At 34.4% G+C, this 72,089-nt stretch overlaps 3 protein-coding genes and 1 pseudogene across 3 annotated transcripts; 1 reads left to right on the top strand and 3 right to left on the bottom strand.

Annotated features, from left to right (window-relative positions):
- Positions 1 to 29,025: 29,025 nt before the first annotated feature.
- LOC131935321 (radial spoke head 1 homolog) lies at positions 29,026 to 29,409 on the bottom strand. Its single transcript, XM_059291703.1, has one exon. It carries the CDS (start codon positions 29,407 to 29,409, stop codon positions 29,026 to 29,028), a length of 384 nt encoding a protein of 127 aa, XP_059147686.1.
- Positions 29,410 to 34,906: 5,497 nt separating this feature from the next.
- Positions 34,907 to 35,502, bottom strand: LOC131935339 (DNA polymerase epsilon subunit 3-like). Its single transcript, XM_059291715.1, has one exon. The coding sequence runs from the start codon at positions 35,393 to 35,395 to the stop codon at positions 34,931 to 34,933; it is 465 nt and encodes a 154-aa protein (XP_059147698.1). The 5' UTR covers positions 35,396 to 35,502; the 3' UTR covers positions 34,907 to 34,930.
- Positions 35,503 to 51,419: 15,917 nt separating this feature from the next.
- Positions 51,420 to 51,938, top strand: LOC131935320 (histidine-rich glycoprotein-like). Its single transcript, XM_059291702.1, has one exon. It carries the CDS (start codon positions 51,420 to 51,422, stop codon positions 51,936 to 51,938), a length of 519 nt encoding a protein of 172 aa, XP_059147685.1.
- A 14,685-nt stretch (positions 51,939 to 66,623) lies between these two features.
- LOC131935347 (14-3-3 protein zeta-like) lies at positions 66,624 to 67,791 on the bottom strand (annotated as a pseudogene).
- Between the last annotated feature and the right edge of the window lie 4,298 nt (positions 67,792 to 72,089).

The raw sequence follows: 72,089 nt of genomic DNA, 5'->3' as shown, positions 1-72,089 counted from the left end.
ATATACGTGTAGCATACGCGTACTAGAAAACCAACAAGGTAATGTCCGGTTGCTCAACCTAATTACACCACCAGCTGTCGCACAACAGCTGTTGCATAATGACCTATGTACTTCGCGGAGCTAACAAAGCGATCGGTAAAATCGATTAACGTGGTAACAGATGTTCCCACACTTAACGCTGGCTTCGCGTTAATTACCATACCTCCCGGTGGGATCGGTTCGCGAACCCACATAAATCAATGACGGGTGTCAAAAAATTTAATTAGGTGGGCTATCAAGTTGATGATGGTCCAGTGGGTGTGACCAAAATTAACTCGGACAGTGTACGGTCCCTCACAAAAAGAAAAACTTTGCTGGTGAATCGATACGTGCCGGGTGCCATTAGCGAGTAACAGGTGTTGTTAATGTATGTTATTCACAAAGTACACGCTAACGCACCCCTACCCTCAAACCCCATCATTACTCCCCCTCTCATCCACCAACACCCCTATCCGTTTACTATTAAACATACATACAAGTAAATAAACAAACCAACAAATTAAACAACAAAGAAAAGAAATATATTAAATAAATAAATTAAACAAAGTAATTAAAATCAAATTAATTAAATTAATTTCAAACAAATAAGCAAATTACGTAACTCGTTAATAAAAATTACACAATATAAACAAAGTAATTAAATTAAACAACAAGTAAACAAACTAATTAAACAATCAAAGTAATTAAATTACATAACTAGTCAATAAAAATTCAAACGAATTATAAAATAAAGTTAAAATTACGTAACTAGATACAAAATAAATAAAAATCAAATTAATTAAACTTATTAAAAATAAAATTAAATTAAAAATAAACAAAATAAAAATAATTAAAAAGTAAACAAATAATCAAATTACGTAACTCGTTAATAAAAATTACACAATATAAACAAAGTAATTAAACAATTTAAATCAAACAAATTAAACAATTAAAAAAGTAAACAAATAATCAAATTACGTAACTCGTTAATAAAAAATTAATTAAAATTTTAAAAATTCATTAAAACTAATAAAAAAACACATTAAAATTACGTAACTAGGGCAAAAATTAATTAAAACTTTAAAAACTCATTAAATCTCATTAAAAAACGCATTAAAATTACGTAACTAGGTCAAAAATTAATTAAAATTTAAAAATTAAATTCAAACTCATTAAAAACTCATTAAAATTACGTAACTAGGTCAATGATTACGTCACAAGGTCACCAAAAGGTGACCTACTTCCCCACCACCTCCGCCAACCCCAGTTGGCGTAGTATTTTACTATATGTCTTTGCGCCACCCCCACATCCTGCTCACCCACCCTCCCCATCCCGATGCGCCAGGCTGGGAGTATTTTACTATATCTCTTTGCGCCACCCGCGCATCCTGCTCCCGAGTATTTTCCTATATGTCATTGTTCCTCCCCATCCCCACCTCCGCCAAAAATAATACCCAAAAGGGACCTAATATACTACTGCCGTGCTGAGGCCTGCCTGGCTATGAAAGACACCTACTGAACCAGTGGTGTCCGTAAAGAAAAAAAAGTTATTGGCTTCTAAAGTGGATTGGTATAATCCTATAAATAGTCCTATACATGTGATTACTTATTTTATCATAGCAGATCTAGTTAAACCAGTTCTTGTGAGAAACATTGGTTTGTTTTAATATGAAACAATAAGTTCATATTTAACGCTATTTATTTCATATAAAAAATAAAATGTATGTACCTAATCCTTATCAAATACCAAAATATTGGAAAAAAAATGTTAGTGGCTCTTTATAAGCTGGTAAATTTTGTAAATTGTAATTTTTGGCTCTTCCGCCTCAATAGGTTGCCGACCCCTGGGTTATGAGGAAGATTTTTTTAAATTTTGTGGGGGCTGGGGTCGGGGGTTAAAGCCGCCAGTCTGTCAATCCAAAAGTAATGTTGTAATACACTTTTTAATTTATTTTTGGTTTAAATTAAAAACCATTATTGTTTCTATATGGAAAAACAATCGGAGGTTTTTGACATCATTTTCAATTGATAAATCACTAAATATAAACCATTAAGTATTGTAATCTGACAAAAGTTTCACATTTAGAGTTAGATCCAATATTAAACGGCATGTTTATAGATAATGCTATTTTACATCATTGTTTCAAAGAATTTTTTTTTAATTTTTTTATATCTTTTGTTATTAAAAGTACTATATTTTATTTTATTTATATTCTTTACTTTTGTTGTGTTTCTTAAATTAATGTACTTATATTTGATTGTTTCCCCTGCATGAAAAACATAAGAGTTACCTTTACCTAAACAATACTTTGTCAATGCTTTTCTATTACTGCGATCTATGGCAAAGCATAATCTATATATATAATTCTCTTCTGGGAGCCGTTAGAAAACAAGCTGCAAGCGCCTCCTTGCAGTCCCCTCTTTCTCTCTATCACTATCACTATCACCCTACCCCACCCCCACATTGTCTGTTGAGCTGTAGTCAAACTAAATGTTTACAAATCGTAGAGCCGTAGAGCCGGGTTTCTATTAGGGGCGGATAATTTAGTTCGATTTTAAACTTACAGGAGGTAACTAAGAAATAACTAAGAGGAGGCTGCTTTCACGGGGTGGGGGGTGTAGGGTCGGGGTTAGGGGAAAGGGTGTGGGGTTAGTGTTTTAAAGCAAATATTTTCAGTGGCAGCATTGGTACTGTCGAATTCACAAATTATGAATTACTGAAAAGTAGAAAATAAAACAACTAAATAGCGGCGTATGATACGCCGCGGGTCGGCTCGTGTTTATAATTATATTTGCGGTTTGGGATGTGGGCCCTATATTTTTTTTGAATGGAACTCAAGAGTTTTTTTTTACTTTATAAGTAAACTATCATTCATCGGTTAATAGTGGATATATAAATAGCCGTTGCTACAAGTCTGCTTTCGTATTCTGTTGTTTGTCTATTCGTGTTAATTAAGTGTAATTGCTTTATTTGTTGTGGCTGCTTGATTGGTGGTTTTTGATATATTCGAAAGCGTTTGCTTTTCTTTCCGGACTTACGTACAATCTTAATAAACGAGAAAAATGGCCCGTTGAGGAAGGATACACCGGGCGCTAGGCTGATAGTGCTGTCTCTTTTCTCTAAACTAAAACCACCCCACCCCACCCCACACACACACCACCCCCCATCCCCACCCCCCAAAAAAACATGTCTACCGTCCCATTCAACAAAATATAATTATATACTTTTTTCCAGTGTCCGCCCCCTCCCCGAAAATTCTACCCCCGCCCCCGAAAATTTCAAGTACCCCCACCCCTCTCCGGGGAGGAAAAAGTCTGAAAGAAACACTAGTGTCGCTTAGCCACTACCCGAAGAATTGCATTAAAGAAATTGCAAGAAAACCACTTTTTAGATTAGACACATTAATTAGGCGGTAATTTTATTATAGAGTATCGATGAGGAAATTTCATTTGAGTTGGGGAGAGGGGGGGGGGTCAGACGTTCTTACGCGGGGTTGGGGCTTCGCCCCTACCCAAAGAATTGTATGAAAGAAACTCTTCACGCAAACCACTTAGATTAGACAAAATTGCCCTTTTACTCGAGAATCAATGACGTCATATTACTGTGTGCACTCTCCGGCTTGAGATTATTTTCTACTCTATGCTAAATGTGACGACGTCATACTTCGTTTTTCGAATTACTATGCTTGTTTTTAATTTGCTTGTGTTTTCACTAGAGCGTTCTTGTCAGATAGATAGATAGACAGAAAGCGAAACTATTATTATAGATGTGTTTCGTAGTTTCTGGTATATTTTATTAAGATGTTTGACATGTGGTTTTAACATTATGATTTGAGTTGTTATTTTCTAAATTTAAATTAATACGAACTACAAATAAAACCTCTCTAAACCTTGATCGAAGATCTGACAGAGAAAATATATAACTATATCGATGTTAAATGTCTCGTATTTTGTTATTTTGGTTTCTATCATCTTTTTCATGTTTTGTATGGAGGGACATTCTAAATAGATGTGTTTTTCCGTTTCTGGTGTGTTTTGTCTGCATAGTGGGCAAAAGGGTTTCTGTTGTTTTGCTAGGGGTGTTGAATTGTAGATGAGTCTGTATGTTATTTCTTTGGCTTTGGTTATGATGGTTTTGAGGTGTAGGTTCCGGAAGGTGTCTATTGTGTCTGTTAGAGCGTATTTCCTACACCATTGAATTCGGTTGTATAATGGGGTTGAGAGTTTTTACACTCACTTTTAGTAGATGTTTTGTGATTTTTCGTGAACAAGTTTTTCGTTGTTTTTCAATATTTGTAAGCAGACTGCTTACAGAACGTTTTCAAAAATTAAATAATTGACGACGAAAATGACACAACCACCGGAGACTGAACATCACGCTTAAACTATATAACAAAATATATAACATATTTATATGGTTCTTATGATTTTAAATACAAAAGCAAGTTATATACATTTATATATATATATATATATATATATATATATATATATATATATATATAAACTTTTCTATTTAAAGACATTTACGAATGCATAATTTGTTATTAGAAAAGTATTATAAACATATAATAGTTGTATATTGTTTTTGTACTTCTTAGGTAGACTTTAATCAACGAAAGCATTGGAGAGTTGTTTCCCTTATAAAATGTAAATTAAATTAAGTCCCCTTTATTTATCACATCCAAACAATACAATTCTAATAGTGTCTTTCTCTTAATCGGCCAGCTTAGCACAGGGACATTAGTCAGATCAATTTTATTTTATTTAAAAAGTGTGACAATCGCAACAGTATAATTCATGCTTATTTTGTTTTATTTTCCTATTAGTTTAATATCGAGTAGTTTAGAGGTAATGTTTATTGTTTATTTTATTGTCTGCCATTCTTCACTTATTTAGTGTTTGATTTAAAATGTTCTTGGGTGGATTTAAATTTACCCATTATGTCACATTTTTTGACACTATTATTGTTTGATACTTCTCGTTTCTTCTCTTTTTTGCTTTCGCTCTTCGTGATTTTTTTTTCGTTACAAAAACAGCTATAGTCTGGGTTAGATGTAACATTTTCTCCATCGCTTCTGATTGTTGTTGATATATTTTAATGCCAATAACACATTTTTAGTCTTATACTTCAATTGATTGATGTATAGACAGCTCTTGAAGCATAAGCAACCTATATAGTGACATCTTTTCTGACACTTGAAAGCAAAATAACAAGATCTTGTCGTTTATGTTAGACTTCCTTGATCTCATGTCTGACCTCCAGTATTAAATCAGCTATCTCTTCCTCTTCACGTGTATGACCCAACATTTTTCGACTTGAGCTCTAGAAGTACAATCAAAGCATACATCAACTCGCAGTAATCTTTCTCAATATCATTCATTTGGTAACCTTTGTGATACAACTGTGGAGGTTCCATTAACAGCCTCACCACATAACTTGATTTAAATTATCTATTTTCGACACTGGGATCTTGACGATTATAATGTTTACAATCTTTGCATTTCGTGTATAGATAAGAAGCATCAGTTATATCATATTTTTAACGTTGTTCTACAATAGCTTGGTATTATATCTCAGTTTAAAATATAATATTTTATATGGCGTTTCATTTATAGTTTGACATCAGACACAGTAATCAGAGTTTGTTTTAAATCAATTTAGGCTCAAGAAATTATTAGCTATTTCTATAGATCATGTACTATATGTTTCTTATTAATGCTCAGGTTTGGAATGCAAACATATTTTCAAAAATCTTCTTGGTGTTATGTTTTTAAATCATAACAAAACCTAATGTGTGATTAAAAACAATCTTTATGTGCAACATCCGTTGTAGAGTGAACACACTTTTACCATGTTATTTAATATATTATTACATGCATGCAACTTTTGTTTATATAACAATAAATAAAAGAGTAAGGATCTAAAAAAAATAGAAAGCGTATTCGTAAGCAAGTACGTGATAGGATCGTCCACTTTTAGCATTATTTGAGTTCATGTGTTTCGGTAGGAGCATAATTGAATAGACATGTGACTTTAACTTCCTATCCTTTCCAAAACGTAGATCTAGTAAGCTACAACTCGTTCTTGGATATTTTTTTAATAAAAAAAAGGAAACAAATATTTGCTCAACTGACATTTCTGATCAACAGGATGTAAAATATATTTTCAGTAACTAATAAGAACATTTTTTTTATATAAAGATATGGCGTTTTTATTAGGATTGTGTAACATTTAATTTACATATTACAAAAAATAAACAAAACAACATTTCAATAAAAGAAAAATAATTTTTACGTTTGAATCTCTTTCAATAAAAATGTGTTCCATCAATTGGTGTTCTTCATCTATCGATTTTAAATGTTGTAAGAGTTGTTGTTTCCCCTAACTAAAGGGAAATAACTAGATGACTTCTTTTAGCAAAGTGCTATTTATAATCTTCTATTCTATTTCATCGTGTCCGACACATTTCCATATGAATGTGGCACATACACAAATGTAATATGTTGAAGTAGTAGAATATTTATTTATACATAACCGTATTAAATAATCGCGTCTGCTCAGTTTGCTTTAATGAATTTCACAATGTGTGTCGTGTATCGATTACATCAGTATGTTTTATTTTATTTCCTTTTATAAGGTTGTCCATATACATGCATAAATCTACATAAATAAACGAAACCGTGCATGTTTATAATATATACATTAAACATATGTTTATTATGTGTCCTATTCTAAATAGGCCCTATGTCTAAAAACTAGTTAGCTTGTTTCAGTTAGCTAGATGAGCAATTGTAAAGAGCCGATGTACTTTTATTGGTTCACATTCAATTTAATATCATTCACACAGCCATGAAAATACGGTGTTTGTTTATTTTTATTTTTTTTATTTTTTATGATCAAAATCGAATAATTGGATGACTATGGTTCACATCTGGCAAGATGTATTTTAGTTTCGCTTTAGTTCTATAAAGCAATGGAAATCACTGTCACCTTGAGCAGGGCGGATTTAGCTTTTTTTTTTGAAAACATTTGTACATAATTTATATTAAAAAAAAAAGCAATTTAGAATGTAGTATACACATATTTTATTAGTGTTTGTAAAATAATTTTTAAAAGTTATTTCCCATGAGTAAAAACTAAAAGACAATATTCGAGTAGATTGTATTACAACACCAAACAACACATTTGATAATTAACATAATTAGTCTCACCACACTTTCCAAAATAAAATAGATACAATTTAGTGAAACATACACCACATAAATCAATGCAATTTGCCAAGATATTGAGTTATACCATCACTAATCCAAGGCGTGTCTTAAGTGTTATCTAGAGGCATGCAAACACAAAGGCACACATACTTCTTGGATTGTATGGGGTTATCCATAAATGACATTACACATTTTCGGACGATTTTTACCTCCTCCACCCCCTCCCCTCCGCCACACACCGTCACAAAAAGCCAGACCCTATCCCCTAAAATGACGTAACACCTCAGCCTACAACTTCCATCAAAATAAAATTGCAATAGCATTTTTTCCAAAATCCTTTTCTGAACTCTGTCAAAAATGGAGTATTTTAATCAATTCCTATTACAGTTTATTAAAACAGTTTTCTAAAACGCAAAATAACGGCTAAAACTCGTTTTATAACAAAGCTTTTTTTAGAAGTGAAAATGTGTGACGTCACACCCCTCATCACACACCGTCACAAAATTACAGACCCCTTCCCCATACGAACCTGACGTCATTTATGGACGAATCCTTTTATAAACCGTCTTCGTGACCATAGGTGGAGAGTGTCCAGGGTTGGAGTGGATATAGCTGGCTGTATTTTGATCATTGTTGCTATTGGCGTTGTTCTGTCTTCGGCTGGGTGTGGTGCTGGTGTAGGGGTTTTCTGTTGAGGTGACTTAGCTAGCAGTGGGTTGTCAAGTGGTGTAGGGGTTTTCTGTTTAGGTGACTTAGCCAGCAGTGGGTTGTCCAGTGGTGTAGGGGTTTTCTGTTGAGGTGACTTAGCTAGCAGTGGGTTGTCCAGTGGTGTAGTGGTTTTCTGTTGAGGTGACTTAGCTAGCAGTGGTGTAGGTGTTTTCTGTTGAGGTGACTTAGCTAGCTGTGGGTTGTCAAGTGGTGTAGGGGTTTTCTATTGAGGTGACTTAGCTAGCAGTGGGTTGTCCAGTGGTGTAGGGGTTTTCTGTTGAGGTGACTTAGCTAGCTGTCAGTGGTGTAAGGGTTTGCTGTTGAGGTGACTTAGCTAGCAGTGGGTTGTCCAGTGGTGTAGTGGTTTTCTGTTGAAGTGACTTAGCTAGCTGTGGGTTGTCAAGTGGTGTAGGGGTTTTCTATTGAGGTGACTTAGCTAGCAGTGGGTTGTCCAGTGGTGTAGGGGTTTTCTGTTGAGGTGACTTAGCTAGCAGTGGGTTGTCCAGTGGTGTAGGGGTTTTCTGTTGAGGTGACTTAGCTAGCAGTGGGTTGTCCAGTGGTGTAGGTGTTTTCTGTTGAGGTGACTTAGCTAGCTGTGGGTTGTCAAGTGGTGTAGGGGTTTTCTATTGAGGTGACTTAACTAGCAGTGGGTTGTCCAGTGGTGTAGGGGTTTTCTGTTGAGGTGACTTAGCTAGCTGTCAGTGGTGTAAGGGTTTGCTGTTGAGGTGACTTAGCTAGCAGTGGGTTGTCCAGTGGTGTAGTGGTTTTCTGTTGAAGTGACTTAGCTAGCTGTGGGTTGTCAAGTGGTGTAGGGGTTTTCTATTGAGGTGACTTAGCTAGCAGTGGGTTGTCCAGTGGTGTAGGGGTTTTCTGTTGAGGTGACTTAGCTAGCAGTGGGTTGTCCAGTGGTGTAGGGGTTTTCTGTTAAGGTGACTTAGCTAGCAGTGGGTTGTCCAGTGGTGTAGGGGTTTTCTGTTGAGATGACTTAGCTAGCAGTGGGTTGTCCAGTGGTGTAGGGGTTTTCTGTTGAGGTGACTTAGCTAGCAGTGGGTTGTCCAGTGGTGTAGGGGTTTTCTATTGAGGTGACTTAGCTAGCAGTGGGTTGTCCAGTGGTGTAGGGGTTTTCTGTTGAGGTGACTTAGCTAGCAGTGGGTTGTCCAGTGGTGTAGGGGTTTTCTGTTGAGGTGACTTAGCTAGCAGTGGGTTGTCCAGTGGTGTAGTGGTTTTCTGTTGAGGTGACTTAGCTAGCAGTGGGTTGTCCAGTGGTGTAGGGGTTTTCTGTTGAGATGACTTAGCTAGCAGTGGGTTGTCCAGTGGTGTAGGGGTTTTCTGTTGAGGTGACTTAGCTAGCAGTGGGTTGTCCAGTGGTGTAGGGGTTTTCTATTGAGGTGACTTAGCTAGCAGTGGGTTGTCCAGTGGTGTAGGGGTTTTCTGTTGAGGTGACTTAGCTAGCAGTGGGTTGTCCAGTGGTGTAGGGGTTTTCTGTTGAGGTGACTTAGCTAGCAGTGGGTTGTCCAGTGGTGTAGTGGTTTTCTGTTGAGGTGACTTAGCTAGCAGTGGGTTGTCCAGTGGTGTAGGGGTTTTCTGTTGAGGTGACTTAGCTAGCAGTGGGTTGTCCAGTGTTGTGGGGATGCGCAGTGTTGACATGTTTGCTCTCTGTCTGGGGCGGCTCTCAGATTTTCTATTATGTTGTCCTTGTAGTTCAATGTTATGTATTGTGCGATGATTGTTGGTTTGACTGTGTAAATGGTAATTGCTGTGGTTGTTGGTATAAAGGATGGAATTCTTTTATTCCGACTGGAATTTCTGGTTCTGGTTGCGTTGTATTTTTTTTTGTTTCGGAAAATACACCACCCCAGGGTAAAAAAAACGTCAGTTTCCGATGTAAGATAATGTTTTGATTAAATTTTAAATGTTGATATAATTTCCTTTTTCAATTCAATATCCAGTTCCAGTTAAAGGTTAAATGTCCATTATAGTTGTTTTTTTATTCCATAAAAAGTCAAAGATAAAGATCATCTTCCAGATTATCGCTTCCAGTGAGCTTTTGACTCCAATAAAATATATGTTTAATTATATAACTATACGTTTTATAAACATAAAGAATACGGTGGGTCACTATATCATCTATTAAATACCTCTGCTAAAATTAAACGATCATAGTAAAACAAGTAGTTGATTAAAGTAACCGAAAGAGCTTACCATGGCATTAACAGTGAGTATGTGAACAAATTAAAGCTACTCCGCCTTTCGCCTTCACACTACATTTGGCCGACACCACCAACAGCATTTTCCGTAGTCTAAAGTCGTCTGAACGTAAGCTTACTTTAGTGTTTTATGTTAAAGTAATACTTCTGACATTTTTTTTTGGTTCATTAATTACTTGTTTTGAAGTCATTAATTAATTAATTTATTAATTTTGAACGTAACACTTTTTTACACTAAAACCGACAGAAATACGTCAAAAAATTTCATACCTAGTATTTTCTTTAAATAATAAGAAATTGAGATAAATATTTATTTGATGATTATATTAAGATTTTTAAAAAATGCATAGTATCGCCTATATTTGCTTTGTATCTGTATAGTTTTTTTGTTATAATCCAAATTGTTAAATGAATAAAATAATCATGCTCAACTCTCTGTTAGCCATATTTAATTGATTAATATTTTATTGCAATCGAATAGTGATAATTTGAGAAAAAAAAATCAAAGAAAGCTGTATGAATAGCCTACCCATTAAGTACATGAGAATATATACCATATAAATAAGTATTATTTAAAACCTAAGATTACACGTTGTGTTTGTCAGAAGTTCATCGGATATATATAGAAGACCAGCTAGTATTTTATCGAAAAGTTAAAGGCGGAAAAAAGATAATATTTGGTGGTAAACAGTGGTTTTAGGTCAAACATTTTTTTTTTTTTTTTTTTTTTTCTTTTTTTTTTTTAACATTTGTGAAACTTGAAAAAAAAATATATTCCAATAATCATGCATCTTCTATTGTTGTCAAATGTCAGTCACAAATGATATAACAAAGTAAATAACATATTTAAAGGGTTCTGATGATTTGTAAATACAAACGCAATTTAATAAATTTTTATAATGAATGTAATTTCTTGAATATTACATAATAAATTATTTGTTACTATCAGAAAATTAATACAGTAATTTGATTTATATGCAATTGTTCTGTATTTCTTAGGTAGACTTTAATCAACAAAACATGGTGAAAGTTGTTTCCCTTGTTTAGTAATGCTACAATTTGGTTACCAAGAAATGAAATACTATAAAGTGAAGTATCGTAATATATAATTAACTTTTCTTTTTGATAACATTTTATACCATGAGATAAAAACAGAAATGTTAAAGTATGTCACTGACCTACATATTATTGTAATAAGACTAGATGCATTTCCGGGACTTCTGAATGTAATAAAAAAATATATTTTATAAAAACAATATTATGCATGACGAACTAGGAACACATTCAATCGTTACATCGTTTCTTTATGCATCAAGTCAATCAAGATTCCCATATCGAATGTCAGTGAATGCATGGTAATGTGGGTATCAGATTTACACACTATAATTAAATAATCGTTTTTTTTTTCGTGTAATTTAATGTCTCATTTCCCGAAGAAAAGTAGGTACATTTTGTTATTATTAGCCTTTATAGATGGATATTGGGAAGGTGTAATTAATCATCTACTGAATGTCTTTTTCATATCTTTCACCTATCCTTAAGGCAGTGCCGTAGCTACCGTAAAGCTAGCGTAAGCAAGGCATAGGGGCCCAAGGCAAATATGGGCCCTTTTTCGAAAGTTTGAAGGGGGTGGGTGCAAATCGAAAGTCTGAGGGGGGTGAAAATCGAAAGTCTGAGAGGGGGGGGGGGGTGCAGATCGAAAGTTTGTACCCCGGTCACCGGGAAGGGTCGCTACGCCTCTGAAGGGCCCACTAACACTTTTTGCATAGGGGCCCAAAAATCAAAATCCTAGCTACGCCACTGCCTAAAGGATTCGTATGTAACAATTGTAGGCTGGAATCTACAACATTTGTAAACTTTTATTTCTCAAAAACAAAATAAAATCGTGACATAATCACACAATATAGACATTTTACAACTAAAGACAGTCATGTTAAAATAGGTAAGTTCCGTTCTAGAACTCAGCTTGTAAGATCTGCGTAGAGCCCAACTTCACAAGAATTGTTGGGTTTTTTTCAGTGTTTGTTTCTAGTTTTTTTTTTCTCCAGGGGAGGGGGAGGGGGGAGGGGGATGCACTTGATTTATTTTTGGGCGTGGGGGATGGGGGTTGAGGGTTGTCGTAAAGTAGACTCGTGGACTTAGCAACGATTTCAAAAGAATATGATTACGCTTGCAAACTGGAATTTAAATAGCTTACACATTTGTAGCAGCTGTTATCTTAGCAGTAATATGTTTATTATTTGATACATAGTTAAAGAAAAAATATTTTTTATATATATTTCGTTATTAAGTTACATTTTAGTAGATTGTCAAAATTATAATATAAGAGATACATGCTTTTGCTTTTGGAAAAAAAAAAGTTTCATTGTTGTCAAAATCTTTGTATCAGAAATATATATATATTTTGTTTTTGTAAAACCGTTTATTTCTCCCCCCCCCCTTCTTTACTAATCCCCTAGTCTGGACGCTCGTGTTAAAATTTTAATTAATACAGTCTTGAAGCGGTTGGAGATAGAGAGGGCAGCTAGAACATTTATAAACAAAGCGTGCCAAAAGTTAGGTACGTATCTCCTTTTGTATTCAGTTATGATATTCTTTTGCACAAGATGAACGGCTGGCTTTCAAAGTTGACGGCGGACATATATATTTAGCCGTCGGTACCTCTTACACGTGAATTATAGGCCGATATATTTTAATGTTATACTTGTTTGAGAAAAATATTTTATAAAATAGTTATTGTCATAACGCTATGTGCTTTACTACACGTTGAAAGATATTAGTGGTACAAATATAACTGAATTGCTAAAGATTCGACACATTTAAAATAACGTAGGCTACCAATACCTTTGAGAAAAAACAAATTATATCTATAGGCCTGTACATTCATTATTAGGCAACACAACAGCATATCAAATGCACGCACTGATTAAGAGAAACTATGAATGATAATGAGAATATAGAGATTTTGATAATTGGAAGTAGAGAAAAAAAAGATTTTAACGTTGACATTTTGCTTTTTATCTCCCCGGATATTAAAGTTAAATATCACTGTATAAATAAATAGATTTTTTTTTTTTTTTTTTTTTTTTTTTTTTTTTTTTTTTTATAAAAAGAAAAAAAAAAGTATAAATAAATAGATATACAAAAAATTTAAACTATTTATGTGAAAATTAGGTACTAGCGATGTAATACGTTTTCTTGACTGACACCTGTTTTAAATCGATGTATAAATAAATACATATGTCATAAGTTAAAAGTCTTTGTGTTTAACTACATTATCAAGTTAAAATGCGTGCATTGACCAGCCTTTCCAAGAGCTTGCTGATGTTAGAGCAGAGGGAGAACGGTCTGTAGCTCTCAGGTGAGCCCAGATCCCTTGCTGTCTTGGACAGGGCGACCACCTCCACAATTTTACACCTGCTGGCAAGTTCGACACACGTCTATGATTGGTTCATTACAAGTATAAAACTAAGGTAACGACCAATAAGATATTAAAAAATAAAGCGAAGCTTCCATCCGACTGCAAAAATTATCGTTTAAACATGTTCTCTCCTACAACGACAAAAAATATCAATAGTCCCCACCGTTGGAGATGATAAGTTGACCGAATCAATGATACTTTTGATTATATGTTTGTATATGCAATTGAATATAGTGATCCTTAAAACCTGAATAATCTCTTGTTTGTCATGGGAAACAACTTTGAATGGAATTATTGTATCGAAAAATATTTTACAAAAACTAACAAAATGTAATTGTACTGCATATAACTTTAACAAAAAATATAACATCTACATATTTTTTCTAAAAAAAATATATTTTTTTGTTTTGTAATGAATTTCACCAGGTGTGTGATTTATCGACTGAATATCTTGTTACATATGGTCATCCATATACATCCATCAATCTGCTATAAATAAACAAAACCTATGTTTATAGAATGTGTCCTATTACATGTAAGGTCTAAAAATGTGTTTGCTTGTTTCAGCACTAATGTGTAGTCAATCACACTTCATGCTAATTGGGACATTATCTTTAAACATTGTTTTCTTCGGTTTATCTCTTTCACAGAATAATTTATTGCAACATTATTGCCTATATTTACCTTGTATCTGTATACGTTTCTATTTTATAATCTAAACTGTGCAATGAATTAAAATAATCATGTTTAACTCTGAATGCGCCTCATTTAAATGATTAATATGATACTGCATTTTAATAGTATTAATAAAAGAAAATAATGTTAACTTCAGAGAAACCATACTATTTATTATGAAACGAATGATAATATTAACTATAATATATACCATGTCAATATATATATTTTAAAACCCAACATTTAACGTAATGTAAATCAAAAGATTATCTCATGTATACACTGGAAGGGCTTATATCATATTGAAAAATTGAAGGCGAAAAAAAACATCCATTTGTTTGATGAACAATAGTTGTTAGGTCAAACCTTTGTTTCATTGGTTGAAAATATACTGATAATTGTCAAAAACTTGGCATACTTCTTCATAATATTAAATCGCAACTAACGTAGTAAAATTATGGAATACATTAATACACACACAGGTAGCTGATCAGTTTATATATGTGTGTGTGTGTGTGTGTGTGTCTGAAAACACGATAACTTGAGTAGCGTTACAGCTAAGTTGATGAAATTTTAAATATTAGTATTATATCAAATTTGTAGATCCTCTAACGAGAAAACTATTTCAGATAGATACACGAAGTATCATATATAAGTAAAATATATAATGCTCTACATTATATTAAATTTTGAATAACTTTCGTCGACCGGATGTAGTTTAGGCTATTTCCGATTTCTCAAAACGCGCATGTGAATTTATAAAGTACTAATAATATTCCGCACTATTATACACATTTTATTTGGCGTTCACTTAGTGTGCAATTCTTTTTTTTTTCTACGCGATTTTATTCTATTTTAAAAGTATAAGTAATTAAAATGGATAAAAAATATTGTCTATATCCCAAGTTGACATTCCCCGTAGTGTTATATAAGAATATTCAAGAAAGCATAGGGGAGATCACTCCCGGTTTATTTAAGCATACATCTAATATGTTGACGGGATTAGAATAAGTATTAATAGACAATCGTGTTAACTATCAGCGTATGTTCATTTTTCTATTATTGAATGTCACCAACTGTGTGGTGTTTCGATTTTTTGTTTTGTTTTATTTGGTGGTCCATATACAACCACACATCTGTTATAAATAAACTAAACAGTGCATATGAATATATGGTTTAAACACATTAAGCTATAATATATTTTAAGAAAGCAAAACAAAAGTTAAAATTGTGCAACTTACGTAACTAAAAAAAATATAATATGGAAAATGTTAAGTAACACTAATATATTTTTAGACATTTATATGTTTATTAACTACAAAGTCTTAGCTATGTCTTAGCTTCTCTTGAAATATTTATTTTAAATCGATGCCAGAGTATTTTTTTAGAATAAAATCTGATTGTATTCCTATATTTCCATATAGTGAATGTATTAATAGCCGCTGCTTCAAGTCTGCTTTCGTCTTGTTTTTGTCTAGTCATCTTAATTACGTAAAGTGTAATTACATTATTTGTGTGACTGTTTGATTGGTGGTTTTTTAATATATGCGTAAGCGTTTGCTTTTCTTTCCGTACTAACGTATAATCTTAATAAATGTTTGCTAGTTTATTGTATATTTTGTTAAGATGTTGGACATGTGGTTTTCACATTTTGATTTGAGTCGATATTTTCGACAGTTAATTTTTTAAATTTTTTTTTTAAAGTTAATTTTTTTTTTTTTTTTTTTTTTTTAAATACTTTTATTTGCAATAAAACAATAACACAATTTACAAAATCATTTAACCATCACAGGGGTTAAGTTTATTATAATAAAATACATTTTAGAGAGGTGGTTCATGTGTTAACGACAGATGAAAATAAAAAAGAGCGCGTCGTGTTTGACGGCCTCGGTAATTATACAATGATACATATATAGAACAAAAAAAGAATGCCTCATATTGATACAATACTACAATTTCAAGAGAAACTAACAATCTTGTAATGGTGTGTCTATTGACAGCTGCTGCTCACAAAATAAAGCTTGCCGTGTGTGGCAATGTGAGTAAATAGTGCAATTACAAAACTATCATATAAAAAATTCCAAATTGTCAAATGTACAGTGGTGGGGCAGGAAGGTGTAGGTGGGGGTTGTTGGGTGACCGGGGAGGTGTAGGTGGGGGGTGATGCATGCATGAACAACTGATGTATAAAACGAAAAGAGCTTGTCGTGCTTGACAGCCTTAGAGTTGGTACAATACTACAATTTCAAGGAGAAATTAACATTCTTATAATGGTATAACAGCAAAATTGAAAGAGAGAACAAAACACGTGGTGGGGCGGGGATGGGTAGGTGGGGGTTGTTGGGTGGGCGGGGTGGTGTAGGTGGGGGTTATTGGGTGGGCAGGGAGGTGTAGACGGAGGTTGTTGTGTAGGCGGGGAGGTGTAGGTGGGAGGTGTTGCGTACTTGAACACCGGATGTGTAAAACAAAGAAGGTTAACATGCTTGTCAGCCTCAGTTTTGATACAGCACTACAATTTGAAAAAGAATTTTACATTCTTATAAAGGTGTGTCTATTGACAGCTGATGCTCACATTAAATAGCTAGCTGTGTATGGCAATATAAATAAATAGTGCAATTACAAAACATTCAAAAAAAGGAAAAAAAAAAACTGCCAAACTGTGTCTAAAGGTTACATGGATAAACAAAAATTGGAAGAAAAAAAAAACGTTGAGGGGCGGGGAGGTGTATGTGGGGGTTAGTTGGGTAAGGCGGGCCAATAAAGCGTGACATGAATGCTGAGGGTAAGGGGCGGGTCGCGATGGTTGACGGGGCGCTGAGTGTGTGAGTTTAAGACGAGCCAGGCGTAAGAGACTGTGTTGTGTGTGAACTAAACTAACTACTGGGGTGTTACTATTTATAGTTTGTGTGTTGGTGTGCCATATTTGTCCAGTCGTCTGCTAAAAATTAAATCTAAAATCTGTCCCGTAAACTGTGAATTTCCGAATTTAGCTCTGTTTCTACTAGTCCAAATAGTTTGTCTATAAATGGCTACAGTCCTTGCTTTGTCTTCTAAGTCTGTCCTGTCTTTTGGCTTAGGTAGTTTGTTTAGCGTTATGGTTATATCAACATTGTATGTGTCTTTTTTACTAGTTATTTTGGCCCTAAGGCTGTTTTTCATTGTCTGTATGGTGGGGCATTCTAAAAAGATGTGTGTTTCTGTTTCTAATGTGTTTTGTCTGCATAGTGGGCAGTGGGCGGTCTGACTTTGGCCTATCGGTGTTTTATTGTAGATTAGTCTGTATGTTATTTCCCTAGCTTTAGGTGTAATGTTTTTCAGGTGTAGGTTCCGAAAAATGTCAGTTGTATCTGTTAGGGAAAATTTTGAACACCATTTAATTCGGTTAAAAAGGGGGGTTGATAGTTTTTGTACTAATTTTTTGTAGATATTTTGGGATTTGTCGTGTATGAATTTTTCGTTGTTTTTAAGTGACTGTAAGCATTCTTTGTAAAAGGCGCTGTCTTCATGACAAAAAAATGGGGGGATTTGTTGTTTAGTTTTGTGAATTTATTGAGCTGAATGCCTATGTAATAGTGTGCTAATGGGTGAAAGTGTGGTTGTGCAATTATTCTTCCGATATGTGTTATTCTAAATGTGTTAATTTGTGTTTGAATGTCGTGTAGGTTGATTCCCCCTTTGTATTTGTTTTGAACCAGCGTATTATGACTAATGTTTCTAATAGTGCCTTGGAATATGTACTCTCTAATGAGTTTGTTAATGGTTTTGATTATTTGTTTTGAGATTGTTTTGGCTGTGGCTATATAAATAATTTTGGGGATGATGTACCGATTGATAATAGCGAAAATTGTTGTTGTGCTAAATTTGTAAAGTGCCAAGGTGTTTTTGATTTTTTTTTGCCATTTCTTTCCATTCTTCTTCATTAGTGTCTTGTGGGTTATTATGGTGGGTTATTCCGTAAAGTTTCAATTTGTTAGTACCCTTCAGATTTTGTGGATAGTTTTCTTTGTTCGTCCAGCGTCCTAACCCCAAAATTTTAGTTTTCGTAAGGTTAATTTTCGTCCCACTAGCAGGTCCGAAATCGAGGAAAAGGTCGATTATTTGTGTAATGGATTTTTCCGATTGTATGGTAAAAGCTGTGTCGTCAGCATATGCTAAGATTTTTTTATTTGTCAGGTTTGGTAAGTCTATGCCTCGGATTTCTCTGGTGAGCCTGATGCATTCTAGAAGCGGTTCTAGTGTTAATATGTATAAGATAGGAGATAAAGGACACCCTTGTCTGACTGATCTATTGATAGGAAAAGGTTTGGTGATGTTGTTATTTATTAAACGTTGACTTTGAGCGTTATGATAGATTAGTTGGATCCATTTATAAAAGTATGTTCCTAAATTGTTAGCTTCTAGAATTTTGAAAAGGTATGAATGTGCTACACTGTCGAAAGCCTTTTCTGGGTCTAGGCTAAGTATGGCTGCTTGTATATTTTTATCCTGTGTATACTGAATGATATCTCTAATTAAGTGATTGTGGTTTTGAATGTTCCTACCGGCAATATTACATTGTTGATCTAGATGAATGAGCTTGTGGAGATGTGGTTCTAATTTAGATACTAAAATTTTTGTTAGGATTTTATAGTCTGTGTTTAAGGGGATATGCGCGGAAAAAAATCACAAAATTTCTTGTTTTTCGTCATGATGGGTTTCTTGCACTTTTGGATACTTTGTCCATTTTTGTATACAGAAAATAATAACTTTAAAGAGAAAAAAAATTGTATGTGTTTGAATTACGATTTTTATGACCCTATAAATTAAAAAATAATCAATTTTTCCCAATCTTACAAGTTCTCTATGAAAAGTTTTATATCCGTCATTATATTGTATTTGACATCATTGGAAAGCTGAATTTCTCATGTATCTAATAAACTTAATTTCCTACATCTCGGAAACACCCAAAGCTTACAATCGGCTTTGCAGTTTACAAAGATATGGTACTTTCCTGACCTAGTTTTCGTTGCTTTTGGCTGTTTTTCTCAGTTCGCATGTTTTTAACACAAAAAAGCCTACTACTTTTTTATTTATTAAACAATGCCAACCATATTTTCAGAAGTTGTTCTTCGTGCAAAAATACAACTTTTGTCACGAGAGAATTGTGATTGCTTTCATAGAAAAAAAGTATTTGGTAATTAATATGCAAATTTTGAAACGTTTGAATACTAAAAAGGGTATGATTTTTTAGACCTTGTAAAATTCTTACTAGTAATTATTTCAAAAAGTTGTCGTGACAAAAGTTTAAATATATACTGAAATATAAGCAGTTTAAATTTGATTGCTATAGGTGCACGAACGTTTATTTAAGATCAGGCACAACCCATATAACAAATCATATACCATATTTAAATGGTTCTTATGATTTAAAATAGAAAAGAAATTTAATTATATTTTTAAATCGAAACTTATATCGTAAATGGTATATACAAAAGTAAAAGTTTTAATTAGAAAATCAATATAATAATATAAAAGATGTATACCATATTTGTACTGTTTAGGTACACTTTAATCAACAAAAGAATTGGTAGGTTGTTTCCCTTATAAAATGTAAATTAAGTTAAGTCCCGTTCATTTATCACATTTAAAGAATATAATTCTAATATAAGTCTTTCTCTAAATTTGTGTGAGTAGCACAGAGATATGAGTCTTAACAATTTCATTTTATTTAAAAATAGTGTAGAGTGTATATGGAATAATTACGTCAAATAATGGCTACAGTATTATTCATGTTTGCTTTGTTTTATTTCCTATCTATATATATAATTCTCTTCTTCGAGCCGTTAGAAAACAAGCTGCAAACGCTCTCCCTACCTCCCCACCCCTATATGGTTTTAGTGAGCTGTGTTCACTCTAAATGTTTACAAGCAGAGCCAACGATTTTAAACGTAGGGGGGGGAGTAGGGGGGGAGGGAAGAAAGGGGGGGGGGGGGTATGGTCCTTAACGAGCTACTTATAGTGTTTTAAAGAAATATTTTCAGTGTCAGCGTTGGTACTGTCGAATTCACAAATTATGAATTATTGAAAATTAGAAACAACTAAATAGCGGCGTATGTTATGCCGCGGGCCGGTTCGTATATATATAATTCTCTTCTTGGAGACCATAGAAAACACCACGCAGCTTAGCCACCACCCTCGTCCACACCTGTCAAGTGAGCGATGGTTCACCCCGAATGTTTACAATAGTAGAGCCGGTTCGAATACGTGACGGCTATTAGGGGCAGATAATTTAGTTCTTAAACGATTAGAAACTAAAGGGAGATAATAAGTTTTGTTTGATATTTTCATTGCCGTTTCTAAACGGCTGCTTTCACTGGGCGGGGTGAGGTGGGGGTGGGGTGGGGAGGCAGGAGGTGGGATAGTGTCGAATTCACAAATTATGAATTACTGATAAGTAGAAAATAAAACAACTAGATAGCGGCGTATGCTACGTCGCGGGTCAGCTCGTTCATATAATATGGAGTAGTTTAGACGTTATGTTCAATCGTTTTTTTATTGTCCACCGTTCTTCATTTATTTAATGTTTGATTTAGAATGTTTTTGGGTCATTTGATCTTTTTTTTTTTTTTTTCATTTTTGATCACTATTATCATTTAATAATTGGTTGTTTTTTGTTTTGTTTTTTTAGTTTTTTTTTTGTTTTCCCCACATTTCATGATTTTTTTTTTCTCGTTACAAAAACAGCTATGGTGTGGGTAACATTTTCTCCACCTTTCTTTGCAGCTGATATATTTTTACAGCTAAATAAAGCAGTGGTTAGTTGTACACTTGCAAGTATTGATGTATAGAAAGGCAGCTTCTGAAGCAAAGTTTCAGTTAGCTAGATCAGCAGCTTTAAAGAGAACAGTGTTTCTTCCAGACTTTTTTCTCCGGGGGGGGGGGGGGGGGGGGCACTTGAAATCTTCGGGGTGGGCGGTAAATTTTCTTCGGGGGGGGGGGGGGCGGACACTGTTAAAAGTATATATTTTCTATATAAATTATATAAATTTCATTTCGTTGGGGGGGGGGGGGGCGGTAAAATGTTTTCGAAGAGATGCCTGGAAGAAACTCTGAAAGAGAAGATGCATTTGTGTTGGTTAACATTCAGTTTAATAACAATTACACAGCCATGTTATTTCTGTGTTTATAATATTGTTTGTATTTGTTTTACGATCAAAATCAAATAATGTGATGACTTTGGTTGACTTTTGGCAAAATGTATTTTAGTTTCCCCTCAGTTCTATATAGCGGTGGATAGCACTGTCACCTTGAGCTGCGGGTGTTGTCATTTAAATTAAAGTAAATAACATGCAATTGTTTTTACACTTATATATATATATATATATATATATATATATATATATATATATATATATATATATATATATATATATATATTTATATATATATATATATATATATATATATATATATATATATATATATATATTTATATATATCATATTAATATTAATTGGACTCTGATCGAGAACCGCAATATATAGTGCTTTTATTTTTATTAATTCGATGTCTTTAACCTATTAGGGGTGATATGTAAAATGATCTTTTTAGCATTTTATCTTTCCAAAAACAGAAACTTATTTTGCGCTAAAAATAATAATTGTAAATGTTCAACTGTACTATACAATACATTAAAATAATAATGTTTAACTTTGAATGTGCCACATTTAAATGATTACTATTTTATGGCATTCGAATAGAAAAACAAAGGAGAACATAGTGTTTTCATTAGACAAGCATGTACTATTATATGATGAAACTAATAATAACATTAACTGTTATATATACCATATGATATGTATTTTTTAAACCTAACTTTAACCTTAATGTTTATCAAAAGATCATCCAATATGTAAAGTGGGATAGCTTATATTGTATGGAAAAGTTTTTAGGCGGAAAAAGTATCATTTTTGTTGTCTGAAAGTGATTGTTAAGTCAAACATTCATTACACTGGATGAAAAACTCAGCATAATACATCATAAATATAAATTATGGAATACATTAATACACGCAACAGTTGCTGATCAATTTGTTTCTATTTAAAAATATGATATTAAATGATAACTTTAATTTTAAAATGCTCGCACTAGCGTTGCCGCTGTATCTTGTTGTAGTATGACTTGATTAGTTAAGTGACAGTGGGTAGTCTAATGTTTGTTTGACCCACAACTTCCACACATGTGTCGTCTTACAGGAATAGCAAATACAATGTTTATTGGTATTCTTTATAATTGATTTGTATGTAGTGTGTAAAGGTTGATGAATAGTCCGAAAATTGTGAAGCTGCGGTTGTAGTTTGCTAAGATTTCTCAGGGCCTTTTTGATTGTTTTTTTTCTATTATTTATTTATCTTAAATATGAATAAAAAAACCAATCCAACACTTCTTGTAAAGTGATGAACATTTATCTTGCATTTTTAGCGATCTGGTCAGGAATGTAGGTGTCAGCAACTCATAATGACATAGAGAATGTAGAATGCTTGATATTTAGGTGCAGGATTTTTTTTCAATGTTAAAAATAGTTAATTAATAGAAAATGACAGAGGCCTACATTATTACAAGACCATAAAAGTTTTGAATATAAGGGTTAGAAACAAAAATTTAATCTTAGGTTATGACACAACTGGCTATCTACTGGACTGAACTAATGAAAACTAAATCTGAGTAGATAACATGGGAAAATGACAAAGGAATTAGATGCTGGATAAGTAGTGAAAAATCAGCCATTAGTGTTGACGTTGCGATTGCAGACTACCAATGTATTAAAGTTTAAAATAAATATATTCATTAATAAAAATGAATAAGGCCTACATTAAAAGTCATTTTGGTTTATTAAATTAGAATCGTAAAATTGTAATAATCTTTAGAAAAACCAAAACATGTGTTTGCTAGAAAAACATTTTGAATAATTGATATTTTAAAATTAGAATGCAGTATAAATATATTTTATTACTTTTTATAATACGTTGTTCTACTAAAAATGTCATCAAAAGTTATTTCCCATTACAAACCAAAGTCAATTCATATTCCAAGGCACAGTGCATTGCTAATCAAAACATTCCATCACATGCCTACTTTGATTCGGTCAACTTCTCACCTCCAACGCTTGTAGCTATTTATATATTTTGTTGTAGGAGAGAACAAGTGTAAAGGAAACTTGTTGCAATCGGATGGAAGCTTCGCTTTATTTTTTAAAATATCGTATTGGTCGTTACCTTAGTTCTATACCTATAATCAACCAAATTTTTTGGTCACTATTTTCATTTGTATAGTCAGCTCCAGAAGGTAAAGCTATCTCTGCTAACTTTTCTAACACTTGAAAACAAAATAACAATATCTTGTCATTTCTTTTAGACTTTCTTGATCTCCTGACTAACCTCCAGTATTAAATCTACAATATGTTCTTCTTTAGTTGTATACCCAATACTATCGACTGGCACTCTAGAAGGACAATCAAAGCATACATCTATTTGCAGTAACTTTTACTTTTTTTTTTTTTTTTTTTTTTTCTTTTTTTTTTTTTTTTAATTTAAAGCCACAAAAGTCAAACATAACTGCATAAGCACAATGTCATTTGGAAATAATTTACACAAACAGTTTACATTAATTACAATTTAAGCATTTTTGTTTTAAGTGATGCCACATTCTTTACTATGATAATGTTTACATTATTTATACGTTTTCAAAAATGAAATAATTGGCTCGGAGAAAAAGAGCAGATTTCAACGTATATAAAAGATCAGGCTTAAACAATATAACAAAATATATAACATATTTATCTGGTTCTTAGGATTTTAAATACAAAAGCAATGTATACATATATATATATATATATAGAAACGTATCTTTTTAAAGACATTTACGAATGTTTAACTTCTTATTAGAAAATTATTATAAAAATATAATAATTCTATATTGTTTTTGTACTGCTTAGGTAGACTTTAATCAACAAAAGAGTAAGAAAGTTGTTTCCCTTCTAAAATGTAAATTAATTTAAGTCCCCTTCATTTATAATATCGAAGCAATAGAATTATAGTATAAGCCTTTCTCTTAATCGGTCAGCTTAGCACAGAGCAGAGGCGTAGCGATGGGGGGGGGGGGGGGGGGCAGGGGGTACATATGTCCCCGGGCGCCGACCTTAGGGGGCACCAAAATGAGTTGTTAAAAAAGAAAATATCATTTAGCTGCATTTTTCATTATAAATAGTTTGAGAGGGGGGGGGGTGCAAATCAAAAGTTTGAGGGGGGGTGGGAGGGGTGCAAGTCGAAAGTTTGAGGTGGGGGGGGGCGCCAAATTGAAAGTTTGTCCTCGGCCGCCGGGAGGGTCGCTACGCCTCTGGCAGAGACATGAATCTGATCCATTTTATTTTATTTAATAATTTAATAATTATTCATGCTTGTTTTGTTTTATTTTCCTATTCTTTTAATTTGAAGTATTTTAGAGGTAACCTTATATTGTTCATTTATTGTCCGTCATTCTTCTCTTATTTAATGTTTGATTTAAAATATTTTCGGATGGATTTAAATGTGCAAATTATGTCACATTTTTGGTCACTATTATCATTTGATAGTTTTTTGATTTTTTTTTCCACTTTTCATGTTTTTTTTTTTTTTTTTTTTGTCGTTACAACAAAATTTATGGTGTGGGTCAGATGTAACATTTCCTCCATCGCTTCTGAGTGAATCTGATATATTTTTACAGCCAATAACGCACTTTTTAATCTTATAATTTAATGTATTGTAGTATAAGCAGCTCTTATATAGTGACATGTGCTAACTTTTCTGACAATAGAAAACAGACTAGCAATATCTTGTCTTTTCTTTTAAATTTTCTTGGTCTCATGGCTAACCTCCAGTATTAAATATACTATCTGTTCCTCTTCACGTGTATGACCCAATACTGTCGACTGGTACTCTAGAAGTACAATCAAAAAATACATCAACTCGTAGTAATCTTTCTTAATATCATTTATTAGATAAACTATGTGATAAAACTGTGGAGGTTCCATCAACTGCCTTACCCACAACGTGATTTGAATATTCCATATATATCATATAAACACTGACTGTGATATCTCAGTTTAAAATAAAACTTTTCAATGGATTTTTATATAGTTTAACATGTAATTAGAATTTGTTTTAAGTTGATTTAGGCCCAGACAATTATTTACTATGCCTATAAACCTATAATATATGTTTCTAATTAATGCCCAGCATTGAAATGCAAACAAAAATTTTCTTTTTTCGTTGTGCCATATAACGAAACATAAACCAAACACGCATAATGTATAGAGGTCTGTTAAATTATCGTTCACCCTACCAGATGCTTAGCGACAGATGGGTCGGGCAGATGGGTCGGGAAATTTGATGGTGAACGTACCCACGTTATTTGTCATCAAATGTATGAACAGTCATCACAAGAACCTGCACAGCTCGATGAAGCACAAAATCTAAGAGCAGTCATTGGTAGAACCCCTAGGGTCGGAAGAAAAAATTATTTTCTACTTTTTAGTCCACAAGAAAAACGTGGTTTTTAAAAAAAGTTTTTTTTTTTTTAAGTATTTTATTAAATATTAGTTTTACTAGGTGTCAGCTCTGCCATAGTTTTTTTTTTTTTTTTTTTTTGTTGGCGTTTAATATTGTTCCTCTCTTGCTGCTTTCCCTTTCCAAGGGTTGGCAGCAAGAGTAGGTTTGCATAAAAATATATACATATAATAATAATAATACAAGCTGTTACATTTCTAATACAAAACGTCTATAAAGTTAACAGAGTTCTATATTTGAAGAAACTACTCTACAAGATGTGAAACGTTTCTTATACCATCTTTCTGCTCCTGGGTTAAGAGATCAGAATGGTGTGCTTCCATATGCTGAAGAAAGCTTCGTTTTAGCAGGAGTACATCACAAAAGCAACAACTTGTTAAAATTTCAGTATGTTTTACCTGACAGTGTTTTGCTAGGTTATTGTGCACAATTGTATCCTTGCAGGTGTTGCACTGTTTCAACTTAGCATGTTCTGCATTTTCATGCTCTCTAGCTTCCTTGATTGTTTGGTACGACTTAAGGCAGAAAAGGCAGGTCCGACGATCATATTTTTGTTTCGTGAATTCTTTAGGGCTTGTTACTTCCCCTTGTACCAACTTTTCGGTTTTTTGACTCTTCGTTTTTAGCTTTGCCTCTGTAGTTTTTAGAATTTTTACTGTTTTTGTGTCTGTGGGGCTGTCTTCCTTTTTCCTTTTTGATTGTGTGCTGTCACTCATTTCTACACTTAGGCTAGGGTCGTTAGTTTTATAGGTTGGCGTCGCCGTAAACGTGAAAGTGTCCGGGCTCAGCGCGAGTGGTGAGGCAAAATTTGGTATGGGTACTTTTGATGCAGTTGCTTGATGGTTGGAGATTTCGATGTGCTTGTACTTGAGGTTGTTGGTTCATTAGCTGTATTTGCTTGTTGGCTGCTTGGTATTGGTGCTGGCTGGGCGGGTGGCGCTGGTTTTTGTGCTGGAGGCTTTTTTTTTGGGCGGTGTTTTTGGGTTCGATTCTGCGTCTTTGATTGAGGGGTTTTGGTTATTGGTGATTGCTTGGCATGGGGGCTTGTGGATCGGGTGCAGCTGCAGTTTGTGCTGGTGTTTGATCACTGGGCATTGATTCTGGGTTGAGAGCTTGAAAGCGGTTCGTCCAGTGTGAGGTTGATGAGCAGGTTTGGCAGGCTTGTTTTCTATCGTTGATGGCTATTAGAATGTTGAGTGATTTGTTTTTGTAGTTTATTTGAATGTAGTGGGGTATGGTTGCTGGGTTGTCAGTGTAAATGGAGAAGCTGCGGTTGGTGGTGTGGGGGATTGTGTTTATGGAAGGTTCTTTGTTGCTGTAGGGTTGTAGTGCTTGTATGAGAGCGCGCTCGTTGAGTGTGGGTGGGACCCATCTAAGGGTTCCGTTTATTCTGTCCTTTTCGTGTAAAGTGAAGTGTAGCGTATATGGGCCGTATGTTTTGTGTGTATTATGTAGAGTGGTGACGTCGAAGGCAATTGATGTAAAGAACCAAGTGTCTGCACGGCCGTAGTTAAGGAGGAAGATCTGTTGATTGCTTATTAATTGGCGAAGGATATGACCCCTCAGATTGGGTTGACCTTTTGAGTTGATTGTAACCTGGATGGTGGGTGAGTCAGCAGGGAAAAGTTCCGGGCAGTCTTCTTCAGGTAGATCCAGTATGGCGGTTGTGGCTGAAAAGGGTTGGGCCCTGAATTTCATTAAACACCCCGGACCGTAGTCCGGGTGGCTCCTCCCCAAGTCTCTCGACCCAGGGGGAACATCCAAGGGCGCAACCCCTTTGCTGGCGTAGACTATATTTGCATATGTCGTCGAGCTAGGCTGTGACATTGTTGGACAATATATTATATATATAAAGCTCAATTCTGTATGTGGGTGTTTTACAAACCTCCGCTATCTTCATCTCTTTCATTCTTAAATATACATATAATACATAGAAACGTTTAGTGGTAGGGGTGGGGGTTATAAAGTAGTAAGCTGGCATAATCAGAGTTCTGTAAAGAAACAGCGACATACGGTTATGAAGAAGTTTTTTAATTGTGTGGTGGTTGGGGTCGGGGTTAAAGTCGCCAGTCTGCCCATCCAAAGGTGTTTTCTTTTTTTCGTTATACACTTGTTTAATTTGTAATTTAGTTTTGGTTTAAATTAAAATCCATTAATATATTTTTTTTTTTTAGCTTAAGTTCTACGTTCGCACATTTAGATCTAGATCAGGGGTCGGCAATCTGCAGCTCGCGAGCCGCATGCGGCTCTTTTGATATCAAGATGCGGCTCTCCAGCTCCTTGAACAAATACTAATAATCGTAATTAAAAAAAAATATTTGAAATAAAAAAAAATGTTAGTGGCTCTTTAAAACCAGGGAAATTTTGAAAATTGTAACTTTTGGCTCTTCCGCTTCAAAAGGTTGCCGACCCCTGATCTAGATGCTATCGTCCTATTCATCCATTAATATTGTTTTTTTTTTTTTTTTTTTTTTTTTTTTTTTTTTAAAGACAAGCACTTGACCAGGCAATATTTATTAATGTAAATAAAATAGTTATCTCATGATATCATCAAACAATGCATTAGATTTTTCTATTCAAATCATATGTATGTTTTTTCTATGAAAAGCATTCAAAACACGTTGCCTAAATGCGTTTGCTCAGCTTGTTTTCCTTCAATGTAATAGCTAATACAGATTTCACATATGTCACTTCAAAAGTGTAAAAAATAAAAAAAATAACCAAAACATAAATTTTGTATTGTAAAAGATTCACATTTTAAAGTTGATTTTGATTTCCGTGGGGAGATGTTTAAAAAGTTAAACCTTTAACTTGATTCTGTTGTATCTTGTAGAAAATGTGTTTCCAAGAGCTATAGTCTAAATTAATCCAAACTATAGGGTATAATAGAATCCTATCAAAAAGCTTTACAATTGTAAAAGTAATTTTAAAAAAGGATGCAGTAAATTTACACCATAGATATTTAGATGATATAAACATTTCAATGTTAATTAAACATTTGTTTTGTCTTAGCTTTAGTCTACATCAACAAATCAGTGTAGCTGTTTAATGTACATTTAAAGTGAGTTGTCTTAGCTTTTATCCACACCATATCTACAGATCAGTTCAGCTGAAGCTTGAACTTAAGCCCTGGAGCTGCCTTATAATGAAATGTTCCTGTCCATATTTGCCCTTCTGTATCATGATATCCCCCTTCTCCTTACAACATATTTTCCACAAAATTTCCCTCATAGTATGACCCATTTGACCAAGTATATTTTCCAAAACCATGAAATTGGTTGTTTACAAATTCTCCTTCATACGATGCATTAGATGGGTGGGTGAGTTTTCCTTTTCCATTCATACAGTCATTCTTCCAAGAACCTTGATATATAATACCAGATGAGCTTATATGTGTTCCTTGTCCGCTTCTTTCAATGGAACCCAAATCTGTCTGCGTACATTCACCCTCATAACGATCTCCATTTGGAAAAATATAAACACATGTTGAATTATCTAACGATACTTCTGGTTTTTCATTCTTTTTATCTTTCTTCTCACTTGTCAAAAATAAATATACAAATGCAAAGCGTAGACCAGGCATTAATACTATAATTTACTTAGAAAAAATCAAACAGTTATCGAAAAAAAATTTAGAGATATAGGAGAGTGTGATCAAAATAAAAATCACAATATATTTAGCATTAAGTACTGTAATCTGACAAAAGTTTTACATTTAGAGTTAGATACAATATAAAAGGGACTATTTATAGATAATGTCATTTTACATCATTATTTTTAAAAAATAATTAAATACAATATTTATTTTATGTTTTGTTATTAAAAATAGTATATTTTATTTTATTGCTATTCTTTTTTTTGTTGTGTTTCTTAAATTAATGTACTAATATTTGATTGTTTCCCCTGCGTAAAAAAATACAAGAGTTACCTTTACCTAAACACTAGGCCTACTTTGTCAATAATTTTCTATTACTGCGATCTATGGCAAAGCATAATGTTTATAATTATATTTGCGGTTTGGGATGTGGGCCCACGGGTATTTTGTTAAATTTTGAAAGAAAATATATTGTTTTTTTTTGTTTGTTTTTTTTTTTACTTCATAAGTAAGCTGTCATTTATCGGATTTAATACAGTAACGTAGAGCTACACAAGATTGTTTTAAATCAATTAAATCTATTTAAATATCGTACACTTTCTTAGCAGTTGTATATCTTAAAAGAATGTTTTAAAATATGTTAAACTTAGCTTTCTTTCTTAAAAATAATGCGTTATCTCATATACGCTAAATTCTATGTATATTTGATTATTGTTAAAATCTTTGTATCACAAATACATGCTTTCTAAAAGCGCGTAATGATTAATTCAGTTCTGAAGTTGGTGGGGATAGACCAATATAGCTAGAACTTGTAAATACGTACGAAAAGACGTGTATTTGTTTTTAAATGTGATATTCTTTTGTACTATATGAACGGCTAACAGTTAAAGTTGAAAGCAAACATACATAATAAAATCCGGTATTGATAATAGTCAGTGCTGACTTGTGTTTATAAAGTTGTACCCAGTTTACCATTACAGATGTAGCAGATAGTTTCTATGATGGGCATGCATATTTTACAGCTAGAGAATAGGTATGTAATGTTCTTATGTTTGGTGTGATTGACATGTAGTTCTATTTTTTTTTTCTGTTGCTGGGTAGGGGAGGGAGTGGACGTGTTTTCTTCACGTGTATTGTTATTTCAGTGGTGGACGTGAATACTGTTATTGTTACGCGTCGGGTTAAGGCTTGGTAAGTCATTGTTTATAGTGAGTATATGAGTTGTGTTCAGTCCCACGTTGTTGTGTTATTCCCCTTAGACCAAATGTTGGTATTCAGTTTACTAGGTGTGTGAACAAGAGTTGATGGGCTGATTTGGACAGAGGGCTAGGCGAATATATTACGGGTGTAGGCCCACACTAATACTGTGGTCCAAATTTTGTGTAGTTTGTTGTTTGTACTTCTTAAAGTCGACCTTAACAGCTGGTGGCCAGTAAAAACAAGAAGAACTTACAAATAGACCGGCCGTACAAAAACATCAACCACTGTAGCGATCGCAATTTACCGGGACTTGTCACAGTCGTTGATATTGTTTAAGTGTAAATGTTTACCATATAAGGTGTTTATTGCCTGAGACTTGTCACAGTCGTTGGTATTTTTTAAGGGTAAATGTTTACCATATAAGGTGTTTATTGCCTGAGACTTGTCACAGTCGCTGGTATTGTTTAAGGGTAAATGTTTACCATAAAAGGTGTTTATTGCCTGAGGCTTTCATCGTCGTCACCTGATGGTTGTTATCATCGTCACATCTGAATTTGTATCATCGCCACTACCGAACTGTTACTGTCGTCATTAGCGAACTTTAAACGACGTACCTACTGAACTTTGACACCATAATATTTACTACCAATGACAGAGAGTTGCTACAGGAATATGGCTTGGAATTTCGAGGTAAGTTTTTTTTTTTTCTATTGGTCTTTAGCGGGTACTCACGACCGGTTTTTTATCTTTTGTCAAATACAGAAATCTGCATCTAATAGAAAGTTTTGCTTTACAAACTTAGATGTAAGATTTTATTCCGTCTCCAGTCTCCTCTCTCTCTCTCTCTCTATCTCTTTCTCTCTCTCTCTCTCTCTTTTACTCTCTCTTAATATAAAAGGCATATGGAATGGCATCCTAGCTATAACGGTACTAAAGTTATCGTGTTCACAGTCATACACAGGCAGACACACATACACACACAGAGAGAGAGAAAGAGAGAAAGACATTCTGAAAAAAAAAATCCGACTCACGGGGGGTATAGAACTTCGAGATTGGTGAATATTAGTAGTAGTAGTATATTAAGTCCCTTTTGGGTCGTATCCGCTGGCGCAGGCGCACCCAGGATGCGCAAAGGATATATAGTAAAATACTCGGATGCGCAGGGGGATGCGCAGGCGCCGCAGGAACAACGAGATATAGTAAAATACTCCAGGCGCAGGCGCAGGCGCAGGGTGAAGGAGCCGCAGGCGCAAAGACATATAGTAAAATACTCGGATGGGGATGCGGATGGGGATGGGGATGGGGATGCGTATGGGGATGATGAGGATGCGCAGGGATGCGGATGGGGAGTAGGTCAGTAGGTCAGTAGGTCAGTAGGTCGCCACCGGTGACCTTGTGACGTAATCACCGCAGGTGACCTAGTTACGTAATTTTAATAAGTTTTTAATTAGTTTTAATGACTTTTTAAAATTTTAATTAATTTTTATTAACGAGTTACGTAATTTGATCGTGTTTTTAATTAGTTTTAATGAGTTTTTAAAATTAATGGATTTTAATTTTAATTTTTAATTTTATTTTTTTCATTATCTGTTAACTTTAAGGTTCTATAACTCTATATATTTAAATACATTTTTGATTCAACCGAGTTTACTTTTCCTAACGTAAGTACATGTAAAGAGGGGTTTCCAATAGATCTGTAATGAATTAGGCCTTTTTGACTATGACTTGTTGCCCAGGTGTTGACATGATACGCTTTTTTGAGATACACGTACACACACACACACACACACACACACACACACACACACACATACACGCGCGCGCGCGCAAAATTCATACTAGGTCGATAAAGGCGGAGAGAACTTATAGGTATACATTATCATGGTGACAACAAAAGCGATCCTTATTTTATTTACATGAAAGCGTGTTTTCCAAAAAGTGTCACCATGCCGTTGTCATTTTCGCAGCGGGGTTTAGTTTAAGTGCACCTCGTGCACTTTTGTTTACATTTTAAAAGTCGTGTCGCGTGTCTTCCCTAGTAGAGAAACGAGAGGAAAGACAACTGTTCTAAAATTAGAACAGCCTTGTTTACAGCCACGAGTATCATCCCTTGTGAAACATATTCGCGTCAGAATCCTTAACTAAACATTCAATTTCTTTAACAAGTTAAAAAATAATTTAGGAAGTCAAGGGTTAACAACATTAGACGCCACCCTTTTTTGTTTTCTGTGACGACAAGGCACAATACACTTTTGTATTTTATGTCTCAAGTAGAGGGGTGTGATATTTATTCTTTGTAAGAGTCTTGTAAACAATGGGTAGACGATGTGATTACTAAGTAAGAGGAGAGAGAACGGGGTTTGCATCGCGATATTTGAAAACATGGCGATGTTTAACCTCATCCAAAAAAGGCAATGAACCTAGAAGGAAGACGAATATATATCTTAGTCTTGCAGCAGATTACCTTCCCATGTTCGCTTTAGTATTACAGTTTTCATCAAGCTTCTTTTTGACTTGAACTTCTTTAATTTTTAAGAAAGCCTGAGACTTGCCACAGTCCCTGGTATTACTTAAGGGTAAATGTTTACCATATAAGGTGTTTATTGCCTGAGACTTTCATCGTTGTCACCAGATAGTTGTTATCGTCGTCACATGTGAATTCGTATCATCGCCACTACCGAACTGTAACTGTCGTCATTAGCAAACTTTTATCGACGTTCCGACATAATATTTACTACTAATGACAGAGAGTTGCTACAGGAAAAGGGCTGGGAATTTCGAGGTAAGTTTTTTTTTTTCTAGTGGTCTTTAGCGGGTACTCACGACCGGTTTTTATCTTTTGTCAAATACAGAAATCTGCATCTAATAGAAGGTTTTGCTTTACAAACATAGATGTCAGATTTCATTCCGTCTCCAGTCTTTCTATCTCTCTCTATCTATCTCTCTCTCTCTCTCTCTCTCTCTCTCTCTCTCTCTCTCTCTATTGATATAAAAGGTATACGGAATGACATCAACCTAGTTAAAACGGTACTCAAGTTTTCGTGTTTCACAGTCACAGACACACACACATACACATGCACACACACATGCACACACAGACATTCGGAAAACATGTTTTTTTAGACTCACGGGGATATAAAACTTCAAGATTTGATTACATGTCAATTTCGAGTTTTGCACGATTACAATAATGTATCTACACTTCGTATGCGAGTAAGGAAAATGACGATAATTGTATAAAATAGATTTTTTAAAAAGACAAAGCCAAAAACAAGCCACATTTCAAAATATCGTATATTGCAACCACATATACTCACTAGAAGAAACTTACTGGGTCATTAGACTATTGGCGTATTTTCTTTTTTATTCGCTACAAAAACAGTTATGGTGTGGGTTAGATGTAACATTGTCTTCATCTCTTCTGATTGTTGCTGATATATTTTTTATTTCCGTCTTATATTTAAACATATTGCTGTATAGTCAGGTCCTGGAGCTAAAGCTACCTCTGCTAACTTTTCTAGCACTAGAAAAAAAATAGCAGGATTTGGTCATTTCTTTTAGACTAACACTAGACTACCCGTCATCCGTTGGATAACTGTGGGTTTCGGGGGTCATCCATAAAAAAACATCACGTCTGTCACTCAGAGAAATAGCGACCCTTAACGGCGCCCGGGGACAAACTTTTCAATTTGAACCCCCCCCCCCCCCCGCAGGATTTTGATTTGCAACACCCCCCCAAACTTTTTATGTGCACCCCCTTAACTTTTCAATTTATTTTTCCAACCCATTTTGGCGCCCCCTAAGGTCGGCGCCCGGGGACATATGTCCCCCCACCCCCCCCCCCTTCTCGCTACGCTACTGCAGTGCCACTTATCGTCACAAAAAACAGACCCCACATTCAAAAATATGTTTTTTATCTTTTAAAAACACCGAAAACACCGATTTCGGACTATCCCTTCATATACTGACGTCACAGGTGACCTACTCAACTCTACTTCACCTGCCCAGTGTCCCGCCAAGTCTCAGACAACATGTTTTTATCGTTTATCGATTTTTTTTTTTTTAAATTTTGAATTTATTTACAAATATCTAATACAATCAAAATGGTATGAATAATGAAGCAATGTAAATTCCTAGCATACATTCATGCAATTCAAAATGTCTCAGTCTTCACACATATTTCTCATTTAAACTGTCAACCAGCCCCATCCCCCTCCCCACAGTAACATTACCTCAACTTTCTGTTACATAAAAAAAACCACACCACTCATCCCTAACACCCACATCAATCATCCACATCCTCCACAATTTATGGGCTGCTCTCACTGGTGTCGTTGTTTAATGTGATTTCAAAGTCTGCGCTTTTCAACTGGCCAGCTGCTGTGTCATCTTCATCACTGACTTCCTCCACGTCCTTGTCACTGTCCTCTATGATCTCTGGGGCAGCTGGAGCTGGCTTGGGTGCTTTGTCTTTCTTTTTCTCAGATTTCTCCAAGCGGAAAGCTTCTTGGCACTGCTGCAAAGGTTCAATAAACTGCTCAAACTCCATGTCTTCCATAGCACTTAATACATCCTGGGCGTTGATTGTTTTTCGTTTGTTTTTTACAGCAAAGTTTTTGGAACAAGATGTAGCATAGAGAACAAATACACTGGCAGCTTTAGATATAGCTAGCCTGGCTTCCTTGGAAACATTGACACCTTCCGGGAGTGCATCTTTAATTATTCGGACGACCACTGCATTGGGCAAATTTAAATCTTCTGGTCTTTCAGCCATGCTACTTCATGAAAGTTTACAAACTAGCCACCTTGATATTTGTTCAGAGAAAAACGTTCTAGATTGTTGACAGTTTAAAATACTTCACTTACAACTTGCCCATTAAAGAAGAAATAAACTTTTGTTAGTCTCCATTCATATTTATTTTTTGTTAAATTCTCGTATCAAAATAAGAATAATTTAAAGTAGATCTTACAAGATCACCAATTGATTGGAGAATAGTCTCACAAGGTATATAACAAAATATAAAACATCTTTAAACGGTTTTCGCAATTGTAAATATAAAATCAATTTTGTTATATTTTGATATCTAAACAAATCTATTAAATGGTTTATACGAACGGTTTAGTTAGTATACGAAAATGAATATAATAGTTTAATAGATGTATACTATTGTGTACTACTAATGCACAGATTAATCAACAAAAGAATGTGTAAGTTGTTTCCCTTATAGATTTATATTTATTACATTTCAGCAACAGTATTCTCATTTACGTATCTAACTTAATCGGTGAGCTTAGCACATAGACATGACAATGTGTCTAATTAATTTTATTTTATGTAATTATTGTGTATAGAATAATTACGGCAAACAATTGCAACAGCATTATTTGTTTGTATTGTATTATTTTCCTATTCATTTAATAAGAAATATTTTAGGCCCTAAACTTTAGGGGTAATGTTATATCGTTTGTTTTGCTGTCAGCCATTATTCACTTATTTAAATGTTGCATTTAAAATGTTCTTGGGCGGATTTAAATTTCCTATATATCGTTCTATAGACAAACAGGACAACGTTTGTATAGAAATGTATCAGATGATTGTCAGGACTGTAGGGTGTACTCATGTCTGTGCTGCTAATCTTGGTTTACATTGACCCTGGTGTAGAAATATATTTTTGGGAATATTGACATTGATAATATAAACAGTTATGTGATGTTGTATTGTTGGTATAATTGATGTGTGCCTATGTACTGTACTATTGTTTGGTGTCTGAAAGTCTGACAGAAAAGACGAAATGAAAGCAACACAAAACAAACACCTTCAGAAATAAATAGGTATTATGTATTGTTTAAAATATTATTAAAAATAAAATATATTAAACAAAAGCAAAACAAATGTTACAATTGTGAATTTTACATAACAGAAAAAAATATAGTACGAAAAGGTTCAGTAACACTCAAATATTTTAGACATTTATATGTTTATTAACAACACTGTCTTAGTTATGTCTCAGCTTTTCTTGAAATATTTCTTTGAACTCGAGGCAGGGTATTTTTTTAGAATAAAATACGATTTTCTTCCAATATTTCCATATATATCTATAAATAGCCGTTGCCACAAGTCTGTTTTTGCCTTCTGTTATTTGTCTAGATGTGTTAGTTAAGTGTGATTGCTTTATTTGTTTTAGCTATTTGATTGGTGATTTTTTAAATATTTTCGCAAGTGTTTGATTTGCTTTGTTTACTAAAGTACAATCTTAATAAATGTGTATCACAGTTTCTTGTATATTCTGTTTACATGTTTGACATTTTAGTTCCCAGAAATATATCTTTTCGCCTTAGACATGTAATGTATAAATGTATAAGTAAACCATCTTAAATGAATGAAAGTAGGCTACATGTAAGAAATAAGTATTACTATTGTAAATCTGTATCAATTCTCACAAGCCGATAATGAAAAATGTAATACTAAAGCACACATAAAGGCAAACTGACACTGTTAATACATACATAATTATTTTTTTCAACTCCATTAAAATTTTATTTGAACAAAATAAGGGTGGATTTACATGTGTTATTTTTTTTTATTTTGCATTTTCGATCACTATTATCATTAAATAATTATTTTTTTTTGTTTCCTCCACTTTTCATGATTTCTTTGTCGTTACAAGAACAGCAATTGCGTGGGTTAGATGTAACATTTTCTCCAATTCTTCTGATTGTTGCTGATATATTTTAACAGCAATATAAAGCACTGATTAGTTGTACACTTGCAAGTATTGATGTATACGCAGCTCCTGTTGCATAGTTTAAGTTTGCTAGATCAGCAGGTTTAAAGAGTATATGCATCTGTGTTGGTTCACATTCAGTTTAATAGCAATCATACAGCCATGTTTGATCTGTAATATTTCAGTTCTATATAGCGGTGGATAGCACTGTCACCTTGAGCTGCGGGTGTTGCCATTTAAATTAAAGTAAATAACATGTAACTGTTTTTACACTTATATATATTATATGTTATATTAGTATGATTTGACTCTGATCTAGCACCGCAAGATATAGTGCTTTTATTTGTATTAATTAGATGTCTTTAACCTATTAGCGGAGATATGCAAACTGTTCTATTCAGCATTTTAATCATTTTAGCAGTAACTTTTACTCTATTTTTTTTTTTTAAATCCAAAAAAGTCAAACATAACTGCATAAGCACAATATCATATGCACATAATTTACACAAACAGTTTACATTAATCCCAATTAAAATCAATTTTGTTTTAAGTGATGCCACGTTCTTTTCTAGTGATAATTTTTGCATTACTTATACGTTTTCGAAAATGAAATAATTGACGCCTAATAAAGACTGCACTTACCGTAGATTAAAGATCAGGCTTAAAGTATATAACAAAATATATAACATACTTATCTGGTTCTTAGGATTTTAAATACAAAAGCAATTTTTATACATTTATATATAGAAACGTATCTATTTAAAGACATTTACGAATGCATAACTTGTTATTAGAAAATTATTATAAAAATATAATAGTTGTATATTGTTTTTGTACAGCTTAGGTAGACTTTAATCAACAAAAGAGTAAGAAAGTTATTTCCCTTCAAAAATGTAAATTAATTTAAGTCCCCTTCATTTATAATATCGAAGCAATAGAATTATAGTATAAGCCTTTCTCTTTTAACGGTGAGCTTAGCACAGAGCAAAGGCGTAGCGATGGGGGGCAGGTGGTACATATGTCCCCGGGCACCGACCTTAGGGGGCGCCAAAATGGGTTGTAAAAAAAAAAGTATCATTTAGCTGCATTTTTATTATAAATAGTTTGAGGGGTGGAGGTGTGCAAATCGAAAGTTTGATATGGGGGGGGGGGGCGCCAAATTTAAAGTTTGTCCCCGGGCGCCGGGAGGGTCGCTACGCCTCTGGCACAGATACATGATTCTGATCAATTTTATTTAATTTAATAAGTGTGATAATAGCAAAAGTATTATTCATTTTTGTTTTGTTTTATTTTCCTATTCTTTTAATATGAAGTATTTTAGAGGTAACCTTATATTGTTTGATTTATTGTCCATCATTCTTCTCTTATTTAATGTTTTATATAAAAATATTTTCGGATGGATTTAAATGTGCAAATTATGTCACATTTTTGGTCACTATTATCGTTTGATAGTTTTCGTTTTTTGTTTCCACTTTTCATGTTGTTTTTTTTTTGTCGTTACAACAAAATGTATGGTGTGGGTCAAATGTAACATTTCCAACATCGCTTCTGAGTGAATCTGATATATTTTTACAGCCAATAACGCACTTTTTAGTCTTATAATTTAATGGATTGTAGTATAAGCAGCTCTTATATAGTGACATGTGCTAATTTTTCTGACAATAGAAAACAGACTCGCAATATCTTGTACAACCTCATGTACAATGTCTGTTGGAAAGTGAACACATTTTTACAATACCACTTTTCTTTATACTAAACCAAAAATGTAAAATATTTTACCACGTGTGCTTTCAATTGTTTAATATCTACTTTTACATCAGTATAGTATCTTTGAAAACATTGAGTTGTACGGTTGTTTGTTAAAGTGGAGACCTGTACTTAAGAGAGCCCCGATATAAGAGACTTGTGTACGGTAGTTTGTTAAAGTGGAGACCTTTACTTAAGAGAGCCCCGATATAAGAGACTTGTGTACGGTTGTTTGTTAAAGTGGAGACCTTTACTTAAGAGAGCCCCGATATAAGAGACTTGTGATACGAGCAGTTGAGCAAGCTAAAATGTGCTTTGATATGCGAGCGAAAATTTGATTAGCGAGTGTAGATGTTCGTGGAAAATAAACTGCGCGAAAAAGTTAAAACTAATTGTGCAAAGGAGCTTGTTGATAACGCATCAAATGATTTTTACTTTATAATTACATAAATGTAACTTTTGTTTTATATACCAATAAATATAAGCGTACGACTCAAATAGAAATTTTTAAAGCGTACTCATTTGTAAACACAAAATAAGACCGTCCTCTTTTTGCATTCTTTGATTGTCGGCGTGTTTGTATGTAAGCAAGTTATATTATTTGGTACGAAGCGTAAATTATAGCATTTGTGTTACTAGTTATGTTTAGACATGTGTCTACATACTTCAAATCTTTAAAAATAACATAATATAGCTCCAACCCGTTAGTGGATTTTTATTTAGTAAAATCTAAATATTATAGATTACAGTTGCATTTAGTTTTGTAAAGAAAAATATTTGAATCCAAGTTAAGCATTAGAGGAGTATTAATAAAGTATGATAAAACAACTTATGAGCGTTTAAATTTTGATTTTTAAAAACTAAAATGTATTCCATAACGAGAGAAAAAATATATGCATTCTTATGTGCACATATAGACTTAACATTTTTATGTTTTTAATTCAATACAAATGTATATACACCGTGACGACCACCGTTTGTTAACATTAATAATTGTTGTGTTCTAAGAGTTGTTTCCCCTAACATACAGAAGATAACCAGGTAACTCGGTGCATTTCTCTAGCACAGTGTTGTTTATATTCCTCTATTAGATTTCGTTATATCCTAAAAATGTCCATGGCGATATGGCACATACACAAATTTAATATGTTTTATTGGTAGCCAGACCTCGCGACGCGGGGGGGGGGGGCTTCCCACGTTGTTTAGGGCCCACATCCGACATAATCCTTTTTTTTTTATTTTGTTAAAAAACTTAATTTTCTTTCATTTTTGACTTTTGATGGTTGTTTTATTAAAAGAATGCCGTAGCTGCGATTGGATTATCTTTATTTTATAGAAACCATCCCACGATTATTCTTTTTCAAAACATTTTGAAAGATAGGCAAACGCTTAAACCACTTTCATGTATTAGTCATATTAAACCATATTAAACCATATTAAATATTATCGTTTTGCTTTTAATGAATCTACCCATTGTGTAGATTAATTTTTTTTTACTATAGGGTCATCCATATGCATCTATATATTTACCGTAATTTGTTTAAAGTTATACTTGTCATCGGTACCCGTTTTACGTAAATTAGAGGCCTATATATTTTAAAATGTACTTGTTTGAGAAAAAAATAATTTATGAAATAGTTATTGGTCAAAACGCAATGTGCTTTACTACACGCTGAACGATATTAGTGACAAAGCAAAAATAATAACTAGTTAGCTAAAAATCCGACACATTAAACATAACACAGTCACTCACTGATTAAGTGACTTAAATGATTCCGTTAAAAATCTGGCTATTCAATAGTCATTACGTTGTGTTTAAGTAATGTGAATTAGTTTGACCGATAAAATTGTATGCTTATTTTTTTCGAATATTTCCAATTTTATGTTTTTTTTCCTTCAGAAGACATTGTCTTATGTGTCAGTGTGCATTGTGTTGACTTTTGTGACATGGTGTTTAAGTTATTAGCTTCTAAATAAGGTAGGAATAGTGTTATAGTTATATATATAATTTGATTTTGTTATCCTAGCATCCTAGCAAAGCTAGTTATATACTTTATTATGTATTGAGAAAACATGTTTATACTTTTTAACACGTTTTTCTTAACTCAGCTTCGCGTTTGTGGATTTGTTTGTTGTTAAAATTGACATCGAAAATTAGCCCACTTCTGATTGCTCTAGAGATCTGAAATTTGGCATGCTGGCTACTTTTGCCTTACAATTTCAGATGCAATCATAAAAACTAGCAATTAGAGACCGTAATTATCTTAATTTAATTACGCCCCAAGGACCATAACATTGAGGACATGATTTCTAAAGATACCGACAAGACTGGAGGCCTATTGACACAGTCACTTCGGCCCCAATCGATGTGAGCGCGCTGGCCGTGATCGTATAGTGGTTAGTACTTCGCGTTGTGGCCGCGACAACCCATGTTCGAATCCTGGTCGCTCAAGATTTTTAGTCCGTGTATTTATAAACACTTAGTCAAGTCATACTTAATCAAGTCATTAGATAAAGTAGAAAATAAACTATATAAAAAACTTTTTTAAAAACCACGTTTTTCATGTGTAGCAACGGACTAAAAAGGAGAAAATAAAATACTTAAAAAAAACTTTTTTTAAAAAAACCACGTTTTTCTTGTAGACTAACAAGTAGAAAATAAATTTTTCTTTTGTGCTTCCTCGAGCTGTGCAGATTCTTGTGATGACTGACAAAAACGTGGGTCGGGCAGATGGGTCGGGAAATTTGATGGTGAACGTACCCACCTTTTTGTCAGTCATCACAAGAATCTGCACAGCTCGAGGAAGCACAAAAGAAAAAATTATTTTCTACTTTTTAGTCTACAAGAAAAACGTGTTTTTTTAAAAAGTTTTTTTAAGTATTTTATTATATGAATAAATACTATTTCATAGTTAAACCAATTTATTTTAAATTCATTTATCTAATCCTAATCAAATACCATTTTAAAACATGTTAGTAGCTCTTTAAGAACTAGGAGATTGATCTGTAAATTGATCTTTTGGCTCGTCCATCTCCAATGGTTTCCCACGTTTAAAGTAGATCTATCAGCTTTTTGTGACTTTTTTTGATTTTAAGAATCCACCTTAGATTCGACGTCAAAAATAAAATAATTTGAGATACGTATATAAGTAGGGCCAAACGTCGATTAAAGATCCAGCTCAAAGTATGTAAGAAAGTATGTGACATCTCGAAATGGTTCTTAGTGTTTTGAATACAAAGCAATTTAGTTTAATTTTTATATCAAAACTGATCTCTTAATCAATACATACGAACGTATAATTTGATATTAAAAAAAATTATAATAAAATGTAATAGCTGGTCACTATTGTTGTACTGTTTAGGTGAACGTTAATCAACAAAAGAATGTGTAGTTGTTTCACTTATAAAATGTAAATTAAGTCCCTTTCAAAAATCACATGGAAACAGTAGAATTTTAACATATCTTTCTTTTAATCGGTTAGTTAAGACCAGGGGTCTCCAAACTACGGCCCGCGAGGTCCTCTTATCCGGCCCGCGGAGATCTTTTTGTTCACAGAAAAAAATGTCTGTTAGAGATGGCTGAGAAACTATGCCCAGAAAATTCAAAACAATTTGAAAATTTAGCTTTGCAAATACCATTGTCCTCCGTGTTGCAGACATGGGTGAAAACATTGGGACTCAAATAGTGAAAACTGCTAACAAGACCTTCAGCTGCAGTTTCAGTAGCGGTTTTCTGACTAGGATTCAAAGGCAGAAGTGAGACTGTTTCAAAACCCATTTGAAGCAAACGTAACTAGTTGCCAAGATGAACAGTAGATGAAGGTCATTGAATAGCAAGCAAATGACCTCCTTAGAGACAAGTTCAAAAATGGCGGTTGGGTTTTTTGTGTTTGCCCAAGGAGTACATACTTGGACCTCGAGTGTGTTGTTGGCCCCCGACAATGTTTCTTTCAGACTTTTTCTGCAGGGTAGGGGTATCATTTAAAATGTGTATATATTTCTATATTAATTATATTTCGTTGCGGAGGGGGATGCGGGGACACCGCCACCACAAGGAGATGCCTGGAAAAACTCTGGCCCCCGAACTGATAATAGATAGTTAATGCGGCCCTCGGGCTGAAAAGTTTGGAGACCCCTGCTGTAGACCGAACTTTTTTACTGACATTTGTAGCTGTCTAGCGATCAACGATTATAAATTTGGTTAATCAACGTGATGTCATTATATTACATTTACTCAACTTTTCACTGCGTTTGTTTCTATAACAAACCGCCTCTCTCTCTCTTTTTGTGGTCGGGCTGACCGTTAACCCTACACACCTGACCAAGCGAGCACATTATAATGATGCACACTCTGTTATTTAAATATCTAATTGTAACGTGGTTATTTTGAGTTTTTTACTTTAAAAAAAAAACGACTAGATCTACATTATTTTAGTTACAATTCTTTAAAATGTTTAAAAATAAACATAAAATACCATGAATTGTTCTAAAAAATTGCCACGGATCTTGATCTGGGCTCACCTGAGAGCCACAGACCGTTCTCCCTCTGCTCTAACATCAGCAAGCTCTTGGAAAGACTGGTGATTGCCCGCTTGAGAGAAAGGTCTTTGTAATACTCAAAATGATCTATTATTCCAAAATTTTCTATCACACAAAATTTGCACCTGGCGATGAGCGTGCGATGCCCTTGATTTATCCACCAAAATAAATCACTTCGTTTTTTTTAAGTAAATGCATTGGTGTTCATTAAATATTTTTTTTTAAATTTTTATTTTATTTTTTTCAAGTTCATTGACCACAAAGGACTTTCAACACTAAAATGTGCATAATAAACATTGTTTTTCCTCCATTTATAGTTTTGCCATAGGTTGCTGGATCTTCATTCACAGGTAAAACAGGCTTGTACTTGGGCAGGAGACCAGCAGAATATGACTGATATAAAATAGTTTCTAATTTCCACTGCATTGTAAAACAAACCCCTGTGACATGTCTGGGCAGGGAAGAGGGCATTTCCCCCCCCCCCCCCCTGTCAATTACCCCCCGGATATCCCCCCGTCATTACCCCCCCCGAGTAATTACCCCCTGTCAATTACCCCCTGTCAATTACCCCCCCGCCCAGTAGGACATTACCCCCCCCCCGGACAGGGTTAGAGTTAGGGTTAGGGTTAGGGTTAGGGTTAGGGTTAGGGTTAGGGTTAGGGTTAGGGTTAGGGTTATGGCTAGGTTTAGGTTTAGGTTTAGGTTAAGGGTTAGGGTTAGGGCTAGGGCTAGGGCTAGGGCTAGGGCTAGGGCTAGGGTTAGGGTTAGGGTTAGGGTTAGGGTTAGGGTTAGGGTTAGGGTTAGGGTTAGGGTTAGGGGTTAGGGTTAGGGTTAGGGTTAGGGTTAGTGCTAGGGTTAGGGTTAGGGTTAGGGTTAGGGCTAGGGTTAGGGTTAGGGTTAGGGCTAGGGCTAGGGTTAGGGTTAGGGTTAGGGTTAGGGTTAGGGTTAGGGTTAGGGTTAGGGTTAGGGTTAGGGTTAGAGTTAGAGTTAGAGTTAGAGTTAGAGTGGTTAGAGTTAGAGTGGTTAGAGTTAGAGTGGTTAGAGTTAGAGTGGTTAGAGTTAGAGTGGTTAGAGTTAGAGTGGTTAGAGTTAGAGTGGTTAGAGTTAGAGTGGTTAGAGTTAGAGTGGTTAGAGTTAGAGTGGTTAGAGTTAGAGTGGTTAGAGTTAGAGTGGTTAGAGTTAGAGTGGTTAGAGTTAGAGTGGTTAGAGTTAGAGTGGTTAGAGTTAGAGTGGTTAGAGTTAGAGTGGTTAGAGTTAGAGTGGTTAGAGTTAGAGTGGTTAGAGTTAGAGTGGTTAGAGTTAGAGTGGTTAGAGTTAGAGTGGTTAGAGTTAGAGTGGTTAGAGTTAGAGTGGTTAGAGTTAGAGTGGTTAGAGTTAGAGTGGTTAGAGTTAGAGTGGTTAGAGTTAGAGTGGTTAGAGTTAGAGTGGTTAGAGTTAGAGTGGTTAGAGTTAGAGTGGTTAGAGTGGTTAGAGTTAGAGTGGTTAGAGTTAGAGTGGTTAGAGTTAGAGTGGTTAGAGTTAGAGTGGTTAGAGTTAGAGTGGTTAGAGTTAGAGTGGTTAGAGTTAGAGTGGTTAGAGTTAGAGTGGTTAGAGTTAGAGTGGTTAGAGTTAGAGTGGTTAGAGTTAGAGTGGTTAGAGTTGTTAGAGTTGTTAGAGTTGTTAGAGTTGTTAGAGTTGTTAGAGTTGTTAGAGTTGTTAGAGTTGTTAGAGTTGTTAGAGTTGTTAGAGTTAGGGCTAGGGCTAGGGCTAGGGCTAGGGCTAGGGCTAGGGCTAGGGCTAGGGCTAGGGCTAGGGCTAGGGCTAGGGCTAGGGCTAGGGCTAGGGCTAGGGCTAGGGCTAGGGCTAGGGCTAGGGCTAGGGCTAGGGCTAGGGCTAGGGCTAGGGCTAGGGCTAGGGCTAGGGCTAGGGCTAGGGCTAGGGCTAGGGCTAGGGCTAGGGCTAGGGTTAGGGTTAGGGTTAGGGTTAGGGTTAGGGTTAGGGTTAGAGCTAGTTTTAGGGTTAGGGTTGTGTCTAGCTTTGGTTTTGGTTTTGTGTGAAGTTTTAGGCTGAGGTGGTTGCTAGGTTTTGGTCTTTTTCTTAAAGTTTGGATTAAAGTAGTATATAGGGATAAAATTCTAGTTAGAGTTAGGATTTCAACTTGAGAGGGGGGGGGGGGTAATTCCCGGGGGGGGGGGGTAATTGACAGGGGGGTAATTGACATGGGGGTAATTGCTCCGGGTGGTAAATACGCGGGGGAAATGTCCGGGGGGGGGGGAAATATCCAGGGGGGGGGGTAATGTCCTGTAACCGTCTGGGCAATATATGTCCATCAGGAGACAGAAACTGTTGCAGTATCAGTACATCCCTATAAGTTAGCTGGTCCTGAAAAAGCGGGCATCCAGTAGGTGAATTATTTTTCTGTACAGTTTACTTTTTTTTTCCTCTTTTATTGGCTTTCCTCCAATATCTATTTCTTTGCGCTGTTTTGTAACTTCATTTTTTAAAATCTGGTTTGTTTGGAAGTCAATCACAAATAGCGGAATAAACTATGCGTGTTGCAGGTTGTTAACAAAAAAAAAAAAAAAAAAAAAAAAAAAAAAAGTTGATAAAGGCATAAGACCATCCACAAATGACGTCACACGTTTTTTGACGATTTTTACCTCCCACCTCCCCTCCGTCAGACATCATCACCAAAAGCCAGACCCCCCCTCCCTAAAATGATATCGCACCTCAGCCTACGACCCCCCCCCCCCATCAAAAAGTGTAGTTGAATTTCAAAATACGATATTTTTTTTTCCACAATCTCGTCTGAACTCTGTCAACATCGAGTATTTTAATCAATTCATATGTCAATTTATTAAAACACTGTTCTACTGTTCTAAAACGCGAAATAAAAGTTATAATTCATTTTCTATTATTGCTTTTTTATGATGCAAAAGTGTGAAATCACACCATCTGACCCCCCCCCCCCCCCCCCCACCTTCCACTTCATCACACACCGTCACAAAATTACGGACTTCCCCTCCCCCTGCGAGTGTGACGTCATTTATATACGACCCTTAAGTAACCTCTGCAACGCTAGAGCCATTTTTGTTTAACATATTTTTCAGTTATTCTTCATTAATTTTTTTATTTATTTTTTTCAATTTTTAAAAATATGTTTTTATTTTCCATTTTAAAATAATCACATCTACATTGTTTAAATATTTACAAACAAGAAAAAGAAACCAGTTTAACAATGACATAGTAAATGTGTAGTGGAAATAAAAAGGTATTAATATGGAAACAGGAATAACAATCAAAATCATGATATGAGATAGGTAAGGGGTGAGAACAAGTGTAGTGATTAAGGTTGCAGCCTGTAAGTCTAGACCAGGGGTCGGCAACCTTTTGAAGTGGAAGAGCCAAAAGTTACAATTTTCAAAATTTCCTTGGTTTTAAAGAGCCACTAAAAACTTTTTATTTCAAATATTTTATTTTTTTATTAAGATTATTAGTATTTGTGCAAGGAGCTGGAGAGCCGCATCTTGATATCAAAAGAGCCGCATGCGGCTCGCGAGCCGCAGGTTGCCGACCCCTGGTCTAGACATTACAAAGGGATTTATTGACATTACAAAGGGATTTATTTTTCACTTGGTTTGCGAAAAAAAGTTGCAGTAATAATTTGATTAAGAAAAAAAACTTTTAATGTAGTCATGGTTTTAAAATAAAATGATAGTTTCACTCTTTTGATATACTTATGATTGAATATAGCTCTTTTACAATATAGTAATATATTATAGAAATGTAATCAAAACATTTATAATATGCCTAACTAATTGGTAATCAACAATTAATTAATATAAATGTATTAATATAATATATATTCTTACATAAAAGTATTGTATATAAGTTGTCTCCGTTACAGAAAATCGCTAACATGTTTATCTTGTACGCGTAGTTCAAGTAAATATCCCATCGAAAAGTGTCGGATCCCCTACTTTTCTTTTTTTTCTTTTGTATTTAATGGAAGTGATGATACTATTAGTGGCAGGGGGTTTCTTTTACCTTTTTATTTGTGTTAGGTTTATCACTGGAAAAATAAAAGATCATTGTTTCTTCCAGACTTTTTTTCTCCGGGGAGGGGGGGGGGGGGAAGGGCACTTGAAATTTTCGGGGGGGGGGGGGGCGGTAGACTTTCTTCGTGGGGGGGGAGGGACACTGTTAAAAGTATATATTTTCTATATAAATTATATAAATTTCATTTTGTTCGGGGGGGGGGGGGTCGGTAAAACAATTTCGGGGGGAGGGGGGGGGGGCGCTAAGCCCCACTGAACTTTGACACCATACTATTTACTACCATTGAGAGTTGCTACAGGAATAGGGCTGGGAATTTTGAGGTAAGTTTTTTTTTTTTTTCTATTGGTCTTTAGCGGGTACTCACGACCGGTTTTTAACTTTTGTCAAATACAGAAATATGCATCTAACATATTTCATTTCGTCTCCACTCTGTCTCTGTCTCTCTCTCTCTCTCTCTCTCTCTCTCTCTCTCTCTCTCTCTCTCTCTCTCTCTCTCTCTCTTTCTTGATATAAAAGGCATATGAAATGGCATCGGCCTAGTTATAACGGTACTCACGTTATCGTGTTCACAGTCACACACATACACACACACATACACACACATGCACACACACACAGAGACATTCGGAAAAACAATGTTGTTTCGACTCACGGGGGTATAAACTAAAAACAAGCCACATTTCAAAAGATCGTATTTTGCAATCACATATATTCACTAGAAGAAACATACTGGGTCATTAGACTATTGACGTCTTTTCTTTTTTTTTTTTTGTTACAATAACAGCTATGGTCTGGGTTAGATGTAACATTTTCTCCATCTCTTCTGATTGTTGCTAATATATTTTTATTTCCGTCTTATATTTAAACACTTGTATAACACTGTCGACTATTACTCCAGATGTACGATCACAGCATACATCAGCTCGCAGTATTTTTTTTTAATTATTTTGACATTATTTATTTATTTATTTTAAGCCTAAAAAGTTAAAACAAAAATTTTCGCATATGCACAATATCATACACCAGAGGTCGGCAACCTGCGGCTCGCGAGCCGCATGCGGCTCTTTTGGTGTCCAGTTGCGGCTCTTCAGCTCCATGCACAAATATTAATAATTATTTTATTTTCAAAACTCATAAAAAATATTAGTCTGCAACACTCGGTAATAAACGATATAACATAAGATATAAGCAATAAACATTCACTATTATATTAGAATATTTAGCTACTCCCTATCTCAATGTACTTCCTATTACATTGTTCATTCCGAAATGAAACATTCAACTTCATAGTGGATATCACACAGAAACTAAACCAGCTAAGTGTAAAACTGAAAGGAAAACCCAGCCTATGTCTTGCTTGAAGAAGTGGTTTGTTTCGAAAAAAAAAAAACATTTTTGTTGAATACATGGTGAGCAGTAAATTAATTACGAAAAAATATCGTTATGAAACCAATGCTACTATTCAATCACTTCAGCATTAATATAAACAAAATGAGGGATGTTTTCACTGAGAGATTGAGCAATTCAAAACAAATGCAATTACTCTGACTTACATAGTAGATCCTCTCAACACAAATTCAAATTAGATTATCTCATATATTCAAAGCTATTTATTTTAAATTATATATATATAGTATGCTATTTGTTTAGGAATATATATATATATATATATATATATATATATATATGTATATATATATATATATATATATATATATATACATATATATATATATATACATATATATATATATATATATATATATATATATATATATATATATATATATATATATATATATATATATATATATATATATATATATATATATATAAAATCCTAAACAAATATACTATTGACATAAAAATGTTAGTGGCTCTTTAAAAACCGGGTAATGTTGTAAATTGTAACTTTTGGCTCTTTAGACCAGGGATCTCCAAACTACGGCCCGCGGGCCAGATGCGGCCCGCGATGTCCTCTCATCCGGCCCGCGGAGATCTTTTTGTCCACAGAAAAAGCGTTTGTTGGTGATGGCTGAGGAACTTTGACCAGAAAAATCAAAGACATTTCTAGAAGAAACTGGCCCCCGAGCTGAAAATTGATAGTTAATGCGGCCCTCGGACTGAAATGTTTGGAGACCCCTGCTTTAGACTCAAAAGGTTTCCTTTTTTTTTTTGAAGTTTAGCATGTAGTTTATTTGATTACAAAACATTGGAGTGTACGAGCAGGTCAGGTCTTAGTTGTCAGGGGTGTCTGGCTCAGCTGTGGGCTCAAACTGCTGCAGCCGTGCTTTGAGGTCATTGTTTTCTTCTTGCCACTGTTCACATTTCTGTCTCAGTTCAGTGACCTCAAGCTTCAGAGCCTCAACGTCTGCTGTCTCAGGTCCAGTGGCATTCAAATTTTGTCGCAAGAAGTCTAATGCATTGTTGGGTTTCTATTTCACATCATTGATCGAAAATCAGTCACAACTTATATAGCGAGACATAACATTTTTAAATGGTTCCTAAGATTTTAAATACAATGGTAATTCTGTTCCATTTTTATATCTTAACTAATCTATTAAATGACATATACGAACGCATTAGTTATTTTTCGAAAATAAAATATTAGTTTAATAGATGCATTTTTTTTCGCACTGCCAAGGTACACATTAATCAACAAAAGAATATGGTAAGTTGTTTCCCTTGTAAAATCTAAAATTCAATTAAGTTTCCTTTATATATCACATCGCAGCAATAGTATTCTCACTTACGTCTTAACTTAATCGGCTAGCTTAGCACAGAGACATGACAGTGTGTCTAATCAATTTTATTTTATTTAATAAGTGTGTATAGAATAATTAGGGCAAACAATTCCAACACCATTATTCTTTTGTTTTGTTTTATTTCCCTATTCATTTAATTACGAATAGTTTAGGGGTTTTGTTATATCTTTTGTTTTGCTGTCCGCCATTATTCTCTTATTTAATTTTGGATTTAGAATGTTTTTGGGTGGATTTAAATTTCATATGTATCGTTTGTAACATCACGTAATCGTTAATATGACAATATGGTGTTATTGTGGGTTCTTGCTTCAATGAATACAACTAACAGTTCTTTCAACTTTCAACTTTATTTACATCATTAAAATAGATCCACAATAAATAACAATGATACATCCACAGTAGAATAACGACAATCAAAGTACAATCCAAAAACAGATTGACGTGGTGACAGCTTACATTCTTCTATACAGTCACCATACAGGCACTATACAGGCACCATACAGACAACATACATGCACTATACAGGCACTATACAGTCACCAAACAGGCACCATACAGGCACCATACAGGCACCATACAGGCACCATACAGGCACCATACAGGCACCATACAGGCACCACACATGCACCATACAGGCACCATACAGGCACCATACAGGCACCATACAGGCACCATACAGGCACCACACATGCACCATACAGACACCATACAGACACCATAGAGGCACCATACAGACACCATAAAGGCACCATACAGGCACCATACAGGCACCATACAGGCACTGTACAGGCACTATACTGGCACCATACAGGCACCATACAGGCACCGTACAGGCACTATACAGGCACCATACAGACACCATACAGTCACTATACAGGCACCATACAGGCACTGTACAGGCACTATACTGGCACCATACAGGCACCATACAGGCACTGTACAGGCACTATACAGGCACCATACAGACACCATACAGTCACTATACATGCACTATACAGGCACTATACAGTCACCAAACAGGCACCATACAGGCACCATACAGGCACCGTACATACACCATACAGGCACCGTACAGGCACCATACAGGCACCATACAGGCACCATAGAGGCACCACACATGCACCATACAGACACCATACAGACACCATACATGCACCATACAGACACCATACAGGCACCATACAGGCACCATACAGGCACCACACATGCACCATACAGACACCATACAGACACAATACATGCACCATACAGACACCATACAGGCACCATACAGGCACCATACAGGCACCATACAGGCACTGTACAGGCACTATACTGGCACCATACAGGCACCATACAGGCACCGTACAGGCACTATACAGGCACCATACAGACACCATACAGTCACTATACAGACACCATACAGGCACCATACAGGCACCACACAGGCACCATACAGGCACACTTAGTCCACCTTATGCTCCCCTTACACTTCCTTGATCTCATGGCTAACCTCCTCACTTAGTGTGCAGTTATTTTCTCTACGAGATTCTATTCTTTTTTAAAAAGTTTAAGTAATTATAAATTGTTTAAAATACTGTCTATATTCGGAGTTGCCATTCCCCGTATTGTTATATAAGAATATTCGAGAAAGTTTAGGGGATATCACTCCCGGTTTATTCATTTGTATAGTCAGCTCCTGAAGATAAAGCTACCTCTGCTAACTTTTCTAACACTAGAAAACAAAATAACAATATATTGTCATTTCTTTTAGACGTCCTTGATATCATGACTAACCTCCAGTATTAAATCTACTATCTGTTCCTCTTCACGTGTATGACCCAATACTGTTGACTGGTACTCTAGAAGGACAATCAAAGCATACATCAACTCGTAGTAATGTTTCTCAATATCATTCCTTAGATAAACTCTGTGATAAAACTATGGAGGTTCCATCAACTGCCTTACCCACAGCGTGATTTGAATATTCCATATATCAATGCTGGGATCTTCACAATTATGGTGTTTACAGTTATGGTGCATCAGTTATAGCATATTTTTAACGGTGTTTATAAACACTTTCTGTGATATCTCAGTTTAAAATAAAACTTTTCAATGGAATTTTTATTTATAGTTTAACATGAGACACAGTAATTAGAATTTGTTTTAAGTTTATTTAGGCCTAGACAATTATTTACTATGCCTATAGAACCTATAATATGTTTCTAATTAATGCCCAGCATTGAAATGCAAACAAAATTTCCTTTTTTCGTTATACCCTGTAACGAAACATTAACCAAACACGCAAAGTAATGCATAGAGGCCTGTTAAATTATCGTTCACCCTGCCAGAGGCGTAGCGTGGGGGTGGCGGGGGGTGGGTTGTGGACCGCACAGGGTAACACCATTTGGGGGGGGGGGTGACGCCGAGGCAAAAATTAGCAAAATATTTAAAGAAAAATGATAATCCCACTTAATTAGGTGATCAATTGGAGTAAGTGGAATAGTCTTTTAAGGCACAGTTGACAAATCCCGACACTGATGGAGAGGTGGGGGGGGGGGGGTGACACCATGACGTAAACCTGCTAATGATATAGAAAACACGCATCAAGGTGTATTTTATAACCGGATATAGATAAAAATCGTTAGTACGAGCCGACCCGCGGGATATCATACGCCGCTATTTAGTTGTTTTATTTTCTACTTTTCAGTAATTCATAATTTGTGAATTCGACAGTACCAATGCTGCCACTGAAAATATTTGCTTTAAAACATTATCAATAGGTCATTAAGGACGATACTACCCCCACTCTCTTTTCCCCCAACCGTTTCCCTACAACCCCCCCCCCTCGTGAAAGCAGCCTCTTCTTAGTTACCTCACCATAGTTTAAAATCGTTTCAAACTTATTTACCTGCCCCTAATAGCTGTCACTAAACCCGGCTCTACGATTAATGTAAACAATGTGAACACAGCTCACCAGACCATGTAGGGTTGGGGAGGTAGGGAGCGCGCTTACAACTTGTTTTCTAGCGTCTCCCAGAAGAGAATTATATATATATATATATATATATATATATATATATATATATATATATATATATATATATATATATATATATATATATATATATATATATATATATATATATATATATATATATATATATATATATATAGATTATGTGAACTCTGTCAAAATCACAAATATATAGCATCAATTAAATAATTTTTTTTTTTAAATAAATAAAGGTATGTATTGTATTGAAATTGTAAAAATCACAAGCGAAAGTAAATTTAATACAATATTTGATTTATACTATTGTGACACCATTAAGCGCCGCACTGGGTGACGCCCGACCTAGCTACGCCAATGCACCCTGCTCATATATACATAACATCTACCAAAGTTCTTTTTAAACAATGTAATAGACTTTTAATTCATCTATCTCAGTCCAACGCTTATTAAGATAAAAATTCACAATATTAAAAAAAAAGATATAAAATAATTCTAAAGTCTTTACGTTTAACAAAATTACTATGTTAAAATGTAATATTTCTAACAATAACACTTAAACAAGTCGACTCCACTTCACCGGCCCAATGACAGCATTTTGATAAGTTTGATATTTAAATGAACACTTTGAGTGTAGACAACACTAGATAACAAGTGATGGCCATCTCCAGTAATTCTCTTTTTCACCTTGGCAGGCCAGGCTTTCATCATTGCATGCGGCAACACGCTTTTGTCCAAATTCGAGCCAATGTCAATTTTCACGTTTGTCCCATTCAGGTTAAAGTTCATTTGGCATTTCTCACAATTAGGCAAATGTCAATTCGAATATTTAAGACATTTAGGAAAAATATCCATCGGCAAATTGTATTTCCGGTAATTATTTGTAGATTCCTAATTTTTTCTCTCTAACTAGATAACTAATTAATCATTAAAAGTAATTAAAATATGACTACATTAAATAAAGGGAAGATGGATGGCGAAGGGGGGAGTGTGTGTGCCTGGGGGGGGGGGGTGAAGATGTATCTACCATTCAGATGTGCACTTTTAAGACCTGGGAAACAGGAGACTATTATGTTTGTTTACTTGAGGGCTGATCGAGTGATGTTTAGCTTGAGACTGTCTAAATTAAATTAATACTTTATTGTTTTCCAAAAAATAAATAAAATGGAAACAGAACGTACATAGTACTGTTAAATGATGATCAGGCACAAAGTATATGACTAATTATATACCATCTTTAAATGGTTCTTACGCTTTTAAATACAAAAGGAAATTAATTGATTTTTTTATATCAAAACTTATCTCTTAAATGATATATACGACAGTAAACGTTTGTATTAGAAAATTAATATAATTATGTAATAGATGTATACCATATTTGAACTGTTTAGGTACACGTTAATCAACAAAATAATTGGTAAGTTGTTTCCCTTATGAAATGTAAATTAAGTCCCGATCATTTATCACACCGAAACAATATAATTCTAATATGTCTTAATTTGTGAGAGCAACACAGAGATAAGAGTCTGAACAATTTCATTTTATTTAATAAGAGTGTTGAGTATATATGGAATAATTACGTCAAATAATTGCAACAGTATTATTCATGTTTGCTTTGTTTTATTTTCACATTCATTTAATATGGAGTAGATTAGACGTAATGTTTCTTTTGTTGTCCACCGTTCTTTGTTTATTTAATGTTTGATTTAAAATGTTTTTGGGTGGATTTAAGTGTGTTCATTTATTGCATTTTTTCGATCACTATTATCATTTATTTTTATTTTTTCATGTATTTACTTTTTTCTTTTTCTTTTCCTTTTTTATGATTTTTTTTGACGTTACAAAAACAGCTATGGTCTGGGTTAAATGTAACATTTTCTCTATCTCTTCTGATTGTTGCTGATATATTTTTACAGCTAAATAAAGCACTGGTTAGTTTCAAACTTGCAAGTATTGATGTTTAGGCAGCTCCTGAAGCATAGTTTCAGTTAGCAAGATCCAGTGGCGTAGCGAGGTCGGGTGTTACCCGGTGCGGCACTTAATTATGTCACAATCCCCCCCCCCCCCCCCCTCAGAGGCGTAGCGACCCTTCCCGTGGACACATTTTATATTTGCACCCCCCCCCCCTCAAACTTTTGATTTGCACCCACCCCCCTCAAACTTTCGACGTGCACCCCCCCCCCCCCTCCCTCCAAATTTTTCTCTATATATTTTGCTATTCTTTTGCCATGGTGTCACCCCCCTAAATAATGTCACCCGCTGCGATCCGCACCCCCTCGCCCCCTCCCTCTAACTCGCTACCCTCTGGCTAGATCAGCAGCTTTAAAGAGAAGATGCATTTGTGTTAGTACACATTCAGTTTAATAGCAATCACGCAGCCAAGTTAGTTTTGTGTTTATAATATCGTTTGCATTTTTTACGATAAAAATCAAATAATTTGATGACTTTGTTTGACATTTGGCAAAATGTATTTTAGTTTTCACTCAGTTCTATATAGCGGTGGATAGCACTGTCACCTTGAGCTGCGGGTGTTGTTATTTAAATTAAAGTAAATAACATGTAACTGTTTTTACACTTATATATATTATGTTATATTAGTATGATTTGACTTTAATGGAGAACCACTGAAGTTTGTTATTCAACTTGCCACCTTTGTAAAGACAAGGTAGTAGTTCTATATTAAATCGATCGTAAGGGAAAGAAATCAACTCTATTTTAAAAAGTAAATAGGCTACAGTTCTAATGTATGCCGTGAATATGGTCTCACAGTGCTGACTATACAACCTTCTTATATGTAGAGGTAAAAACATACATGATATGTATTTTTACTTCATGTGTACTGAACCACAGTAGTAGATGACACATATACATCGTGGTCTGGATCATCTTCAATAGAATTTTGATCCTACACTGAGGTGACTAACTTTGCTTTTTACATTTAATATCTACCGTTTGTATTATTCATTGCAAATACCATACAATTTAATTAGACGCCAGTCTCTGAAATAGTTATAACATGTGTAGGGCAAATAGAAAGGTATTAAAAATTTAAACATTGACATAATTAAATCTAGAAAGTTATTATAGGCATGAATGAAACAGTATTTTTAAAGTCACAATATATAAAAAGAAACAAAAAAAAAACGTGTATATAGTTCTTGAAAATGCAAATGTGTAATCAAATAATGATTCAAAGGATTTTTTTTTTCATTCGGCGTGGTGGGTTAAGAGGGGTTTGAGCATTTAAGTAGAGCGAAAATAAATATGGGATTACAGAAAATCAAACTATAGCAGGGGTCGGCAACCTGCGGCTCGCGAGCCGCATGCGGCTCTTTTGATATCAAGATGCGGCTCTCCAGCTCTTTGAACAAATACTAATAATCTTAATAAAAAATAAAATATTTAAAATAAAAAAAAATGTTAGTGGCTCTTTAAAACCAGGGAAATTTTGAAAATTGTAACTTTTGACACTTCAGCTTCAAAAGGTTGCCGACCCCTGAACTATAGTCAACATTTAACAAGCCTATGGTTGGTTATTTGCAGTAAATTAGTTTAAATAGCAGTCTAAAGATATATAACACATATAACATATTTCAACAGTTTTTGTAATTTTTAAATACAATCGCAATTTAGTATTTTTTAATGCTGAAAGTCATTTTTTAAAATAATAAATACGAAATTATTTGTATCTATTTGAAAATTACTATGCTAATTTGATTGATGTATACTTTTTTCTGTATTTCATATTTATACTTTAAACAACAAAATGTTGTCTAGGTTGTTTCCTTTGTAAAATGTAATATAAATGAAGTCCCCATTATTAATCGAAGCTAACAATAGTATTCTCATAAACGTCTTTCTCTTAATCGGTGAGCTTAGCACAGAGACATGTCTTGTCAATATTTTATTTTATTAAATTAGTGTTTAGAAAACAATTACGGTAATTAATTGCAACAGTATTCTTCATGTTTGTCTTGTTTTATTTCCCTATTCATTTAATATTGAGTAGTTTAGAGTAATGTTATGTCGGTTGTTTTGCTGTTCGACTTTTGTCACTTATTTAAATGTTGCATTTAAAATGTTCTTGGGCGGATTTAAATTTCCTATATATCGTTCTATATACAAACAAGACAACTTTTGTATAGAAATGTATCAGATGATTGTCAGGACTGTAGGGTGTACTCATGTCTGTGCTGCTCGACCTATGTGTAGTTTAATCTTGGTTTACATTGACCCTGGTGTAGAAATTGATTTTTGTAAATGCAAACATTGATACTATTAATGAATATTCAAACATAATTAAAGCAATATGGTGATTAAAAAAAGAGTATTTATCATTTTTTACATTTTCCAACTTAAATATAAGACAAATAATAAAAGTAAAAAGGTTAAAAAACACTCGTATAGTTAGAACTCCCCTGGTATATTAAGCGACTCACTTGTTGCATTTTATTTGAATTGAACAAAATTGTATTGAAATATTAAATAAATAAAGTTTAAGATGTCCACACTAGTCTACAGAGTCGTGTTCTTCTAATTTTGTATTTAGTTAATGCAACAGAATAATTAAAGAATACTAGTATATAAGCGCTTTAAATAATTCTACAATTAACAATTAATAAAATACGATAATGGGAAATATCGTAGTATATACTAAACTTTTCTTTTTTATATATTTTATACCATGAAATAAAAAAAAAACGTTAAAGTATGTCACTTACCTACATGTTCTTGTAATAAGACTAGATGCACTATAAATAATATGTGGTTAAGTTTAATTAATTTAACACATATTGCAGTTTACACAAGAATCCAAACATTTAAAAAAACTGAAATCGGCAAAAAAGTTTTTTTTTTTTTTTTAAGTTTCTTAAAATAATTCACTTCTGAATCATAACTATTTTAAGAAAAAAATATTCCAATGAAAAAAAAACAAGAACCACAACCGATGATAAAACAATTTGATGTATATATATATATATATATATATATATATATATATAAAACAATCAAATGAATCAAAACAAACCTTTTTATCATGCCCGCACATGAATATGGTGCAATGGATCTAGTGTTTCATCAGCTTAAAACAACTAAATTCTAAAAAAAAAAGTTGCAACAAAATCTATACAGGACAGCAAGTTATGATAAATGTTACAGAACTGCAAAACGTCCATGATGCAAAGTTTATAAACATTCAGTATTTTAAAATAGCTATTACTATATTTAAATACAGACAATGTGTTGGAAACCAAGTCATTAACAGACAAGAAAGGCGTTGCTATTACTAATTCTAGCGCTATTTCATGGGCAATATGAAACTCCTGAATTGCAGTTTAAGAATGTTTCTACCTTACTTTATATGTAAAATACAAGCACACATTTTGGAGGACATGCGGTGGAATTTCTCTAAAGTGTATGTCATTGTTCTCATGCTCTAAAAATTGACCAGGACCACTTAACATAAATTTAAATATTCCAGATGTTAAGGTATGGTCTCTCTTTACAATCAATTCATTTCCATCTGAAGATATCTAATTTGATATACCGGAAGTTAGGTATAAAAACTATAATGGTGATTTAATAGAAGAAACACGTATCTAGCTTAACGAACCAAGCGTATATTTTTATATGCTTAAGTGAAATTGTAAAAGCACTGTGGTATACACTTTATTTTTTTTATTTTTATTTAAACGTTTGATTTGTAGGCGTGATTTGATTATTTTATATGTCAAATATAGGATATTCACGATCATAGTGTGTATATTCATCGCATTACTTGTACGAATAAGTTGCATCAGTTATAGCATAATTTTTTAATGTTGTTTTATAGCAGCTGAGTTTAAATATCACAATTAAAAATGAAAATATACAATGGAGTTTTAATTTATAGTTCAATGTATGCTCAAGAAATTGTTTGCTCTTTCTATTGATCACATACCCTATTTTTCTAGTTATTGCTCAAATATTCTTCTTTCTATTATGTTATTAAATCGCGTACTAACTAGGGTCTTTATAACTACTTACGGACAAAACTAGTATATGATAGTAAACAATGTTTGTGTACAATGTATGTTGGGAAGTGAACACATGTTTACGATACCACTTTTCTTTATACTAAACCAAAAAGGTAAAACATGTTACCCTCAGTGATTTCAATTGTTTAATATCTACTTTCCCCTCCAGTTTATTTTCTTTGAAAACACGGAGTCGTATGGTTGTTTTTTTTTTATATTGTAGACGTTTACATACAGTGGTACCTCAACATAAGAGTGTCCCAATATAAGAGACTGTTGTGATACGAGCTGTTGAGCAAGCTAAAATGTACTTTGTCACACAAGCAAAATTTGAGATACGAGTAACCAGATTAGCGAGTGTAGATGTTCGTGGAAAAGAAACTGCGCAAAAAAGTTGCAACTAATTTGTGTAAAGGAGCTTTTTGATAATACTTACCTAACTCAAATTATTTTACTTTATTATTAAATAAATGCAACTGTTGTTTTATATACCAATAAATATAAGCGTAAGACTCTAATACAAGTTTTAAAAGCTTACTCATTTGTAAACACAGGATAAGACCGTCCACCTTTTGCATTCTTTGATTATCGGCGTGTGTATATGTAAGCTAATTATATTATTTGGTACGAAGTGTAAATGATAGCGTTTGTGTGCCTAGTTATTTTTAGACATGGGCCTATCAACTTCCAACCTTAAAAAAAAATAATTTAGCTACAACCCGTTGGTGGATTTTTTTTCAGCCAAAACTAATTATTAGAGATTACAGTTGCATTTAGTTTTGTAGAGAAACATTATATGATATCTGTAAACCAAGGACACAGCACACATAAAATATTGGTTCAACTACTTATAAACAAGTATTTAGTATAAAGTTCTGGCATTTTAGTTTTAATTATTTAAAACTTTAAATGTATTCCATCACGAAAGAAAAAATATATATATGATTTTATGCAAGTTTAGATTTAATGTTTTTAGGTTTATACTTCAATACAAATGTGTATTACGTCTTGACGACCACCATTTGTTGACTTTAATAATTGTTGAATTGTAAGAGTTGTTTCCCCTAACATACAGAAGATAACTAGGTAATTTTTCAAGGTCGATCGTAATAGATGCGACATCATCTATATTTTAATAATTTACACCGATCAAATGTGTATTGTCTTACAGTGCTGACCATGCAACCATCGTATATGTCGAGGTAAAAACATACATGAGATGTCTGTCTAAAAAAGTTCGGTATTTTTACTTCCTGTGTACTGAGCCCCAGTTGTAGTTCACAAATATACATCGTTGTCCGAATCGTCTTCAATATAATTTTGATCCTAAACTTTGGGGACTAACTTTGCTTTTTACGTTTAATATCCATCGTATGTATTATTCAATGCAAATACCATACGAGGGTAATTAAACGCCAGTCTCTGAAATAGTTATAACATGTGTAGGGCAAAAAAAAGGTAGTAAAAATTAAACATTAAAACAATTAAATCTAGAAAGTCATTATTGGCATGAATGAAACAGTATTTTTTAAGTCACAATATGAAAAGAGAAAAAAAAAAACTTTAAATTTCACTTGAAAATGCAACTAGTGTAATTAAATATTGATCAAGGGATTATTTTTTTCCATCGGCGTGGTGGGCTGAGGGGTGTTTGGGCAATATAAGCAGTGACGTAGCGAGGTTGGGTGTCACCCGGTGCGGCACTTAATGGTGTCACCCCCCAAACTTTAAAACGTTCGATTTGCACCCTCCCCCCTCAAACTTTCGATTTACGCCCCCCCCCCCCCCCCTCACATTTTTCTCTCTCTATATATTTTTTTTTTTGCCTTGGTGTCACCCCCCCAAACCTAATGATGTCACCCGGCACGGTCCGCATCCCCCCGCCCCCCCCCCCCCCCCCCCCCACTTCGCTATGCCTCTGTATGTAAGCATAACATAGTATTCGGTACGAAGCGTAAATAATAGCATCTGTGTACCTAGTTATTTTTAGACATGTGCCTATCAATTTCCAACGTTTTAAAAAATATAATAGAGCTACGACCAGTTCGTGGATTTTTATTTAGCAAAAAAAAAAAAAAAACTGAATTATTATTGCGTTTAGTTATGTATAAGGAAAACAAAATATTTTAATTGCGTTGATACTTGAAACAAAATACAACTTAAAGATTGGTTCAACTACTTATAAGCAAAAGTTAGTGTAAAGCTCTGGCGTTTTGTGTATTAATATTTCATCACAGTAAAAAAAAAAATGCTTACTAAAACTAAACATGTTTATGTTTATACTTCAATAGGCCTACACATGTGTATTACCTCTTGGCGACCTTAATGTGTTGACTTTACTAAATGTTGTAAGAGTTGTTTCCCCTAACATACGGGAGTGAACTACGTGCATTTCTCCAGCACTGGGTTATTTATATTCCCCTTTTAGATTTCGTTATATCCGCAAAATGTCCTTAACGATCTGTGCATACACAAATTTAATATGTTGAAGGGAGTAGAATATTTGTTTATACTTAATTGTGTTAAATATTCGCGTCTGTTCAGTTTGCTTTTAATGAATTTCACCTAGTGTGGCGTATCTATTGAATCATTATTTTATTTTATTTTGTTACATATTGACATGGTCATCCAAATATATACATACATATACTAGAAATAAACGGAACACTACATATTCAAATATACATTGAACATGTGTTTATAATATGTGTTCAATCCAATGTAAGGTCTAAAAATAAGTTTGCTTGTTTCAGCTAGCTAGATCACAGCTATAAAGAGCAGATGGATTAGCGTTGGTTCACTTTCAGTTTAATAACATCCAGACAGGCATGATATAAATGTGTTTTTTTACTTACATTCATCTTCCCTCTAGATCTATAAACCGATAAATAGCACTGTCACCTTGAGTGACAGATGTTGTTAAGTAGATTAAAGAACACCGTGCTACTGTTTTGTATGACTTGCTGAGATTTCAATTGGTTGCATTTAAAATCATAAAATATGTTTGATTGAATAGCTTTTTACTTGCACTATAGTTTAATACATTGTGTATTTCAAATTATCTGTGTATAAATTTATTATATTCAACCAGATATCCATCAAACGACGAACAAACACAATCAAATGACGTAAATGTTTTACATGTTTCTAAGAAGTTTGTCTTATGGCATTATTATATGTGCTATCTGTATATTCGAGGCTGTTAAATTTATAAAACTATTAAGTTGTTAAAAATATGTCTACGTTGAGTAATCTCGTAGTATTTGCTTTTTAACTTTAAAAGAAAAAAAATCCGCTTTACTTTATATTTTTATCCCGTGTAGTACCATTATAAAAGTCCATCGTGTATATTTTATTTTTTTCGAATGCCCCCCCCCCCCACTCCCCAACTCCAAGTATCCCTCGGAACAATGTTCACGTCTAAGAGCTGACCAACGACCTTAAGAAGAGGCAGATAATTGCCATTTAGAGTTATGATCGCCAGTTACAGATCATTGAATAGGCATTGAATACTTTACATTTTATGTCGTTATTTTACTAACTAGTTATGTTTATAAAAGAGAACATCACACGTTTACAATTTGTTCAACTAGTTTGTATTAAACAATTTAGTCTTTTTAAATTTATTTATCTATAATAATAGTTTCGCTGTCTGTCTGTCTATCTATCTATCTATCTATCTATCTATCTATCTATCTATCTATCTATCTATCTATCTATCTATCTATCTATCTATCTATCTATCTATCTATCTATCTATCTATCTATCTATCTATCTATCTATCTATCTATCTATCTATCTATCTATCTATCTATCTATCTGTCTGACAAGAACGCTCTAGAGAAAAGACAAGCAATTTAAAAACATGCATAGTAATTCGAAAAACGAAGTATGACGTCGACACATTTAGCGCTCAGAGTAGAAAATGGTGTGTGTGGGGGGGGGGGGGTGTGGGGGTGGTGTGTGGGGGGTGGGGGTGGTGTGTGGGGGGTGGGTTGGTTTCAGTGTTTCTTTCAGACTTTTTCCTCCCCGGAGAGGGGTGGGGGTACTTGAAATTTTCGGGGGCGGGGGTAGAATTTTCTGGGAGGGGGCGGACACTGGAAAAAGTATATAATTATATTTCGTTGAATGGGACGGTAGACATGGTTTTTTTTGGGGGGGGGGGGGCGGTGGAGGGGGGGGGGGGGGGGGGGGTTGGAGGGGTGGGGGGGTGGGGGTGGGGGTGGGGGGCGGTGTGTGGAGGGGGGTGGTGTGTGTGGGGGGTGGGGGTGGGGGGTGGGGATGGTGTGTGGGGGTGGGGGGTGGTGTGTGGTGGGGGTTGGGGGTGGTGTCTGGGGGTCGGGGGGGGGGTGGGGGTGGGGGTGGTGTGTGGGGGGTGGGTTGGTTTTAGTTTAGAGAAAAGAGACAGCACTATCAGCCTAGCGCCCGTTGTACCCTTCCTCAACGGGCCATTTTTCTCGTTTACTATATATGTTTACATAAAAGTATTGTATGTAAGTTGCCTCCCTTACACAAAATCGCTAACACGTTTTATCTTGTAAATATCAACATCTTTTTTTTTCTTTTGTAATAAATGGAAGTGAGGATAATATTAGTGGCAGAGGGTTTCTTTTACCTTTTTATTTGTGTTAGGTTTATCACTGGAGACAAGAAATGATATGTTTGTATTTTAATATTTTTATGGTGTGTTATATTAGGTGAGAAAGTGATCAAGATATATGATATAACAGTAACACTGCCTAGTTGGGATGTTAGTGGTCGACACCCACTGGGGTTAAGAGCGGGTAGGGTCAGATCCTGAGAGGAAAACAACACAGCACACGTTTGGGTGTAACGCGAGTGAAGCACACTGCATTGTGTGCAGCTGGGCGTAGCCAATCCGGGTACACATACAGCACAGTAATACTCCACGTTGTTTGATGACGTCAACGACAAGGACGACGATGATGATAACAATAATGATAATGACGATGTCAACGGCAATGACGTGACTGATGTGGTTTTTATAACACATTCTTAGACAATCTCATTTAAAAAAAAAAAAAAAAACATTTAGTACCATTATGACTTACATCATTTGGTATCTTCTCTCTACTGCGCGGTAATTGTAATCGTTATCTAACCATTCTTTTATTTACGGTGTTTGGTCACATTTCCAAATTATTTAAAAGATTATTATGTTAAAGTTTTATGCTTGTATCTTTTTTTTGCGCTATTTTTTTTTCTTTCATACTGTAAACTATTACAGTAAAAAAATGTATTGTATAAATATTTCGGACAATGATGTTTCATAGTTAAAATATTCTAAAGTATTCGTTTTTTCTATGTTTTCCTACTAACATCTGTACATATAATCACGTCCTACTGAAAACACGTATTGTGAGATTAAATCCATAATAAAATGTAAGCCTATTTAGGATAACTTAAAATACGACACTAGAGTGACCGCAATAACTTGTCTTTAAGCCCCAACTTTGTTTAAATAGATGAAAAATTTAAATGTAGATATTTGTTATTTACATCTGTGGATTAAAATAGTAGATATTTAAACACTTAATTGATAGCTATTACAAACCTTTAAAAAAAGACAAAAAAATAAAAAAAATAAAAAAATAAAAATAATTGGGTTTTTTTTTATTCTCAGATTGTGTAATCATGTTCAGCTCGCCTGAGCTTTGTCCAGAAGGTGACCACTGTCTAATTACTTGTATTTCATCACGTGACATACGAGGACCGTATTAGATTTACAAACCTCCGCTAACTTCATCTGTTTCATTCTTAAATATACATATAACACATAGAAACGTTTAGTGGTAAGGGTGGGGGTTATAAAGTAGTAAGCTGGCATAATCAGTGTTCTGAAAAGAAACAGTGACATTCGGTTATGAAACGTTTTTGAATTTTGTAGGGGTTGGGGTCGGGGGTTACTGTCAATTCTAAAGCGTTTACCTTTTCTTTTTCGTTGTACCCTGTAATGAAACATAAACCATACACCAAAATTAATGTACAGTGGTCTGTTAAATTATTATTTACCCTGCTCATATATAAACATAACATCTACCAAAGTCCTCTTTAAAAAAAATGTAATTGATTTATAACTCATCTATGTCAGTCCAACGCAAAATATGTAAACAAACTCAAAAGATAAAAAAAAATATATGAAATAATTGTAAAGTCTTACGTTTTACTAAATTACAGTGTTGAAATGTAATATTCCTAACAATAACACTTGAACAAGTCGACTCCACTTCACCGGCCCAATGACAGCATTTTGATAAGTTAGATATGTAAATGAACACTTTGAGTGTAGACAACACTAGATAACAAGTGCTAGCCATCTCCAGTAATTCTCTTTTTCACCTTGGCAGGCCAGGCTTTTATCATTGCATGCGGCGAAACGTTTTTGTCCAAATTCTAGCAAACGCCAATTTTCACGTTTGTCCCATTCAGGTATAAGTTCATTCGAACATGTGTCACAGTTAGGAAAATGTCAATTCGAATATTTAAGACATTTAGGAAAAATGTCCATCTGCAAATTGTCTTTCCGGTAAATATTTGTAGATTCCTATTTTTTTTTCTCTAATTAGATAATTAATTAATCATTAAAAGTAACTAAAATATCACTACATTAAATAGATAAAGGGAAGATGGATGGCGAAGATGGCACGCTACCTTGAAATAACCGCCAGTCCGGTTGAGTGGTGGGGGGAGAGTGTGTGTGTCTGTGGGGGGTGGGGTGAGGTGTGTATCTACCATTCAGATTGTGCACTTTTAAAACCTGTGAAACAGAAGACTGTTATGTTAATTTACTTGAAGGCTGATCGAGTGATGTTTGGCTTGAGGCTGTCTGAATTAAAATAAATAATTTAGTTATTGATTTCCAAAAATTATAAATAACATTTTTTTTTTCAAGTATGCAGAATTTATTTAAAAAAACAGTAAAAATAGCTAACATCTAACATTGTGATGTTACAAAATTATATTCTTGGATTTGTAAGAACTGAATAATCAAAATAAGTAAATGCAAATGTTTGCCTTCAACACATTGACAACAAACACACATTTTTAAACTAAGTGCTTTATTATTATCTGCCACAGTTGTAAAGATTTGCAATTAATTTAACTTTTAAAAAGAGCTAACTCCAGAGCCAAACTTTGCTCTGTTACATCACTCTGTTGCCTAGGCTACTGACATTTATGGCAAAACTTAATATAAAAAGCTAAAGGGTGAAAACCAATAAACAATGCATTAGTAAAATGCATTTGAATGTGGTAAATTAAGATGGAAGTGTAAGAACATTAATACGTTTGCACTATTTGTTGTGAGCTATGATGTCTCTAGACTACTGAACCCAAGTGATGTGGGGGTAAGGGAATTGATTTGATGAAAGATAAGGGCTAGGACATGGATCAAGGGCGTGGATTGTAACATGAGGAAATTGATGACTGAAAGTTGTTTTTCTGTAAACTGCTTGAATTCATAATTAAAAGAAATGTAGTTATTAGACAGCCATACATATCACTGGTTTTCGGCTTCTTGCACCACTTCTGCCTGCGAGTCAGGTGTCCACAGTGTAAGATTATCTCGCAACAGCTGCATTATTAATGTGCTGTCCTTGTAGGATTCTTCATTCAACTGATCTAACTGGGCAATAGCATCATCAAATGCAGCTTTCGCCAACTTGCAAGCTTCATCTGGCTCATTCATGATCTCATAATAAAAGACTGAGAAGTTCAGAGCCAGTCCTAGTCTTATAGGGTGTGTTGGCTACATTTTTTCTTTAGCGATCTCTGAAGCTTTTTTTGTATGCCTCATTTGATTTGGCAACATTGACTTTTCTATCTTCTCCTACAGAGACTTCTGATAAGTAGCGGTAGTAATCACCCTGCATTTTGAGGTAGAAAACATGGCTATCGTGGTGGGCACTGTCATCTTGGGCTTTTTGGATTAGATATTTAGACAGCAAATCCAAAACTTCATTGCAAATTGACTTAAGTTCTTCTTCAATGGTTTCTCGATATTTCTTAGCAATTTCAAGCTTTTTCTCACTGCCTTCGGTTTTAGATACTATGCTTGAAACAACCCTCCAGGCTGATCTTCGAGCATAAACGACATTTTTGTAGGCAACAGACAGGAGGTTTCTTTACTCGTTGTCGAGAGTCGCTCCAGAATTATCATCGGAGTAAACGTATTTTACACATGAACACATAGCACCTGACATGTCATCATACCGTTCAGCTTGCTCAGCAAGCTTTGCTTTGTGCACATACTGTTCCTTGAGAGTAAGACCCTGATTACTCATTTTAAAGCCTAAATTTTGTTTGAGCAGACCACGATTCTTCTGGAATGAAAATTATAAATAACATAATTTTAAAGGAACAGAAAGAAAAGTAGGTAGCGAAAATTAAGGATCAGGCACAAAATATATAACACATTATATACCATCTTTAAATGGTTCTTATGTGTTTGAATGCAGAAGCAATTTAATTACATTTTTATACTGAGACTTATTTCATATATGACACATAAGATCGTAAAAGTTTGTATTAGAACATTAATATAATATGTATATATATGTAATATGTATACAATATTTGAACTGTTTAGGTACACGTTATTCAAAATAATTGGTAAGTTGTTTCCCTTATAAAATGTAAATTAAGTCCCGATCATTTATCAAACCGAAACAATATTATTCTAATATGATAATTCTAAAAACACAGCATACTACTTCGAGAAAATAAAACGCAAATGACGTTGTAAAAATATTGAATACAGTAATACACTCAACCGTTGCTGATCAATTTTATAACCCAATGTTTATTGGTGTTCTTTATAATTGATTTCTATGTAGTGTGTAAAGGTTGAAGAATTGTCCGAAATATTGTGAAGCTGCGGTTGTTGGTGTAGGCCATTGAGTTGACAGTGGGTTCTAGTTTGCTAAGATTTCTCAGGGCCTTTATGATTGTGTCGCTGTTGAGTGGGTGGGGTGGGGGTAGGACATCTGAGGGTGCCGCTGACATTGTTTTCCCTGTAGATGGTGAATTCTAATGTATAAAGTCCGTGATGTTTGGTGGTGTTGTTTAGTTCTTTTACGTGAACAACTGCCAAGAAATATCAAGTATCTGCTTGACCGTAGTTGAGTTGTAGAATAGTGTGCCGACTGATCAGTCGTCTGATAATATGCCTACTTGCATTGCAGGGAATGTTGATGACTGTGCATTAACACCACAGTGTACACAAATAACAAAACCATTGAAATTTGATTTTCCAAAGCAATCCAAACATTATAATCAATTTTATTGCAAATCAGTTTAAAATATGCCATTGCTATTCAAACACCAGTCCACAAATACGCGGTTTACCTATTTAAAATAGTAAAAAAAAAAGTCTATAGCACGATTGAATGTTATGGAGATCTAAATGATATTAAAATTCCGTCAAATTGGTGTAAGAACATGTAGCGGTGACCAACAGACTTACTGTGTTATGGTTAGTTAAAGCGGCTGGATATAGTGCTGATATCCCCATTCATTTATATGTCGAGGTCTCGTAAACAAGTGGACTCTACTTTACCTGTCCCGTGGACAACCTTTTGACAGGTTTGATATTTAAATGAACACTTTGAGTGTAGAAAACACTAGATAACAAGTGCTAGCCATCTCCAGTAATTCTCTTTTTCACCTTGGCAGGCCAGGCTTTCATCATTGTCCGAATTCAAGCAAACGTCAATTCAGGTAAAGGTTCATTCGAGCATTTCTCACAATGAGGAAAATGTCAATTCCAATATTAAAGAAATTTAGGAAAAATGTCCATCTGACAAGTGTCTTTCCGGTAATTATCATGAATTCCGATTTTTTCTCTAATTAGATAATAAATTGGTCATTAAAAGTTATTAAAAGATGACTACATTAATTAGATAAAGGGAAGATGAATTACGTGCTAGTGATCGCTAAATGTCATTATTATTCTCATCTCCAGTTAGTTGCCAGGTTAAAACAAAAATCAAAAGACTACTTGTTTTGTAAATTCTTAACAAAAATCAATTTAGGACTACTATTTGAAATTTTAAAAGTTAAGGGTCTCTTAAAGCTAGACAATACTTGTATACAAACGTACAGAGATACATTTTGATCAAATAAAAATAGAAAATTAAAACAGTTGGTTGTATTAGTTCAAACTAAAGGTGACTCATAAAATATCTTTCCTTTATTCTGATACACTTTAAGCTTTTTCTGGCCTCAGACATATAATTTACAGCGTCAGTTTACCATGCCATGTTCGCTTTAGTATTACTGTTTGTATTGTCGACTTACGAGGACTGATGAAGAATTACAATAGTAATCTATGAACTCAATTGTTTCAGTTATATTTTTTTTGCTTCAAATATTTAAATTTACAGTGTGAAATGCCTTGCTATGTTCGCTTCAGTAGTTTTTATTATCGATGTATCAGATAGTATGATCGACATGCGCATTAGACAGCTAGAGAATAAGTCTTGTAACATGTTATTGTTTGGTATTAATGACATCGGTCTTTGACAGCTAGAGACTAGGTATATAATGTTGTATTGTTTGGTATGATTGATGTGTGCCTATGTAATGTACTATTGTTTGGTAACCTTAAACAGACAGTCTGACAGAAAAAGACGAAATTAAATCAACACAATACAAATAAACACCTTCAAAAATACATAGAAATTCGTCAATGATTAAAATATTTTTAAAGCAATCATTTATAAAACAAAAGTTAAAATTGTGCAACTTTCGTGCCATTCTTGTTTTTTGTGTTTTGGCCCCACCAGGACCAAAATACACTCAACAAGTTTCAATTGTTTTTGTTTAGTATGAAAATTTACTTACAAATGAAGTCCACAGGCAGAAATAAAAACACGCATACTAAATCAAGATAACAAGGGTATCTCGATTCATTCACTGTCATTGAAATCCAAATTTTGAAATAAAAAACAACACACAATGTCACAAATAACACATTAAAAATGGAAAAATACGGAGCACTATTTACAAACACATGCTACGGCGGCCATCTAAGCTGGTAACATTCTTCTTGAAATCTGTGATTGTTGATCTGCATTGACATTGTCTAGACGTTTTTCGAGCTGATCCCAATTGAACTCTTTACTATCTAAAACAGAGTTTCTTCCAGGCATTTCCCCCCCCCCCCCGTCCCCTCCCCGAAAAAATTCTACCCCCCCCTCCCCCCGAACGAATTGAAATTTATATAATTTATATAGAAAATATATACTTTTAACAGTGTCCGCCCCCCCCCCCCCCCGAAGAAAGTCTACCGGCCCCACCCCGAAAATTTCAAGTCCCCCCCCCCCCCCCGGGAGAAAAACGTCTGGTAGAAACACTGTCTAAAACTTTTAAGAAACCAGGTGTATTTTCTTTTGCAAGGCAATCATGAGCAGAAGGAAGTGTAGTTTTCGTCACGTTAGTATCCTTTTTTACTTTCTCGTATATACGAAGTATAGAGAAAGTATTGTAATCGTGCAAAAAAAAATCGAGATTTTTACAAATCTCGACGTTTTACACCTCACTGATACGGAAAAACATAATTTTGCAATCTTTTCCGTATGACTGTGTGTGTGTGTGTCTGTCTGTCTGTCTGTCTGTCTGTCTGTGTGTAAACATGATTACTTGAGTACCGTTACAGCTAGGTTGATGAAATTTCATATATAGGTATTTTATCAAAATCGTAAATAATATAATAAATCAAATAATATAACTTTAGGGCTATCCCAATCCACTTTAGAAGCTGTTAACTTTTTTTTTGTCTTTACGGATATCACCGGCTCAGAAGGTGTCTCTCAATTAGCCAGGCAGGCCTTAACACGGCAAACTCCTAGTAAGTGGCTTGGATATCGGTTTGATTACCGTGTATCGGTCCCTTCTGTCATTTGGTACTCACCAGGCTTATTTTCCACCACACAGAGCACAGGGTAAACTCGTACCCCACAGTCCAGTACCCAGCTCGACCGTAGGAAGCTAATAACTAAAAAAAAACAACGTCACCCAGGTTAAATTAATGATTACTGACAAATAGGTAAATGCAGTGTCAAGCATGGAATTACTGTCCATAGCACGGCGGAGGGGCCGGGCCTGGTGTCCAAGCGGCAATTAGCTGTCCATGTACTCTCTACTCCACCAATTCTCACTGTTCTCTGATGAGTGTTTTTATCCTGTTTAAACTTGTGTTACGTTACAGTAAAATATTTGTTTTGAAATTTGAAAACTAAATAATATAACAATTAATATTTCTGCAAAGAGCTGGAGAGCCGCACTTCGAAATCGAAATAGCCGACCCCTGTGTTAACATAAATTTCCAATTCGTCATAAACATTAAATAATTGGAGAAAACCGAAGATGAGGGAACAACGTTAAAAGAAGATCAAGCTCAATGTATGTAAGAAATTATGTCACATCTTTGAATAGTTCTTAAAATTTTGAATACAATGACAATTTAGTTTCCTTTTTTATATCAAAACTGATCTCTTGAACAATACATATGGACTTATAAGTTAATATTAGAAAATTAATATAAAAATGTAATAGCTGTTTACTATTTTTGTACTATTTAGGTAAACGTTAATCAACAAAAGAATGTGTCGTTGTTTCCCTTAT

This window comes from Physella acuta, unplaced genomic scaffold (genome assembly GCF_028476545.2).
Source record: "Physella acuta isolate Inbredline_101_S28 unplaced genomic scaffold, ASM2847654v3 ptg000142l, whole genome shotgun sequence".
NCBI classification, from domain to species: domain Eukaryota; kingdom Metazoa; phylum Mollusca; class Gastropoda; family Physidae; genus Physella; species Physella acuta.
This window is presented reverse-complemented; position numbering and strand designations above follow the sequence as displayed.

What these genes read in the sequence shown, in the direction of transcription:
- LOC131935321 (XM_059291703.1), bottom strand. Translation starts at nt 29,409, where the DNA reads ATGCCTGGTCTACGCTTTGCATTTGTATATTTATTTTTGACAAGTGAG.
- LOC131935339 (XM_059291715.1), bottom strand. Translation starts at nt 35,395, where the DNA reads ATGGCTGAAAGACCAGAAGATTTAAATTTGCCCAATGCAGTGGTCGTC.
- LOC131935320 (XM_059291702.1), top strand. Translation starts at nt 51,420, where the DNA reads ATGCACTATACAGGCACTATACAGTCACCAAACAGGCACCATACAGGC.